Source organism: Daucus carota, chromosome 3, assembly GCF_001625215.2.
Source record: "Daucus carota subsp. sativus chromosome 3, DH1 v3.0, whole genome shotgun sequence".
NCBI lineage: Eukaryota > Viridiplantae > Streptophyta > Magnoliopsida > Apiales > Apiaceae > Daucus > Daucus carota.
In genome coordinates, this window is record NC_030383.2 from 43750313 (window position 1) to 43822401 (window position 72089).

Below are 72089 nucleotides of genomic sequence, written 5' to 3' on the forward strand. Positions count from 1 at the left end.
CGAATCTTAAATAAAACAACAAAAACTATAATAAACTATATGTAAAAATTTTATTGTTTAGTTATTTAAATGAAAATTTTCTCATTTATGAAAAATTTATTTAAATAAAAATATACATGTAGCATTTTCGCCTGTGCTACGCACACGGGTATGATTTTTTTTTATCTAGTCAAACTATAAATTTTTTATTAACAAACAGTATGATATGAGATATAAGTTATGAAAACTAACGTATGTAACATTCAAAATACTCGAGTTATGTTATTGACGATCAATACGTTGCAAATGTTAAAAATAATATATACGAATGTCAATTAAAAAAAAAATCACACAACGAAAATTATGACGACACGGACTATATAAATCTTTGAATTTAGAAACATAAATAACTATAAACTTAAGCTGATTATACGTATTATAAAACTTCCATCCATTCCTTAATTATAGAATTAAGGTGAATATGTTGAGAAATAATTAGCCTTAAAGTAATACATCAATAAAGAAATACATATGTAGTCATAATTCAGTTACATACTAAAACTATACATATGCTATAATTATTGCCTATTGAAAATTGATAATAAGAGGATATACATCATAAATATCTACAATGGAATAGATTCTGCATTGATTTTATAACGGAATAGATTTTTCATTAGTATCATTAATATAACCAAATATTTAATATAATAATATTTCGTGTTTGGAATAAAAATTTATATCTTCATGGATCTATGATCAAATCATTATTTGTATAGTTAAAATAATAAAAAAAATATTCGGTAATTGTTTCTAAAATATTTATAAAAGACATAAAAATAGTAATGACTATAAAATTAAAATTTCTTGGCGATGCCTCGAATCTTAAATAAAATAACAAAAAATATAATAAATTATATGTAAAAATTTTATTGTTAAGTTATTTAAATGAAAATTTGCTCATTTATGAAAAATTTATTTAAATAAAAATATGCTCGTAGCATTTTGGCCCTTGCTACGCGCACGAGTATGATTTTTTATTTTTTTATCTAGTTGAACTATACATTTTTTATTAACAAAAGATATAAGTTATGAAAGACAACGTATGTAAGAGTCAAAATACTCGAGTTATGTTATTGACGATCAGTACGTTGTAGATGTTAAAGATAATATATACAAATATCGATTGAAAAAAAATAAACTCATGCAACAGAAATTATGAGGACGCGGACTATATAAATCTTTGTATTTAGAACATAAATAATTATAAACACTTAACCTGATTATGCGTATTATAATTCTTCCATCCATACTTCATTATAAAATTAAGGTGAATATGCAAATGATAGAGTATTCTCCCTTCCTTAATAAAAATTGATAAATAAGTTAAGAAATAATTAACCTTAAGGTAATACATCAATAAAGAAATACATATGTAGTCATAATTCAGTTACATTACTAAAATTATATGCTACGATTATTGCCTGTAATGAAAATTGATAATAAGAAGAGATATACACGATAAACATCTATAATGGAATAGATTCTGTATTGATTTTATACCGGAATAGATTTTTAATTAGTGTCATTAATATAAATAAATATTTAATATAATAATAATAATTCATGTTTGGAATAAAAATTTATAATTTTATGGATCTATTATCGAATCATTATTTGTATAGTTAAATAATCAAAAATATTAGGTAATATGTTCCAAAATATTTATAAAAGATATGAAAATAGTAATGATTGTATAATTAAAATTTCTTGGCGTCGTCTAAAGGCGACGCCTCGAATGTTAAATAAAATAACAAAAAATATAATAAACTATATGTAAAATTTTTATTATGAAGTTATTTAAATGAAAATATGCTCATTAATGAAATTTTTATTTAAATAAAAATATACTCGTAGCATTTTGGCCCGTGCTACGCACACGGATATAATTTTTTGTTTTTTAATCTAGTTAAACTATACATTTTTTATTAATAAACAGTATGATATAAGATATAAGTTATGAAAGACAACGTATGTAAGAGTCAAAATACTCGAGTTATGTTATTGACGATCAGTGCGTTGTAGATGTTAAGCATAATATATATGAATGTCGATTGAAAAAAAAAAAAATCACGCAACAAAAATTATAATGACGCGGACGATATAAATCTTTGTGTTTAGAAACATAAATGATTATAAACTTAACCTGATTATGCGTATTATAAAGCTTCCATCCATACCTTAATTATAAAATTAAGGTGAATATGCAAATGATAGAGTTTCCTCCCTTCCTTAATAAAAATTGATAAATAGGTTAAGAAATAAATAACCTTAAGGTAATACATCAATAAAGAAATACATATGTAGTCATCATTCAGTTAGATTACTACAATTATATGCTACGATTATTGCTTATATTGAAAATTGATAATAAAAAGATATACGTGATAAATATTTATAATGGAATAGATTCTGTATTGATTTTATAACGGAATAGATTTTTAATTAGTATCATTAATATAATCAAATATTTAATATAATAAAAATATTTCATGTTTGGAATAAAAATTTATAACTTTATGGATCTGTTATCAAATCATTATATGTATTGTTAAATAATCAAAAATATCAGGTATTATTTTCTAAAATATTTATAAAAGACACCAAAATAATAACGACTATAGAATTAAAATTTCTCGGCGTCGCCTAACGACGACTCCTCGAATCTTAAATAAAATAACAAAAAATTATAGTACACCGTATGTAAAATTTTTTATTGTCAAGTTATTTAAATAAAAATATGCTTCTTTATCAAATTTTTATTTCAATAAAAATATGCTCATAGCATTTTGGCTCGTGCTATGTACACGGGTATGATTTTTTGATTTTTTTATGTAGTTAAACTATACATTTTTTTATTGACAAACGGTGTGATATGAGATATAAGTTCAGAAAGGCAGCGTAGGTAACAGTCAAAATACCCGAGTTATGTTATTGGCGATCAATACGCTGTAGATGTTAAAGGTAATATATACGAATGTCGAATGAAAAAAATAAAGTCACACAACTGAAATTATAACGACGCGTACTATATAAATTTTTGTATTTTGAAACATAAATAACAATAAACTTAACCCAGTTATGCAAGTTATAAAGCTTCCTTCCATTCCTTAATTATAAAATTATGGTGAATATGCTGCTGATAGAGTTTCCTCCCGTCCTTAATAAAAATTGATAAATATTTATAACGGGATATATTTTTCATTAATATCATTAATATAATCAAATATTTGATATAATAATAGTATTTCATGTTTGGAATAAAAATCTATAAGTTTATGGATATATTATTAAATCATTATTTGTATAGTTAAAATAATAAAAAAAATATTAAGTAATTTTTATCTAAAATATTTATAAAAAAAATGAAAATAGTAATGATTATATAATTAAAATTACCTTAAATAAAATAGCAAAAAATAATAATAAACTGTATGCAAAGAATTTTATTGTTAAGTTATTTGAATAAAACGATGCTCATCTATCAAAGTTTAATTCAAATAAAAAATGCTCATAGCATTTTAGCCCGTGCTACGTACACAGATAGGATTTTTTTGTTTTTTTTTCCAGTTAAGCTATACATTTTTTTATTAACAAACAGTATGATATGAGATATAAGTTATGAAAGACAACGTAATAGATTTTTCATTAGTATCATTAATTAAAGTGAATATGCTGATGATAGAGTTTCCTCCCGTCCTTAATAAAAATTGATAAACATGTTAAAAAATAATTAACCTTGAAGGAATAATCAATAAAGAAATACATGTGTGATTTAAAAAGAAAAAAGAAATACATATGTAGTCATAATTGAGTTACATTACCAAAATTATATGCTACAATTATTGTCTATATTAGAAATTGACAATAAGAATATATACGTCATAAATATCAATAATGGAATAGATTCTGTATCGATTTTATAAAGGAACAGATTTTTCATTAGTATCATTAATATAACCAAATTTTAATATAATAATAATAATTTATGTTTGAAATAAGTTTATGGATCTATTATTAAATCATTAATTGTATAGTTAAAATAATTAAAAACTAAATTTTTTTCAAAAATATTTATAAAAGACATGAAAATAGTAATGACTATATAATTAAAATTTATCGTTGTCGCCTAATGGCAACACCTCGTATCTTGAATAGAATAACAAAAAATTATAATAAACCACATGTAAAAAATTTTATTGTTAATTTATTTAAATAAAAATATGCTCATTTATTACCACATGAAAATTATTTAAGCATTTTGGCCCGTGCTACACACACAGGTATGATACAGGTATGAAAAAAAAATGCTCTATTAGTAATGAAATTATAACAAAAATTCTTGATCTGGAAATTGGATGTAATGAACATGAAAACTGTATAAATTAAACGAAAAAGTATTGTTGTAGTAATAAATGTCAAAAAAGTATTGTTGTAGTAATAAATGTCAAAAAGTATTCGCATATAAGCTATTACAGTCCAGATTCATGTATCAAAAATTTGTAAAACCGAGTGTATGAATACTTCCTTATATATCAAGAGCTGAAATTATGGAATGAGAAAAGACTCCATTAATTTGAATTTATAACAAAAAGTTTTGATTAGAAAATTAAATATAGTGTATATGTAAACCACCACATTTTATACAAAAATGGATTATAATAATAAATGCCAAAATTATTGAAAATCAAATAAAATTTGACTATTTTTCCTTATTTACATATAAGTTATAGCAGGCTGGATTCATGTATCTGAAAATTTTAAGAGTCTAATATATAGAAACTTCTTTATCAAGAGTTAAAATTGTGAAGTGAAAAAAAAAATACTCCATTAATCGGAAATTAAAACAAAAAGTCCATCTGAAAATTGAATATAGTAAATATGAAAACTGCACAAATTATACGAAAAAGGTTTGTAATATTAAATGCTAAAAAAGATGGAAATCAAATTATGTTTGACTACGTTTCCATTTTTGCTATGAATTATAGCAGTCTATATCCATGTATCAGAAAATATTCAAAAATAATAATTAATATATAAAAATATCAAAAGACTTGATTTGAAAATTAAATGTATTGAATATGGAAACCAATATATATTATACAAAAAAGGATTGTAATAATAACGGCCAAAATCAGTTAAATAAAATAAAATTCGACTATTTTTCCTTATTTACATATGGGTTATAGCATGATAGACTCATGTATCCAAAAATTTAAAAGGTCAAATATTTAAAAACTTTCTTATCAAGATCTAAAATTATGGAGTGAAAAAAAAACTCTATTAATTTGAAATTATAACAAAAAGTCTTGATTTGAAAATTTAAATATAATGAACGTGGAAACCACAAACATTAAATGTAAATGGTATTTTAGTAATTAATGTCAACATCAATGAAAATCAAATAAAGTTTGACTTTCCTATTTGCATATGAGCTATAACAGTCTAAATCTATGTATCCAAATATTTAAAAATCTAATATATAAAAACTTTCTTATCGAGAGCTAAAATTGTGAAGTGAAAAAGTACTCCATTAATTTGAAATTATAACAAAAGGTCTAGATTTGAAAATTGAATATAGTGAATATGGAAACCACTACATATTATACAAAAAAGAATTAATGCCAAAATCATCGAAAATCAAATATATTTTGACTACATTTCCTTATACACATATGAGTTATAGTAGGCTAGATTCATGTATCTGGACGGAAATTAGGTCATATTCATTCTCGGTGTCTCTTGTCAAAAGCAATAAGAAGTAAACAAAAAGCCTTGATCAGATGTTGAGAAAAAGTGAATATAAATCTCCACACGGTGAGCATCCGATAGTGGCCTAGACGAATCATCTCTTTTCAGCAGCTGCAAGGAAAACTCAATCATAAAAAAAGGATCAATAAATGCATTAGTGGACATATATGCATCATAATCACTATCAATACGAAAGGAAATTATGCAAAAATAATGTCAAAAAAATTAATTACAAAATATCATGTCATCTATACAATATAAAAAACTTAAAAACTGGAACAAAAATACAAAAAAATAGAACATACACCAATGCTAAGCCACAATCCCATATGTGGAGGTCGTATACTTTCAAAAAATGCCTCTCCAGCTTTCCAAACTTTCACCCAATAACTACCTTAATCCAATATTAGGTGAATCATATGAGCTCCCCACATGAGAATACCTATTAATTAATAACAGACACAAACTTATTACAAATTGTTGTATATCACACTAATGATTCTACATGAAGACGTTAACGACAATACGATCGCGTCTAAGACTTTTGAGGAACCAAGACCAAGAGTACTGTATCTTGAAAATGAATGCGTATGAAAACCTTACTCTAGTGCGGAGATCAATTACCTGATGCATGTGCTTTCTTTTGATTTTTGGAAATTGTCTCAACACTTTTACCACGATCCACGTCCATTTCTTTTCACACCTGCACAAACAAAATTTTACGATTATAATCGAGGATTTCGATACTGCAACATTATCATAGAAAGGATTGCAAAACCTGTTGACGACGTTGAATCCGTCTTCATGCTAAAAAAACACGACCACCGTTATCACTGCAATATAAAATAAATGTTACTACCATACACTCTACAAATCGAGAGAGAAAAAATGATCAAATGATTACAGATGCAAGTAGATAATAAGAATTTCGAATTTTAAATAAAAAATAGCAGAGAGCATAATGGAGGAGGAAGAGATTGATTTAGATAAATAAGCACGGATTTGTTATGATTAATTATCATGTTTGAATTTGAAATCAATTAGACGTAGTAATGAGTGCCACGATTGGAGGAACCGAATTCAATGCCTTTTTCAAACTCTCATATGGTTGGAAGATGCTATGAGATCCAAAAAGCTCAATGAGTGGCTTGATCAATGGAACAGCAATAAATGCCACGCTCCTGATATGGCAGGAACTTGCTGCATGCCCAGTGGAAATCGGGTGGGTCGCATAAAAACCCGGAATATTCTTTCACAGTGTTAAGTTGAATGAGAAAGCTGCCGGGTTGATCCGAAGCTTAATGGGTTGATCCAAGAGAAAGTGAAATTACCAAAGCAGCCTTAAAAAATGACTCATGCTTTAAGAATTATATAGATTTTTAAAAGATAATATTTTTGCAATTTGTTTTAAAAAATGATAATATCTCTATAAAAAAATCTTTTAGAATTGGGTATTTATGAAAAAAACCCAATAATGAATTCATCTTTGTTTGATCTAATCATGGGGACTGTTTGGCGAGGTAACAAGGGAAAGAGAACAGTTAACCTTCTCTTGTTGGTTTGTTTTATAAATCGTATCATTTCTCTCTTTTTGTAATTTTAGTTTTACCCAACATTTCTCGTAAATTATTTCTCAGCGTCATGAGATATTTCTTTTTCCTTTTTTGATTATTTTTCATTTTTATTTATAATTTATTTCAGAATTTCTTAAAACTAAAAGTATTATATAAAATATTTTTGAAAATCATATATAAATTTTAATTTAGTTTTTATATATTAAAAATAATTTTAATATAATTTAAAGTCAAAATATTTAAAACATTAATAATATTTGTAAATAATAAACTGTATTAAATTATGAAAATGTAAATAGACCATATTATTGTAAAAATAGATATATTTGACTCTTTCGATTTAATATCTACAAAACTCAAATACTGAAATAATTATATACATTTCATTTTGTTTTGAGATCAAAACCAAACATGTATCGGTCCACAACATATCGAAATATAATAATCAATATTTTTTTTGAATTCATGTTTTTGAGATGTGAAATAGTTATTTTATTTATTAATTTTTAAAATCATAAATTTATCATGTTACCGCTACTGAAAAATAAACTCTCTATAATAATACTTTGTATATTCAAGGATATTACTTTGTATAGGTTTTATTGTATTTGACCATTTATCTTTGGCAACTTAAAAAAGATAATATTAATAATTTCAAAAGAAAATTAAGAGCTGGTTTATAATTCCAAAATACATGTCTTCGCTTTACTATAGTCCTTTATTTTGACATACTCTAATTATTTATAATCGAATGAATTTATAGTCTACAAAGGTGAAGACTACAATAATGAAAACAGAATAAAGAAAGAAAGACAGAATCCTCCGAAATTTCAATTTTTTGGTTAAATGCTTTCGCTACCAATCAGATAAATAATTTTGAGTATACACAAACTCTATAATGAATATGAGTGTCGGCTGAGTCTGTTTCGAGCGACAGTGTGCTGAGTGTTGTGTACTCCCTCCGTCCCCCTCAATTGTAATTGTTTACATTGGAGGGGGACACGGAGACCAAGACAATGTATAGAAAATGAGTAAAGTTAGATGAAAAGTGGGTAAAGTGGTGGGACCTATCAATATTTAATAATAGATTTGAGATAGTGGAGGAAAGTAGTGGGTGTAATAGTAGTTTTTATTATTAAATATGAGATAGTGGGGGAAGATGGTGGGGGTAATGATGAGAAAACTAAACTTACTATATATAGTAACGTAAAGAAATGAGAGGGACATTCCAAAATAGTAACCGTAAAGAAATGAGAGGGAGTAATGTGTATGGCTTCCCTCTATAGTGCATTATCGGATTATCATCATTACTTAATCTGAAAAGTTAAGAAATGTTGGCAATGATTAACCTTAACAGTACTAATTATGGCTCTCTAGTGATACCGCTATCATTGAATTAAACCTAATAAAGTCCTTTTAGTTCCTCCATTCCTCTTTTTAAGATTGATTTGATGGGGATGGAATGTCGTTTATCCACTTTTTACAAAGGAATTATATTCTGTAATCATCATTTTCTGATATGTAGTGTGATTTTCAAAACTATTAATCTAATTAAAGTGCCTTTCACATTTTCATTTTCCGGTTGCACCAAATGTTTCTTTTGACTTGGGCTGCTTAACGCCAAAAACAAACTCAGAACAGTTAGCTAAATTTGTTGTATATCATTGTTTTATCGGTTTTTCTATGATGTGTCTGTGAGCACACAATAAACGCTCAAAAAATTTAGTGTTTATTGTATGCACTTGACACGCATTAGAAAGACTCTTGTTTTATTTATTTCTGATTTTGCAAAGAGTAATTAATTGAGTCTGCATGATTTATTTAATTCAAATATCTTTCATTTTGCTATTTGAGAATACGTCTGATGAGAGACAAAAGCGGTCAAAGACTAGCAACAAAGACCAGCTTTGCATTATTAGAAAATGCTGAGCTGGTGTACGTACCGGACAGATAAAAGCCAAAGGCAAATTATAAAGAAGGATAAAACACAAACAAAGCTGCAACATAAAGAAAGCATTGAGATTAAGTTTTGATCATCATTTTTTTCCTAGCTTCCCTCCACCAATATTTTCAAGATCTTCATAATAACAATACAAGAAAAGAGTTGAGAATTGAAAATGTGGAAACTGTGATAACATGCAGTTTCCAGGTCCCACCTACCCCATTGACACTACTCTTTACCCCATAAATATTCTCCATAATAATTCACAACTTTTCTTTATATTGTCATGCATCTGTCCATGCAGCAAAAACAGGCACATGTGGACCCAATTGGGCTGTTGAGATCCAAGAACCAGCATTTGTAGAAGAACCACTCAGGAACTTAGTTGCTAATGCAGGCATTCTCACAAGAGGCACTACATTGTTTTTGTCAGGGCTGCATTCTCTTGAGCTGCTTAAGCTAGTAACCAGTGAAGAAGCATTAGACAAGTGAGGAGTGCAGTTTTTTGAGGCCTCATCCGGGACTGAGCTCATTGTGTCGATTCCGATTTGTAGCAAATCATGTCTGGCCACTGAATAGGCTTGGGCCATGTAATCTTCAGTACCAACTGATCTTTTGCTAGGCTGAGAGGCATGATTTGTCAATGCCATTTTCCATTCAGATATAGAGCTTACATTGTTCTGCTTTGAGGATATGCATGGTTCACTATTATGATTATGGCCAAAAGAGTTGGGATTAGGGGCCTCAATAGCCAAGGTAACCTCCTTATTTCGCCTAGCAAGTTCTCCAGCAAGAAGAGTATTGCTTGCCATGATTCGCTCCACGTCGTACCTTGAGATGTCAAAGTTTGTTACAGCATTTGTACCACGGAACTTGATTGCTGCAACATCATATGCCTCAGCTGCTTCCTCTTGGGTGCCTGCATTAGTTTGATTCATCAAAAACAATTTCATTAAGTTTGGTAAACCAGAAATACAAGGCAAAAAGATTATTGGCTAAATTAAGCATCATTGTATTGGCAATATAAGGAAGAAGAATCATCTATCAGCCTTTACCAGTAAAAAGGAAAAACTAGCATTGCTGAGGAGCAGCCTTTTAAATTGGTCTAAAAATCGTATCTTTATTATACTTTTTTCCAATCACACTATTGAGGCCACAAAAGTTTCATATATGGTTCCTTCTTTTTTGAATAACATAGATGACTCAATAACTATATGAAAAAAATTATTGGTCTGATAGATTTCAGACAATCATCAAAAAGAGAATATATGATGAATTATTCAAGAACTTTTAAATTAAAAAAACTTACTAAATGTCCCAAGATAAAGGTCCTTGTTTCCTGCAACTCGACCAATCCGAGCTTGCCATCGACCATGTTGATGGTGTCTGCTAAAATAAAAAACAGAAAACCAAGATTTCAAAACAACAGTTATAATATTTTTTTGCATAAAAAAAAAACAGTTATAATATTTTTCAGCAGTTTAAAATTAGGAATAAGCAGAACATTAAGACCTTGTCACTCCTCTATACATAGAAGCTCCCCTTGAGAAGCCACTGCTTTTCCTGCAGAAAATACCAGTACATCAATTATATGGACAATGATAGAGGTCAAAATTAAATTTAAGCAGGACTGGAATTGTACCTTCTTAAGTGAGCAACATACTCCTGCCTGGTCATATTCTTCATAGCTTCAAGTTCTTGACCATAATTTTCCAACTGCAAGTACAATAACAAGTTTTAAGTTATTTGTGGCAGAAGAAATAAACAGAGAATTCTAAACAATTTTACATAAAAAAATTTAATTTTCACATTAGAGTTAAATAAACTAATCGACATATTCTTCTAATAGCCCAAAACGTCGTTAAGTACCACTTTGAAACAAGTATGATTACCGGAAAATTAATATGAGTTGAAGGTCCCCAGTACTTGAGTGCTGCTGAATCATAAGCTCTTGCAGCTTTCTCTTCCATGTCATAACCACCTGAGAACATCCACTTTTGTTAGCAATGCCTTGTTACACAGTTAAGAGAATGATTAGCTGCTCAAGTAGATTCTTGAAAAAAGACTTACCCAGGTACACTAATATATTTGATCAAATGGCACACGAGCAACAATCAGCCATGAAAAAGAATCAATGACAGACAAATGGTTAATTAAGTGAGTAAAAATACAAAACATTGCTTATACAACTTTAAAATAAAGGGATCATGTTTAATTGCTAACCTTGCCTTCCTTTCCTACTTTGTCCTTCTTTCTTGCAACTATTGTCCCATAAATGTGCTTCATATCTACCAGTCCATCTATGTCTAGAAAACATACAGATCGACCAAGTACAAATATAGATTATAGATATGTAGATAAAAAAAACTAGACAACTATATGATGAACTGAGGATGACATGATCAAAAAATAAAAAAGAAAAGTGTGCTAAAATCAAACAAAGCAGGAATTTTTATTTTTCTTTTGAAATATGTAGGAGCAATACTATTAACAGAGAAGAGTAATGTATTATAAAAAGAAAACTATATACTAAAAAGCAACAGTTGATGAAACAAGAATATACCTTGTAACACCTCTATACTGTGAGGTTCTTTGGCCAAATGTATCTATGGACTTTCTGTGAACAACCTGCTTCTGATCCACCTTTCCAGGCCCTCTTTTCTTTGTATCAATAACCAAACAATCAGCCACTGCAGAGGAAATTTGGTGTGAAGCAGTGACACAGCTGCTTGACTGCAAAGCAGGACTCATGGTCAAGCTCAAAGATTGTATGTTTCCATACCCAACAGAAGTTGATTCTCCCCCATTCTCATCACTCATACACTCTACCATCTTTTGGTGCTCCACTGCATGACTAGCTGGGTAATGACTAGAAGAAGCCCAATTCTTCATTCCAGAGTTGTGATCATGGGAAAGCTGGGGGGTTCCTTTGTTTTCGGCTTGCGGTATCTGGTACAGCTCTTGGCCTGCAAATGAGGAGTAATCAGGGTAATGCTGGACCTGAATCTGCTGGCTAGAGTTGTGTTGAAGAAGGTTTAAGAGATCTTGGCTGTTGTGTGGAACATTTTGGGCTTGGTTATGGTGGTAATTATACATGCTATCCAGGCTTAAAGCCATTGCTGAACTGCTGTCATGGCTGGTTTCATAGTGATGGGTCCCCATTGTTGATCCCCCAAAAAAGTCTTCAAGTTTTGGAGTTGATGAAGTTACCATACCTAACTCAAATGTACGAATGTTGGTCAGAAAAGATGGGTCCAGAAGTTAATAATTTCACTTCACACTCTACACAAATACTCCATATTTATACAAATATCTAAAAACAGATAAAAATAAAGAAATGAAGTGCAAAGGGCTAACCTTGTGGTTGAGACCTGGACATGGCTTCCATTATGTAGAGTGAGCCATCAGACTTGAGGGGCATGACAGACAGAGGAGAGTAAAGATAGCCACCATTTTCTCCTCCAGCACCATAGTAAAAATTTGGGTAGTTAAAATGAGGAGGCTGAGAAAAAGAAGCTGAGCTTGATGGAAGTGGTGAAGTAGAGGTAGAATGCTGAGGAGGAGGCTCTGAAGGAGACTCCATGTTGTTGTTCATGTGGTCAGGGGAAAGAGAGAAATCCAACCAGTTGTTACTGTTTTTGCTGTTAAGTCTTGTATCATTACTCATTTTCTTGATGCCCCTCTTAACTTTCACACACAAACAAGGAAAAAGATGGAGAAAGATATTTGAGTAGCTAGCAAGTGTTTTCCTTTGTTACTTATCTTGGTTGCAAGGCAACTCAATGATTGGGAAACTAATAAACTAATCACCATATATATCCACAAAAACTAAAAATCTCTTCTTTTCTTCCCTCCATTTTGAAAACTAACCAGTGACTGTTATTTTGTTTGTTTACTAGCTGCAGACTTGTGAAACAAAAAAAATCAAAGCATGATCTTAAACAAAATCTAACTTGGTCACTGAATGAATAGATAAATCAATGCCCTCTCTTTATTTAATTGGCCTCTCTCTCACACAAAGAAAGTCTGAAAAGGTATGTAAATAGAAGAAAGCAAGTCCCTTTAAACAAAACAAAAAGAATGAGTTCCAGCAAGAAATGCTGGGTATCCATCCAGCATTCTCTTGGGATCCGTGCATGAGAAAGACCTCCTCTTTTGCTTTTGTTCCTCCGCTCCACCTTGCCTCCTCTCTTTTTCCCTCCCCTTTGCTTTTACATTTACATGCTATGCTATTTTATGCTTTGCTATGCATGCACTGTACGTTTATTCTTCATTAACACCCTTGACTTAAACTCCTTCTTATTCATGCATATAAGAAACTTATGTACAATCCCACATTTACTCTCTGAATCACAAGTCGAAATTTAAAATCCACTGTCAAAACAATAAAAGTACTGCTTGTAAAATAACTCCTCTCCATGTCTCTCGATCTTGGGAAAAAATATTAATGCAAGAGTGTTTTTTGTGTAAGAGGATGGTGACTAATTACTGGGCTTATGATTTGACCATATATCAAAGCAATAACTTAGCTCTGCCATGTCTGCAGAGCCTTTGTTTTTAACTAGCTTTGGTGTGAAGGGGGAGCTAGAGTAGACAAAACTGTTTCTCTGATCACAATATAGATAGATATAGCACAGGCCACAGGCACTCGTACAACATCAGATACATGCATAGCCCTTCTGTTCAATGACCTGCAGCTTCTGCTTATTATATTATCCCAGCTAGCTACCTAGCTACACCACCTATAACTCCAAACGACACCGCTTGGCTATAGTAGTAGTAGTATCATAATGCATGGCTTTTTGTCTAGATGCCCTGCACAAGTCATGGTACTTTGGGTCTTGTCAAATTTTTTTTGAAGACCAGCTTGAACTAAAAACTGTAGCTTCTTGCAAGAAAATGTTGCATGAAAAAAAAAAACAAATATTTATATGGGAGACAGATTTTCTGAGAGAAATGATTTGGTTTGGAGAAAAGAAATGGGAGGGAAAGAGATGCAGCAGTAGAGTGATTATAATGGAGAATTAAGAGAATGTGGTTGAAACAAGAGTGGGGGGACCTCTTTTTGATTGTAGTCATGATGAGTAAATCCAGCCAAACAACTAGTGTAGGAGATGCATTTGCATTTTGCCTAAAATGGTGAATAGCCTAATAAAATATGGAGACTTGTGTTCTGTTGGCTAGCTCTACTTGCTTTTTTTAAATGGTGCCCAGCTTTGATAATTATCCAATATCCAACCTAAATTTTGCATACCTTCCTTTAAGTTTCTGCACAATTCATTGTCTTTTGCTTCCTGCACTGTTTGGGGACCATTTTGCCTCCTGGAGACTGTGACACACACAAATCTACATTCTAAAATACTTAAATACAAAAACATTCTTATGCTCTTTGTGTTCAAATGACATCCTCCAGCATCTTGAATCCAACTTTACCTATATATGACAAAAGAATCTCAATTACTCCCTCCGTCCCACAATACATGTCTCTTTTGAAAAAATTACGCATATTAAGAAAGCATTGATTAGATAAAATTTTCTCACCTCTACCCCTAATAAATGCATGAATGTAGACTCTTATTCAACCTCCATTAATTGTTATACAACTTTCAAGAAGGGTAATTTTGAAATATTTGCAATATATTTGCATTGGAAACTAAAAGTAGACATGTATTGTGGGACAAAATTTTTTTCCAAAAGAGACATGTATTGTGGGACGGAGGGAGTATCAAGCAACATCCCACTTTACAGTATAACACACTTGCACTTGCTTTGTTCACTTGTTCTTTATTATTACTGGTATTTGTTTACGCTTCTTATTACCAAAGTCAATCTTTGGATTTTATTTCTCTTTTGCATACTATTATGATCCTGGAGCAAGTTAATGGCTGTCTTATTCCTATAACTTAGCACCAAAAAAATGATTTTTTGGGTTTTTGGTGCTAAAATAACAACATATCTCAATGGCTGGTGTTCTATCTTGTTCCATATTTAACTAATTTTTCAAATACCCCACACCTTAACTACAAATCACTCTTTAATTACAAATTAAATTTTTTTAACCTAAACTTCTTTTTTTAATGTGATGATAATTATAATGTTTTGTTCTATATTTAGAACAAGTTATAGCATTGCTCCCTTTTAACACAAATACTATTACAGTGGTGATTTTTAGTTTTTGTACTATACAGCTCTCTCACGCAAGTTGAGTGAACATATCAAACTCTCGCGGTAGCAGCATATATAAGGTCCGTCCCACCAATGTCATGACATTATATTCGTGGAAAAATTGCTAAATGACTTAATCCTAAATTTTTATGCATATGCTGGAAACTAGACTGACATCCTGTAGAAAATTGGCTCATTCCACAAGTGAGATGAACTTGGTTATGTTTGTAAAGATAGGGCAAGTTGGTAGAGTCTTTAACCGAACAAAATATATCATTTTGAAGATAAACAAGGCTGACTCGCGAGTTTTTGGTAAACAATTCATGTTGAGTTTTTCCTAAATAACGATTATGACCCTGTTTGGGGAGGTTTGTTTTATTAATTTTAGGACTTAATTTTTAAAAAACAATATATTTTTGTATAAGTTTTTTAGATATAAATATTAAGGAGTTATTTTATATTCATTATTTAGCAAAAAACTAACGGCGTATTTCAGAATAAATTATAATTATACATACTTTTTTCCAGAAATAAATTATTATTTCGGAAAAATAAATTTAACCATCCTATCATGTGAGCTAAGATTGTCTCTTTATGTTTGCGTTTCAAATGTGTTATCCCTTGTGTAGGAGAATGTGTGAACAGGGGCATTATGACATTGTAATCATGTTTTAATGATGAAAAACTCACAAAGAGTATTTAATATATTAAAAATACAAAGATTTAAATTGAGGTAACAGAAGCGGTGAGAAGAGCGGGTGCAATAAAAAGCTGCATTAGCTTACTCACATGGGTCAACTTATGGGGGTTGATGAAGATTAAGGAACGGAAATGAAGGAAAGAGCAGAAGATCCAAAGAGAATCTAACATAAGATCACATGGCATGCCCAGAAATCTCGTCAACATAAATAGTATGGATAGCAACCTAGCTGAGAAGGACTATAGATTGGGTGTAATGTCCTGCAGTTTTCAAGAGAAACAAAAGGTCTTTCACTCTTTTGCTCTTTTTGGACGGAGAGAGAGAGAGAAACAAAGACAGATTGATAAATGGCCAAGTTCACCATATAAGTCACCTTCATTTATTACTACTACGTCCAATATGCTGCATCTTCTATCACTCTCTCTCGCCTTACTGAAAAGGTCAAGAGAGTAATAGACATATGTGTGTCAAGTCCTGCTCCCCTCAGATTCCCTCTATCTACGCCATTATGTTCATTGCTGCACTAGATACGCTTAATACATGTACAATGGATCAGGATCTTCACATACAAATCTCATATTATGGTCGATCCGCTAAACTCATTATGTAAAGATTTGGCCACCCAAAGGGTCTGGTTACTCAGGTATATATACTTCAATAAGGGGTTTATACTTTACATATACTTGTGCTTATGTAAAATTAAATAATACTTAGATTCCATCAAAAAACTGACCAAATATTATGAACTATATGTTTCGCAAGGGACAAAGGGCTGTAATTGTGAAATAAATAGTCTCTAAAATAATCATCTAAATGTAATAAATATGTCACATTAACAATTTTATCTAAGACTTTTCATCAATAAAAATGTCATATAAATAATTTTAGCTAAGAAGTTTTGTCAATAGATATATGGGCAGGGACGAAGCCAGCAAACATCTGTAAGGGGGGCCAAAAAAAATTTCTTCGATACAATAAAATTTTTCATCAGCACCGTAAAATATTTATTATAAAATAAATACAAAAATACTAGTAAAAAAATTATAGTACAGCTTTACATTCTTTTAAATCAGGAAATCAAATTTATAATTGTGTCAACAAAAATATTTAGCTATTTCTCTTTAAATATATTTAAGTATAAAATGATCAGAAAACTCATCATAATAACTCTAAATTATACAGTAATCTTTAATTAGCATGTAACACACATTAAATGAAATTGTATTTTGACAATATCTCAAAAACTAAATATTATGTTTATTATACTTACTCCTTTTCAAAAAAAAATGTTTATTATACTTACAAAAAAATATTGGGATCTTTTTAAAAATACCCATCTGTAAAATTATTTTTTTAAAAATACTACCATCTTTTTCATTGTTTTTAAAAATACCTTTTCATAAAAAAAATTTTTCAAAAATACGATTTGCAACCTTTGCAACCTCATTTGCAACCTTGGGCGGCGCAGCCGTAAAAGTTGCAAATGAGGTTGCAAAAGTTGCAAATAAAAATGGAAATGAGGTTGCAAAAGTTGCAAATGAGGTTGCAAAAGTTGCAAATAAAAATGGAAAGTTGCAACAGTTGCAACTGCAATTGCAACTAGTTCAACTGAAAACTGTAAGTTGCAAAAGTTGCAACTGAGGTTGCAAAAGTTGCAACTGAGGTTGCAAATGAAGTTGCAAAAGTTGCAACTGCAGTTGCAAAAGTTGCAACTGAGGTTGCAACTGCAGTTGCAAAAGTTGCAACTGCAGTTGCAACTTTTGCAACTTCATTTGCAACCTCAGTTGCAACTAAATGCAACTGAAAACTGTAAGTAACAACAGATGTATGGTGTGCCCCTGGCGGGGCCGTTAGATTACAATAGAATCAACTGAATGCAACCATATGCAACTGAATACAACCATATGCAACCATATATGCAATTACAAATCCTGATTTCAAGTTCCAGTTTTCGAATGTCGTTTTCGACCTCATTTTCGGAATCGATATATATATATATATATATATATATATATATATATATATATATATATATATATATATATATATATCGATTCCGAAAATGAGGTCGAAAACGACATTCGAAAACTGGAACTTGAAATCAGGAATTTGGTTGCATATGAAGTTGCAAAAGAGGTTGCAACACGGCTGGCGCCGCCTGGAGTTGCAGATGAGGTTGCAAAAGTTGCAACAGTATTTTTGAAAAAAAGATTTTATGAAAAAGTATTTTTAAAAAGAATTCTGGAAGGTAGTATTTTTGTAAATAATTAAAGAAAAGGTAGGTAGTTTTGTAGATTTCCCAAAAATATTATGCTTATTTAGAAGATGACAAGTTATAATTTAAATAAGTAAAAATATTACGGATGATGAAATTTAAATTGAAGATGAGTAGATCAATATTAATATGAAATAATAAATTGATAATGCAAGGATTAGCTATTCTATGAAAATGAAGAAGTGAAGTGAGGTATAAGTTTCTTGGATAACACCTCCACCAAAAATTCTTATTTTTAAAAAAGAATCATTTATATTTATCACATATCACATTTTACGATTTTTTTTAAATAGTATAATTGTATATATATATGCATATTTTTGTTTATTTTTATTTTTAAATTTGGTCTAATACAATAAATTAGCAAAATCTAAGAATTAAAACTTTATTTTGCAATGTTAAATATTTCTTAGAAGCGAACAAATATTTTTTGAGGGGGGCCAAATTTTTATATTTCTATAAATATATAGATAAAATACAATTTTTTTCAAAATTATATAATAAAAATTACAATTCTATGGAAACCCTAGGGGGGCCATGGCCCCTTCTGGCCCCTATGTAGCTTCGTCCCTGTATATGGGGATGGATAACCTCTGCCCCTGAGGGCACAGGTTAAGGTGTTTAATACACCTAGTTGTGGTTGACAGCTGATATAGATGAATTGAGTGTATTTATTATATTTAGTTTTTTGTAGTCACTGCACTATTATCGTGACAATACATTAACTATTAATAAGAGGCCTATGTCGCGCTAGTGCCTGAAAGAGGTTCTACAACGGGGTTTTAGACCTTGTATTCCAACCTTCGGGTGATGACCTTGTCTGGATTCTCTGGAACGTCCATCTCCAACTCTCCCTCGACTTCTTAATGAGCCGGTGCTCCTGGGATACCTTTTCATATCCATTATGGACTCCATAATGTCCACCCTAACTATGTATTCTTGCAAGTTTTGATCGATGCAATACAAGGTATCTAAAATTTTAGTATTGCTTACCACAATCAAGGTTTGGCTACCGGGTATGGTATGTAGATCATGGACATGTTTTGGAACGTACTCCTCCACGGACTCATCTTCCACATAATAGCTTCCATCTTCATACAAACTCATCTCAATTTGCCATCTTTTCCTCCCACGGTCCAAACCTTCAAATTCATCCACTTTCCAACGCCAATTTGTTAATAAAGGAATCTAGTGATCAACAAAGATGAAGTTCGTTACAGAATAAAGGTTATCACAGTTGTGGTTTGACGAAAAATCCATCGAGGTATGGTTGTTAAGTGTGTTTACAGGTGACTGAGACCAAACGGGTTATGAGTTGCTCTCTTGATCTCAACTCTCAATATCCCTTCAATACACTTACGTACTCTGTATTTATATGGATCATGTCGTACATAGTTATAGTTATAGTTATAGGAGATCAAGACACGTAATTTGATTTTTAGTAGATCTCTTGGAGATAAGTCCACAACTAAGACAGTGGCTTATCAATTAGTCTTCAATGAAGGGAAAGGCCATCTTTACTGTATATCCTATCAGAACATAATTTTTTCAGAGTCAGACCTCTCTAGAAGGCACATCCAAAGTACACAAACACAATGGGACATGCTCCTCGTGACCCATTATCTTCCCGGCCAATGCTAGCTCCAGCAAGAGTCGCGCCCCCTCCCTTAATTATCAAAGAGCGGCCCATCTCTTTTCTTTAAATGTACACCCCCTCTCAGTCCAATTTACACTAGTTCAAATGTTCAATCCATCTTGGTACGTTCCCGGCTCAATGGCCTAACTAAATCCACCTATATGACATTCTTTGTGCTGCTAGTAGTTGGTGGGGTTTTGTTTCAAGAATAATAAACCAAGTTCTTTACAAAAATATGGAGATGCCATTCATGTCATTTACACTCGTCTGTCAATTTTAGTTTTCTCACTTGCATACCAGCTATTGCTTTTTAGCACTAGGATGGTGAAAGCAATAATACAACAAAATTGCTTGTTCATAGGTGTCTGAGAATTTATTAAACACGTCAATCTCTGATAACAATTACAACAATCTTTCAAATAAAAAAAGAGAGAAAACATTACTATATTCTCCTGATATGATGAATTAGTAATTTTTGAATATATTTGATCCAATGTAACATGTCATGCACAAAAAAGGGCATAAACCAACCTGACTTGTTAATTTTCAACTCAATTTCGTTTACAAAGAACCCATGTACTTATGGACAGACAACGGATTAATAACATAATCCTCAAATTATATTAGCTATTAGATTGACTAGGACTTGAACATGCAATTTTGAGATTAGAACTTGATCGATCTCATAAATCATTTTTTCATCTATTTCTGTGAATAATAATTTAAATATCAAATTTTACTTATAATAAGTATTAAAGGCATTTATTTGACTTCTACAAACAGTTCTAAAATCTGGCTGAGCCAAGGAAGAAACAAATCATCACAAATTAGCGGAAATCAAACCATTAATCGATTCAATTTCGTAGTATAACAATAGAATAATCAAGTCATGAAAAAAGAGCCTTTAACTTGTTCTCAAACTTTGATAACGTAATGATGTTAGAAATTCAAAAAAAAAAAAAAATTAGCAAAAAAAAATACTAAAAGAAAAAAAACAAAAAATTACAAAGATTATGTAGGAGGAGAAAGTTGCTCAGATTCTATGGGTGTATAGAAGAGTCTGTCATGCAAATATACATAAGCATTCAGTACGAGGAATTTTTTATTATCATTGCAACCTTCTCCCACTCCAAATTCAGACACACACACAGAGACAAGCACAACATAAGTACATAGATGAGGCTCAGACACGCACAAACTCGGTCATCAGATTTACAATGGATACATACAAATACCCAAAATAAATTATACATATACATACATGAATTCAGCATCGAGAAATGATTATTCTCATCATCGCCTCATAGATTATAGAAATTTACTAAAGAAGTGGACCAAAAAATCAATTGAAGTTATTCATACTTAATTTTAAAAATGAATAGATGAAAAAAAAATTATAATCAGAGGAAATTATAGACGGATGAAGAGGAGGAGAGTGTTTGAGCGGTACATATAGATCCCAAAACCCTAATCCCTAAATGTGCTTTAAGACTATTTTCACCTTTGGACTATGGACTTTGGGCTCACAAAAAATTTGTTGGACCTGCGGCAGAGTCGATTTTGGACTGGCCCAACTCTGTTAGCTTTCTTAGTCGATGAATAAATAAATCAAGTTTTCCTACAACAAAGAAAAAGATATATGAAGTTAAATAGAGATGGTGTAATCTCTTTTGTCTCCGATTCAAATTATTATATTATCATCGATGAAAAATGTTTTTATTATTATTTTATTATTAATTAATGTTTCACATTTAATTAAATATTTTTGAAGAGTATATAATTTTTTTCATCATCTTATAAATTTATCGATTAAAGCACATTTGGTTAAATAGGTTTTTAAAATATAAATCATCAAAGTAGACGGACTAAAAAACAAAAAGTATCTCGGATTAGCCAACCTCTTCATACGGATTACTCCCTCCCTCTCAATTTATAGGTCTCTTTTGGGAAAAATATTTGTATCAAAATACTTGTCCTTCTCTTCTTTCAATACAAATTTATCCACATATTAATCGTGACTTTTTTGAAACTCAACATTATTCTCATTTCTCAATACACTAAATCCTATATTTATTGTGATTTTTTTGAAACTCAACTATATTCTCACTTATCAATGCACTAATTAATTATATATGAGATAATATTCTATCTAACCAACTTTTTTCTTAATATGCGTGTTTATTCCAAAATGGACCTATAAATTGAGACGGAGGGAGTATTGTGAAAATTTGTTTACGCTAACTGTATATAAACCTCGAGGCCCTTAACTAAAATTTGGGCTTATTTATTTTATCTCGACGGAATTTTGCATCACAATATTAAAATAATATACTTCATTCACAAAATTTTAAAATAATAAAACATACTTTTTTTTCAGTATTACAATTTATTTTGATCAAATTCATAGCTAATGGACCAAATAGCGGTCCATTAACGAATGTCCATAATTTATAGTCGAAAAGAAAGGTCGGGGGATTTTTTTCAAACCAAAAAAGAGAAAGATCACCTATTTTTCTTTCATCTCGGGAGAAATTTGATCGACAGAAGCTAATTCGAAATCCTGATAAAACAAGAACAACCCCTACATTCAAAGTACTCTTATTACCATCACATAAATACACACTTTGATTTAAAAAGGTAAAGCCGCAAGCAGCAAGCAACAGCTTCCTAGCCCACTTTTTAATTAGTCAAACGCTGACGAGCGAGCGAAATATACATAACGAGGCCTTTGATAAATGATCACTATAAATCAGGCTCAATAGAATTTGATCAATCTTTTTTTTTTTTTTTGTCGTTAAGGTGGAGAACTGAACCAAGAATTCTCTTTTTTCATCATCAATCGAATCACTGTTTGTGACTCTGGATTCGATTCTATCATCAATCCTTTTGTTCGTGACCTAGAATTTCAGTTAAATTTGTGAATTGGAGGCTGTAATTGTACTATATGTGTTTACAACTTTTTCTATGTTGGACCCAACATTTTGCAGATTTAATTCCCAAAATTATGCATCCAATATTCATATTTCTTGAATATCTCAATTGAGTATGTTGATCAAGCGCCTTCATTCTTTAATTCAAATCAAAGTAAGCGACATCAGGAAAGGATAGCGCATTTGTTTGGTTGACGGCTGGCTAGCTTAACTCTCGTCCTATAGCTGCCGTTTATTAACCGGAAGATTGGCTACTAGCAGCAAGAATGGAATATTTTGAGCTTTCAGTTCTTTGTACTCGGTTTTAACATCCAATTATGAAATCCTTGAAAAAAGAGGTCGAATCGAAATATAGCTGCTACACCAAAACTTGGCGCAAAGAAGGTTGACGAAACAAAGCTCTACTAGGAGCAAAACCCAAGACCGCATTCGCGATCTAGAGGATTTGTTGGGTATCTTGTTCGTACACATCTTATCTTTATTTTCCGGACCTCTAGTGAGTTACAAATAGAGTTTGAAAAGGTCTCTCTTCATTAAAAAGGATTTATTCACGCAAGTACTTATTTGTTGAGGAAAAACTTATCCAATTCATCCCTGCACCCTCACGTCAATCCCGCGAGCCTCTTTTCGATTCTTATTCAACCACGACAGAGAGGTTCCCTATGAATTCAGGCATGGAAGGGGGCATTCTTGTTCTCAAAACGCATAAAGACTTGTCAGAAAGAGCCGGTTAGGTTGGTCCTGTCCAAAAAAAGAGGGGAATGCGCATTTGCTTGAAACAATTTCCAAATAACAATTTTTGGTACTGGTGGTATCGGACAAGTCCCAAGAGAATAATATATTTACTATTTGAACCCGACCCATGTAAAATGGTCCATAGTAAATTTTGGATATAAAAATGTACGCTCTTTGTGCATTATTTCGCTGTTATATAGGCCAATGTAGTCGTTCATAATTGAAGGCATAAAATTTGTGTGCTGCATATACATGTCTAATGCGTTCGGCAGTTATGCATACAACTCTTTGAATCCCTTTAATTCACTTCCAATACAAAGTCAAAAAGGAAGGAAAAATGACCAGAAATCGAATCCTGATCATCATTGTTCAGAAACAGTGAGTGCTGTGAAGATTTCGCTGCCTCCTCTGCCTTGAGGGAAGCTACAGCATCTGCCTCAGTCGACAAAAACACGGAATGTGTGCCAGGAAGAGGCGGAAAATCCTTTCCTAGCAGCCTTAAAGCAATGAATCAGGAGCAGCTGCATAGGTGTTAATTGTACTGTAACGCATACAATGCAGTTGGGCGCAGATGCTGGTGATCATCAAACCAACAATAACGTATACGGCATACGTGTTTCAGAAAATAAAGAAGAGCATGTTTAGTAAATTTGTAAAGACCAATACCGGGTCTTCGAGTCCTCTTCTTCCCAAAACGAGGGCAAGACATATAGAGAAGCTCAAATAGTACTAAATATAGATTATATAGTCTTGTAGCCAATTACCTGGAAAAAATTCACACAAGTTACTTTAGTAGGCTACTTAAGCGTTGCTTTCGCTGCTAAATGAGGCTTTTATTTTTGGCTACGTAATACACAAATATTGCAACAACGAGATTAGGGGTGTTTAATCAAAGTAGATGATACCGGGGCGGATCTAGCCCACAAATGTCGGGGGGGGGGGGGGGGGGGGCACGAAGCAAATTTTCTGAAAACACCTATATATTTTTAAATTTTTTAGAGGCACTTTTATAATTTTGTAAAATTTAGAATAGTGAAAAAATATAAAAAAAAATTTAGGACGGACACGTGTCCCCCGGTTCCTCCTCCTAAATCCGCCCCCGATGATACTTGGATTACATTTAAACTTGCGTTGGACTGTAGCTTAAGTACTTCAAAACAAATCTAGCTCTCCGACGAGCTAGGACACGAGTCGAGACGTTCTTTGAATAAAAGTGTAATGGTTAATATATTTATATATAATTCTCCTAAAAATTTTATGAAATTATATTTATAAGAATGTTAAAATACGTTTACAGTAAAAGAAAATTATAAAAGAATGAAAATGACGGTATGATTATTATAATTTTTAACTGTTTACCCTACTTTAATTTGTACATATACTTGTCGTAAAGTTACGACAAGTTGAATTGCATGTGACGTAATGAAATTATTTAATACAAGTGTCACCGGACATCCAATGGCCTATATTATCACGTACCTGGTGCATGTACGTTCTATTTCCCAATCTTATACTGCAACAAGACGACGTACCCAAGTCTCTGCATTTACTTATTTTAACATTTTAATCAGTATCATGCTATTATATACTTGTATAAATATCACCATTTTAGTATTGGCCGTCGCATTCGCACTAGCTCAATGTTATAAACAAATAAATCTCCATAGCCGACAAATGAATACCAATACCAGTGCCAATTTTTTCATCCGAATATTAAAATATAAGTTATAATAATCTACGTTAAAAGTTAGGTTACGCAACAAAACTTTACATTACTATAATATATAACTTACATATTTCATATAATATAAGTAAAAAAATTAGCAACCGAATAATATTATATTGAACCACCTTGATTTCGCTGAACATATGTTATGCAAAACCACAGTTTTTCAAATAATCACACGAACTACGATTTTCCATCCTCTCTAGCTACGTAAATATATGCACAAGTGTGTCTTAAATCGTCAATTTCTTCTTGTTATATTCTAATAAGAAAGAGGTACGTAGGAGTATATTTAAGCAAATGAATTGCAATTATTTTCATTATAATTATTATTCGTTTATGTGCGTTACATTGTTGCATGGCCATGCAACTGAAAATAACTGTTCCTGGATATGGCGAGCTAGTAAAAGTTGATGCATATCCCTCATTTTCTGGCGAAGCATATGTGACTCGGATCTAAGTCGTTCGTTTTCTGTCCGTACGAGTTGGCTATGGTGTGCGACCCAACGCAATCCGTTCAACATGTCCTGGTTCTCAATTTTAAGCCGGTTCACCCGGTTCCTCAGGTTATCCAGGTGTTTCTGTTTTCTCATTCGGGACCGCCGAGCTGATTCCCGGTTCGACACCATCCGTCTGCGCTTTCGCTCATCGATCACTGGCAGGTGGTTGAGAACCGAGTCGGGGCTATCACGTTTCTTGTTCGTGACTACAGAGCCGGATATAGACCGATCAGAGTTGTCTGAACCGGAGTTGGAAAATACCGGTTCTTGTAATGGGGTTGGAGAAAAGACCGAGCCTTGATCTTGATGGTCAAGGAAAAATGTTGGCTCCTGGTCATTCCATGGGGTGAAGCCGCCCTCAAATTCGGGGAAAAGGGTCTCGAATACGCCTTCGGAGACGAGCATTGTTGAAAAACCGGAAGACATGATCAGCTGAGTAAAACTCTGAAAGTATGTATGGGGAGGAAGGTAGGAGTTGGATCAGGGAAGTAAGGAATGAATGGAGCGCGCAATTTATGGGAAACTCGGAGGCACCTTTGGTGATCCACTAAGGCCATTTTGGTCAATAAAAAATGTGAGTTGTTTCCTTTTGAGTCAGGAGGCACTGAGAAGTGGGGTGTGCATGGTGATTTTCTTTTTAAAGAGCCACGAGGATGACCTAGGCCGGCTTGCTGATCTTTGTTCTCACAAGCAGCAGCTCGAAACCTAAAAATATATAGATTGCATGTTTTACTCGTAATCAGGTTCTGTAAGTTCCACTGGATTGTAATCAGGTTCTGTAAGTTCCACTGCTTTTTTCTATAAAAGTCAGCTTATACATTTCCTGACCCGTTTGTGTAAAAAGCTAGAAGTACTTAAAAAAGCTGAGGATGCTAGCTTTTGTTTCATTAAATCTACTTTTTTCCTAAATAGTTTAATCACTCATACGTCTTAATTTACTTCTCAATTCTAGTTTACTTCTTTATTTTAATCAAGAAGCACTTTTTTTAAGGCTTGAAGAGGCTAGTGTTTCTATATATCACTAAAAAGCTAGTGTGAAGATCAGAGTGTGATCAAGAAATGCTGTATGTTCTTCTGTTGTTGATGAACTGCTGAAGTTAAAACTTAACTGTTAAGCAAACTATAACATGTAGGGACGAAAGAAAGTTGCTCAGGTATTATTGGTTAAGCATGTGAGCAATTAAGTAGGTAGTTGTCACTGCTTACGTGAAACCGCGTTTATGACTACTTTATATAAGCGCTTATCCGGTAGGGGCAACTTTCTCGACTCTCCTTTGTAATCATAGGCTCTGTAAAATATTTTAAAGGCTTGCAGTACGTAGTGCTTTTAGCTTCAAACTTTAGTTACTATTCGAAAAAGATAACGAACAAATTGACACACACTTGTTGCTAGTCTTCTTTCTTTCTTTCGTGCATGCATTAATTTGTAGTAGAAGCGTCTTCTCTGACTCCGTCAGTTCCTTTTGCTAATCAAAGAAATTCAGTATGTATCAGTTGGTTTCTTACGTCAGGGGCAACTAATTGAAATAGGTGATGTAATTAATTATATGATAAAGTATTCTCTTTCGGCAGTTAATATGAAATTGTCACAGCTACAACAATACGCACTAGCCATTACTCTCAAAAATCTGTTGGTTTAGGATTCAGGTTCTAGACAGTATTGGTACGCAGTCTGATATTGACAAGTACTCCAGGCTCACTATGTTTAGAATCCTTTATATTTGTAGTGACTAACAGTAAGAAATGTACAAAGAGAGATTTAGGGATATACAGGGGCAGGTGCAAAATAAATATCGTGTTAAACCTTGATCGGAAGGAGTCCATGTATACATATTAATAGCATCAATTAAGACATCACAGATCAATAGTGATGTCATTTTGTATAAAATCTTGTATCCAATTTTATGAATGTAGCATTATACATAACACTATGTTATTTGTATTTATTTAATTTATAAAAGAAAACTATACCATTTATCATAAATTTTAATAATATAAAATTTCCAGAGGCGTTACTAGTTTGGATGTTGGACGATATATTTTAACTTTCACTGTTGTGTCGTTGTGTGACTTGTGTCTATGGGTCTTTCTGTGTCTTTCTGTTTACAACTCGTGTAGGCTCAGTAATTAAATGATTAAATTATTTCAATGGAAAATTAGAAAATGGATTAAACTCCAACATAAAAGCTAAAAAAAATGAACTTTTTATCACGCTGATAATCTGATAACTAATATTTTTAAATTTAAATAGTAACCCCAAAAAAAAACCTTTCAGCCGGTCACTGATTATTGACTTCTTTTCTTTGCTAAATACCAATAGTTAACATTATGTGCCAGAAAAGATCTATTTCTCGTAATATTCTTTCCGTGCCCTTTCACATGTTTTTTTTAGAAAAAATTTGTCCAAAATTCTTGTTTCATTTCTCTTTTCAAAGCAATTTTTCGAATGTTTTTAAAGAAAATCCATTCAATACAAATTCTCATGTTTGACTATCACACATATACACATAAATCAATTTAATTCAGTGCATTTATCAGAGAGAGACAAAGAAATCAAATTCTCAACTAAATTTTGTTAAGATGCATAATTTTTTCAGAAGATAATATAAAAGGGGACGAAGATTATTATTTGTGAGTGGTTCATCAAGAAAATTATATGTACGAGGAATCCGATCAGGCTGTCATAATTATCTAATAATTTACCACTACGTAGTGGTAAATTGCACAAGCAAAAAGTTGCAACAAAAGTAAGATATTAGATGGTGCATCTTTTTCTCCTCTACCTGGTGACTTCTTGAGTTGAAGCTTTCAGGGGTAAACTTAACTATAGGATGTAGTTATGACTTGCGCGGAATGGATATCCAATTTACTTGAGCACTTGGCTTAGGCTATGACATGCGTACATAATTATTGTTAGTTGGATCATGGATCATGGGTGACTGCTTTTCATATTCTAAAATCGGAAAACATGTGGTCCATGCAATACTACTCTATCTAGTGTTCTTTCTTTATTTTGCAAGGACGATAAGCTGCAGAATCTGAGAATCAGATGGGAATCTATGTGATAAGATATCTCCGCGGCAACTGGAAAAAAAAAAGGTTTGATTATGGAGAGACAATACAAGACAATGTGAGTTGTGGTTAAAACATATTGCAATATGCTTTAGCACGATGCCGACAATTTTTATTCAGATTGATGAACTTCATGAAATACAGAGGAGTTCGTGACTTGAGAGAAAAAGAGAGAACATATTGTATTGATTATGCTATTACTTGTTACATGTATGTACAGGACGAGTGCTTTATATACAGAACCTGAACCACTAATCTTGTAACTAACTACCAGACTCTCTAACTAACTATGCTGAGTAGGAGCCAGCCTGTACATGACAGCTCATGACAGCTGGATAATATATATATACAAAATGTATAATTACGTAATATCACCAACACCCCCCCTCAAGTTGGAGGGAGCTGGAAGCACACCCAACTTGCAGAGAATGTCATGATGTTGAGTTCCAGGAAGCGGTTTAGTTAACACGTCTGCAAGCTGTTGTTTGGTAGGAACATAAGAAAGAGATATAAGACCAGCACTGAGTTTTTCTCGGACAAAGTGGCAATCCAGATCGATGTGTTTGGTTCTTTCGTGGAATACAGGATTTTTGGCGATGTATATCGCTGCTTGGCTATCACATTTGACAGGGATTGGAGTAATATTAGGTACTTCTAGCTCAGAGAGAAGGCGAGATAACCATGCAAGCTCAGAAGTGATGCGTCTAAGAGAACGGTATTCAGCTTCTGCTGAAGACAAAGATACAGTATGTTGTTTCTTTGATTTCCAAGAAATCAAACTATCACCCATCATAACGACAAAACCACTAATAGATTTTCGTGTGTGTGTACATGCTGCCCAGTCAGCATCACAATATGCTTGTAAATTGTAGTTAGGGGAAGAATTAAAAAATAATCCTTGCCCTGGATTTAGCTTGAGGTATCTTAGGACGTGAATGGCAGCATCCCAGTGTGGTTGTCGAGGAGCAGACATAAACTGGCATAAATGTTGAACAGCAAACGAAATATCTGGTCGAGTATTAGTGAGAAAATTTAACTTTCCAACCAGTCTTCGATATGCAGAGAAATCAGAGAGAGGAGCCCCTTTATCAGGTAGCAGTTTCTGAGTGGAATCAAGTGGACTAACCACAGGTGAAAGATGTTGACAATCAAAGTCAGCAAGAAGTTCAGATGTGAACTTGTTCTGAGATACAGTCATGCCTGCAGAAGTTTGATTAAACTCCAAACCAAGAAAATAGTGTAAAGATCCCAAGTCCTTGATTTTGAAGGATTCATGTAAAAAAGCTTTGACAGAATTGATTTCAGAGATGTCATTCCCAACAACCAGGATATCGTCCACATAAACAGCAAGAAACACTATGGAAGATCCATTTTTCTTGTAAAACAAAGAATAGTCATTCTTAGAATAAGAATATCCTCGAGTGAGTAATGCACAACACAGTTTGTAATTCCAGTTTCGAGATGCTTGCCTTAAACCGTATAGAGATTTAATGAGCTTACAAACTAGTGTGGCATCAGGTAAGTCAAGACCAGGAGGAGCTTTCATATAGACATCCTCAAAAAGATCGCCATGCAAGAAAGCGTTATTAACATCTAACTGGAACATATGCCAGCCTTTCTTGACAGCTATTGCAACTAAGCTTCTGATCGTTGTCATTTTGACAACAGGTGAAAAGGTTTCTGTATAGTCAATACCAGCCTTTTGAGTGAAACCACGGACAACCAGACGGGCTTTATACTGTTCAATACTGCCATCGGAATTGTATTTGACTTTAAAAACCCATTTACAAGAAATTGTTTTCTTGCCAGGTGGGAGTGGAACAAGACACCAAGTATTATTAGCTTCAAGTGCTGAAAATTCAGCAGCAATTGCTTGCCGCCATTCAGGATATTGAATAGCTTCTTCATATGAACTTGGTTCAGCAACTGGTATTTGGAGATTAGGAACAGTAGGGGCATAACAACAAACTGAAGAAGGTGTTATAAGTGGTGTGTCATCTGTACAAAGAGAAGTGACAGTACATGTACATATAACATGTGAACATTGTGTTTGAAGCGGATGCACATAATCAGACAAATATGATGGAATTTTGGAGGATCTTGAGGATTTGCGTGCTGGAATGGGAGGAGTATTATGTGGAACAGGTATAGATGGAGTAGTGTTTGAGATAGGAGTAGTGTTTGAGATAGGAGTAGTGTTTGAGACAGGAGTAGCAGAGGGATCTGATGTAAGATTTGGTGAGTTAGTATGAGGTGGTGATGGAGTGAACTGTGGTGAAGAAGTGTACTGTGGTGAGCTAATATGAGGTGGTGAAGGATGAGCATGAGTGACATGATCAGTGTGATCATTATCTGTAGAAACTGGTAGAGGTATAAAAACAGATGAAGAAACATCAACATAGGGAAAGTGTTTTTCATAAAATATGACGTCTCTGGATACCAGTATCTCTTTGGTTTCTATATTGAAAAATTTATATGCCTTTTTCCCATAGGGATACCCAATGAAAACACATGGAGAAGCTCTAGGTGAGAACTTGTTTCTGTGAGGTTTTGAAGTGGTGACAAAACTTAAACACCCGAAAGGTTTAAGATGTGAGTAACTAGGTGGTTTGTCAAATAAAAGTTCATAAGGAGATACATTATCCAAGATCTTTAAAGGAAAGCGATTGATGAGATATGTTGCAGTGAGAACACAGTCTCCCCAAAAGGGAATAGGAAGATTAGACTGAAATAGCAAAGCACGGGCTGTTTCTAAAAGATGTTTGTGTTTCCTCTCCACAACACCATTCTGTTGTGGAGTGTATGCACAAGAAGTCTGGTGAATAATCCCCTTTGAATGAAAAAATGAAGTAGCTGAATGACTAAGGCCTAATTCTAGTGCATTATCAGACCGAACTGTTTGAATAGGACACTTAAAGTGATTTTCAGCCATGATGATAAAAGTTTTGAGAAAATCAAAGGCAGACCCTTTATTAGTGAGCAAATAAGTCCAGGTTGCTCTACTAAAGTCATCGACTATTGTTAAAAAATACTTGAATTTGTTGTAGGTGGGGACTTTATATGGTCCCCAAATGTCAACATGTATAAGCTGGAACTTGATAGTGCTATGAATTTGACTATGTGGAAAAGGAAGTCTAGTTTGTCTAGCTTTAGCACATACAAGACAAGGAATATCAATCACAGAATCAACTTTACACACTTTCATGCTTTTAAGTTTGTGAAAAGGAACATGTCCTAGTCTAGTGTGCCACAATAGGGCAGAATCAGTACAACTAGAAACAGCATTGGTATGAAACATAGCAGATGATGTAGACAAGTCTTTGTCAGAAGAAGATGGAGAATCAAGACAAGACAGAACATATAAGCCTTTGAAAGTTTTACCAATTTCCAGTGGCTTCTTCAGAGAAGAGCCCTGCAAATAGCAATACTCATTAGTGAAAAAGACTTGACAATTAAGCTGAGTAGTCAATCTGTTGACTGATAACAAATTGAAATGAAAATGAGGCACAAATAACACATGTTCAAGAATTAAGCCATGTGAAATAGGTACTGTGCCAGTGTGTGTGATGGATAAGATTTGACCATTTGGCATAGAAATAGTTAATGGCTGAGATAATTGAGTGAGAGTAGTGAATAAGTGTTTCTGAGAACACATGTGATCATTTGCACCACTGTCAATGATCCAAGTGACAGTAGTTGATTGTGACATGCAAGCAACTATAGAAGCTGAGAATTGAGAATTACCAGCAAAGTTTGCATAAGAGGGATCAGTCTGAGAATCTGATGATGGAGGTGTTTTGAGAAGAGACAGCATCTGTGAATAGACTTCAGGAGTGATTTCTGGTGTAGAACCAGCCTGAGTGTAACATCTGGGATTATCCGTGTAATTATTTGAATGATTAAGGAATATTATATGGATATTATGTGAATTTTGTGAATTAATTGGTTCTTGTTCTATTAATTTAGTTATACATTTTTGATTAAATTTGAAGAATATCAATTTTTATATGCTCAGTATAAAATATAGTTTATTTAGATATTTTCATATCGCTTTATGCGTTGTTGTATGATTTTATATTTGATTTACGGATTTAATTACGTATATTATATTTAATTATTAATTATTTTAATTTTTCGAAAACTGTCAACCTGTAACGGTACCGAGATTTTACTTCCCGAAAATTTCAACAAAATTCACCTTTAGCCTAATTTGAACATTCCGGACATTTTTCATGTTTTGACTTTTTCGATCCGGAGTACAGTTTGTTCTGGAGCCGGTCCGGCGGAGTTTTCGGTATTCGATAATTATCTATTTGTCTCGATAAACGCGAAACTAGATATTTATGTTCATCCTTATCTTGTAATGATGACGGTGGGACCCGCATACTAATGACGGATTAAAAAGCCCCGTTTTGATGATTATCTCGAAAACCGGTACCGATTGGACCTGTTTTATTATATAAAGCTATTAAACATTGTATTTTCGTGTCATATATGATCCAAAGGGGTATTAATTTTTCATAACTATAAATAGCCTTAACCGCACTTTAATTCATCGGGGAAATCATAATCTCAGTTAAACACGGGTTTATCGAGAGAGTGTTCTTCGTGTTCTTGAGATTCAAACAAGGATTTGGAAGCGTTATCGGACTCGGATCTTGGCGTTTAAGCACTCAAATCGAAGGTTTTGAGGAGTAGAATCTGATTTTGTCATCAAAAACATCAAGAAATTCGCAGGTGAGGAGAGATTTAAGGTTTTAAATTCGAAGCCATTTAGTTTAAATTAGAGATTTTTGATTTTAAAGTTGTTGATGTGTTTTGATGATTGTATGTTGTAGATAATGTTCTCCTGATCATTTTGGTATATCATATGCTTGATTTGGAGTTCAATAACATGTAGAAGAGTCAGTTTAATTGTTGAAATGGTGTTCTTGGTGTTCTTGAGTGGTTTTGCCGGAAAAGCTTTGATTTTGGTCGGATTTTCGACCCGTTAATTCTGGGAAGTAGTGTTATATATGAATGGAAAGAGGGGAAAAAGAGGAGTATGTGGATGGGTTTTGATTGAGCAAAGGAGGCCGTATGGAACCGCCGGAGCTCGCGCCGTCGCCGGCTGCGGAGCTTTTCCGGTGGCTTCACGGCGGTCCTTTGCCAATAACAACAACGGGAATGAGTTCCTGGGAGTGAATACAACAGATCTGCACCTTTTGAGGGTGTTCTGGGCGGCGTGGTGTAACTCCGGCGGAACTCCGGCGGGTTACAGTCGGAGGTGGTGACCGGAGGGTCAAACTACGGTTTGACCCCCCAACTTTCGAAGAAGATGCAATTGTTTCCCCAAGCTTTTTATATTTGCAATTAAGTCACCCTGAAGGTTTTCAAACTTACGTTTTAAACCCTGAACTTTCAAAATCTTTTAAAAGTTTTATTTATTTAAATTTAATTTCGAAAATTATTTATTTTAATTTCAAAAATTGTTTTTAATTATTTATTAATTCAAAAATAATTCTGATTTAATTTATTAATTAATTTTAATTAATAATTAATTATTATAATTAGTCAATTAATTTAATTATTAATTGATTAATTGTTTTAATTAATTATTAATTGATTTTAATTGATTTATTAATTAGATTTAATTATTTTAAATAATTTTAAATGATTTTAAAATTCCGAAAAATAGTTTCGAGCTTTAAAATATTATTCTAAAATATGATTGAAGCTCGTTAATTGTTTTCAAATGATTTCGGACGTGATTTCGAGTATCCAAAATTGATTATTTATTTATAAAATGATTCTTTGACCCGTTTTAATTCCGAAAAATGTTTAAAAATTCTTAATAAATACCATAAAAGTCTGTTTGACTTCAAACCTCTTTTGAAAAATATATTTTATTAAATATTTTATGTGATATGAGCTATGTGCTATCTGATTGATATGTTATGTGTTTACGTGATTGATATAAAATTGTGTTTGACATATCTTTTGATCCGTAAATCGGATTTGGGTGAAACGAAGGGTAGATAGAAGCTCGTTTCGAATAAAGGATGATAAGAATAGTATGAGATCATATATTGATAAAGAATTGTTGTGATTAGCAGAAGAAGCGAGACGTAGGAAGGGAAAGCAAGTGGTGATAGAGTAGTATAGCGAGCAAGCGTAGTTGAAATTTGAGATCAGCTATATAAGGCAAGTTCCCTCAGACTTTCCTTCAATTATATGTTGTATCTGTTGTGATTATTTAGTGAACTTTCTGATGAAGTCCTGTGACCTATTGAATTATCGCATGGATTATTTATCCTATTGATTCTTGAACCTTCAACCAAATTTCTTGAACTATTTTATGGATTATTTATCCTATTGATTCTTGAACCTTCAACCAGATTTCTTGAACTATATTATGGATTACTTACCTTATTGATTCTTGAACCTTTGACCGATTCTTTGATACCTGCTACGAAACTTATTTCAATTGTAAACCTTCCATCTTTAAAACTTCTAAATGATTACCATAACAACCTAATTTCATTTCAAAAATATACCCTCGATACCTCAACCAGTTATCAATCACTTTTATTTCAAACCGTAACCAGTTGAACGACCCCAAATAACATCTGTTATGACATATAACTTACAGTTGATTGATTCTTTCCATAAACTCCAGTTTCTTGATCTTAACAGCATTCATTTATACTTGGATTCTTTTTGTGAACCTAGAACCCTCCTTCATGTAAACACGAAACTTTGACGTGCTTTGCCATCCTATAAGGCAATATCTGATTCTTTGCTAAAACCATGAAGATAATTCTCATTTCTCCTTTGAGATCCATTTGAGACACTTTGAATAGTAGTTGCTTCTGCTTCAAAATTTATTTATGATATTGACGTTCTTATTTTATTGAATAATATTGTTGATCATCTTGATTGTGATAGAATTGGATAGTTTTCTAAAATTGGACCAGATGAATGGTCAGACCAGATGAGTGGTCACTTTAGGCCAATGTGTGCCTTGGATCCAGTAAACGAGCATGGTGGGACCTGCTCGGGGTTAGTGTCTGACTGATCAGCAGCCTAACCTTTGATTTTTAAAAATAAATTTAATATCCAATTCTAATCAATGTTCTAAAAACAAATCTTGGTATTGAGATTGATTCCTTGAGACACTGGTTTCCTTCAGCTTATGATTAATATTTTAAATTGATATTGTTATACTTGCTGAGCTGGTTAGCTCACTCTTGCGGTATTTTATGTTCTTTCCAGTGAAGGCAGAGAAAGTTGGTAACGATGACCCTCAGGCTAGTAGTAAGGTCAGGATTTCAGGCTAGGAGATGAAGAGAGCTATCAGCAGCACCTGGCTTTTCATATATGTACTAGTTTGAATAACGAGACACAAATGGCGTGTAAGCTTGTAAGATTTAAGTTTTTATTTTGGGATTTGGGTTTGTAATAATTAAAGTTGTGTTGTGGCTTGTTTTATACTTTAACCTGTTGCGATCCAAGGACAGTGAAGGGTCACTATATATATTATATCATTAATTACAGGTTTATGTTGAGATGTGGACCCCAAACTTCTGACCCGGGTTTGGAGGGCGCCACAGGTTGGTATCAGAGCGACAGGTTTTAAGTCAATGAAACAAGCCTAGATTGTTAGGTTGGGTAGAAGATTAGGACTAGAAATGAGTGATAGATAGATAGAACGTGAGAGGTGAGTATTAGTGAGAAGTAGGCTCTTGTGATATCAGGAATTCTTATAGGTGTTCTGTTATATTGATTTGCAGATATTTATGATGTCCGACCCTATCATTCCTCCATATTCACAACATTCAGACACCACAGTTAATGGACCCTCACCTCCTCAGAGACCTGAGCTTCGCCAGCCTGTTTCACCCTCTTTAGAGGATGTGTTGGCCGCAGCAGCAGTTGTTCCATCCAGAAAGATACCCTCGACTTATCATGCTAGGCCTTTTATACGTGGACCCCCACCCAGTACCCTTAGTTCCACCCGAGGTTCTTCTATCCACACTTCTTTCCGTCCTGCATCAGACCCTGTTCCTTATCATGAGTTTGAGGCAATGAGGATGGAGCGTCAGTACTTACTTGGGCAGGTCAGAGAGATGGAGCGTATCATACAGATGATGGACCCTAGTAGAGCTGAACGAGAGCTGAGGCAGAGGATTGTGGATGTAAGAATGAATGCGATGGCAAAGCTTAATACCGTGGCTGAGGGTTATGGTGACTTAGCAGACTGGGCTATTTGGATAATGAAAGAGTTGGACACATTTGGAGGTCCTACTTTTCCTGGGAGCTAAATGATAGTAGTTGTAGAGCGGAGGTGCTAGGTACATTAGTGTGTAGTGTGTAGTATGTATCAGGTCAGCAGATTTTGACATGTATGTATATAGACTAGCGGAGCTGACTAGATGACGGGTATGTGGTTGTGGTTGTCAGCAGATTTTGACATGTATATATAGACTAACCGAGCTGACTAGGTGATAGCCTTGCTGTTGCTGTTGTTGTACTTTACTTTTGACGAAGCGCTTGACGCTTGTATCTCCAGCACTGACTTATATATATCAGCATCTTTTATTTACAGTCTTGTCCTTTACTTTATCGCACTTGCTTTACTTTACTTTACTTTCAGTACCAATCATAAACTCTTGTGATAATATTGAACCCTTTTCTTTTATTGCTCTACATTCTGTAAAGAAGCATGCAATTTATTTAGTTAAACAATCTCAAAAATGTTTTCAAAAATGTATAATTCTGTTTTCTCAAAAACTTTTTATAAAAAGAGAATTTGATTTAAAACGACTAAGTGAATTGTTTCTTCTTTACAGAATGCCTCCAACAAGACATACTCGTGCCAACAGTGATCCTGAAGGCACCAACAGCATCAATGATAACAATGATAACCAGAATGTCAATATAGGCCCAGTAGATCCTGCTGTGGCCCAACTCATTCAAATTTTGGCTCAACAAACTGCTCATCTTACCCGACAACAGCAACATCAAGAGAATCCTAGGGTAACTTTTAAAACTTTTCAGGCAGTTCATCCTCCAGAATTTAAGGGCTCAGCAGATCCTGTTGCAGCCCAAACATGGTTAAAAGAAATGGAAAAGTGTTTTGAATTAGTTCCAGCAAGTGAGGACCAGAAAACAAAGTTTGCCAGTCATTACTTAAAGAATGAAGCAACGTATTGGTGGGAATCTGTGAAGAATATGGAAGGTACAGTTGAGATTACTTGGGAGAGGTTTAAGGAATTGTTTTTAGAAAAGTATTTTCCTAGGTTTCTTCAAGATCAAATGGAGTTGAACTTTTTAGAGCTGAAACAAGGAAATATGTCTGTGGTTGAATATGAGAATAAGTTTGCGGAATTGGCTAGGTTTGTGCCAACCTATGTAGAGACTGATAGGCAGAAAGCAAAAAGGTTCCAACAAGGTCTGAAGCCTTGGATTAGGAGCAAGTTAGCTATTTTGCAATTGGAGACTTATGCAGCAGTGGTTGAGAAGGCAATGATTGCGGAGGCTGAAAATGAGTTGTTTCAGAAGTCTAAAGAGGATAAGAAGAGAAAGCCAGACAATAGAGAAGGGCCATCCCATCAAGGGAGGTTCCAGAAGAAAGGGAAATTTCAAACAGGAAGGAGTTCCAATTTTAAGAAGCAGACCATAGGCGGTGGTGGACAAAGTGGTCGTTTTATTATGGGAAATCAGGCCAATCAGCAGAGGTCTTCTATACCAGAATGTCAGATATGTGGCAAGAAACATGGAGGAGTGTGTAACAAGCCGAACATAGTGTGCTTTAAGTGTAACCAGAAAGGACATTATTCTAGGGAATGCCAGAACCAATCAGCAATAAGAGATCAGGCGAATAAGAGCTCAACAAGTAAAGCTCCAGCTATAGGATATGCATGTTTCAAATGCGGAAAGCAGGGACATATGGCTAGAGATTGCAAAACATCAGCTCCAGTTAGTAATGCACTTAGAATCATGGGAACTGTTCCAGAAGTGAATGAGCCTCCTAGGGCGAGAGTCTTTGACATGTCAGTGAAGGATGCTATTCAGGATGCCGATGTCGTGGCAGGTACGCTTAACGTAAACTCTTTAAATGCCAAGGTGTTAATTGATTCGGGAGCCACTAGATCATTTATTTCTCAAGCTTTTGTTGATAAGTTGAATTGTCCGGTTGAATTGTTGAATGAGGTTATGAATGTAGAGCTAGCTAATCAGGATCGTATTCCCGTTAATCAAGTTTGTTCTGATTGTGAAGTTGAGATTTTAGGAAGTAAGTTTTGCGCCGACTTGATACCTTTCAAGTTGGGGGAATTTGATGTAATCTTAGGGATGGATTGGTTGTCTAAACATAGTGCGCAGATAGATTGTAAAAATAAGAAGGTAATATTAAAGGCACCAGACGATAAGATAATAACGTTTAGAGGACAAAAGCAAGTAAAGAAGTTCTTAACTATGATTCAAGCAAAGAGAATGTTACGTCAAGGATGCGAAGCCTATATTGCTTATGTAATTGATAAAAGTCAGGAACCCGTAAAACTTGAAAATATTCCTGTAGTGAATGAATTTCCAGATGTGTTTCCGGATGAATTACCAGGACTTCCTCCAGATAGAGAGATAGAATTTGCAATTGACTTAGCACCTGGAACGGAGCCGATATCCAAAGCCCCGTATAGGATGGCACCCGTAGAGATGAAAGAATTGGCAAAACAATTACAAGAGTTATTGGAAAAAGGAGTGATCAGACCGAGTGTATCCCCATGGGGAGCACCAGTGTTGTTTGTAAAGAAGAAAGATGGAAGTATGAGGTTATGCATAGATTACAGAGAGCTTAATAAGCTTACTATCAAGAATAGATATCCTTTACCCCGTATTGACGACTTGTTTGACCAGTTGAAAGGAGCAGAATATTTTTCTAAGATTGACCTTAGGTCAGGATACCATCAGCTCAAAATCAAATCTGAGGACATACCTAAGACAGCTTTTAGAACAAGGTACGGTCATTATGAATTTTTAGTGATGGCTTTTGGATTAACGAATGCACCAGCAGCTTTTATGGATTTAATGAATAGAGTCTTTAAGAAGTATTTGGACAAGTTTGTGATCGTTTTTATAGATGATATTCTGATATATTCTAAGACAGCTGAGGAGCATGCAGAACATTTAAGAACAGCTTTAGAGATACTAAGAAAGGAGAAGTTGTATGCAAAGTTTTCTAAATGTGAATTTTGGCTACAAGAAGTTCAATTTCTAGGACACATAGTGAGTCGTGAAGGAATCAAGGTAGATCCAGCAAAGATTGAAGCCATAATGAATTGGGAAAGACCAAAGACCCCCACAGAGATCAGGAGTTTCTTGGGGTTAGCAGGTTATTATAGAAGGTTTGTACAGGATTTCTCAAGAATTGCAACCCCACTGACTAAGTTAACTAGAAAGAATGAAAAGTTCATATGGAATGAGAAGTGTGAGGAAAGTTTTCAGGAGTTGAAGAAGAGATTAGTGTCAGCACCAGTATTGTCCCTTCCAGATGATCAAGGAAATTTTGTGATTTATAGTGATGCCTCTTATAAAGGATTAGGATGTGTATTGATGCAGCATGATAAAGTTATTGCGTATGCGTCTAGACAACTTAAACCTCATGAACAAAAGTACCCCACTCATGACCTGGAGTTAGCAGCTATTGTATTTGCATTGAAAATATGGAGACACTATCTGTACGGAGAAAAATGTGAGATTTATACAGATCATAAAAGTTTGAAGTACATCTTTACCCAGAAGGAGCTTAACATGAGACAAAGGAGATGGCTAGAGTTGATTAAGGATTATGATTGTACGATTAAGTATCATCCAGGAAAAGCCAATGTTGTAGCAGATGCTTTAAGTAGAAAGGAGAGGTTAAACGTATTGACTGTGCCAGAGGAATTGTATAAAGAGTTCCAAAAGTTGGAAATCGAGGTAAGAATTCATGAACCATCAGAGATAGCGATGTATACCATGACCTTCCAACCAGAGCTATTAGAAAAGATTAAGAAGTGTCAGGAAGAGGTAATGGATCAGGACGTAAACAAGTTAGTAGGAGAGGAGTTATGTACACAGAAAGATGATCAAGGTATTCTTAAGTTTTCTTCCAGAATATGGATTCCACCGGTGACAGAGTTAAAGAATGACATACTGCAGGAAGCACACAATTCCAAATATTCAATTCATCCAGGCAGCACTAAGATGTATAGAGATTTAAAGGAGAACTATTGGTGGCCAGACATGAAAAGAGAGATTGCAGAATGGGTGAGTAAATGCTATACGTGTCAAAGAGTGAAAGCAGAACACCAAAGACCAAGTGGATTATTGCAACCTTTAGAGATTCCCGAATGGAAGTGGGAACATATTGCTATGGATTTTATTGTAGGATTACCAAGGACCAAAGCAAACCATGATGCCATTTGGGTGATAGTGGACAGATTAACCAAGTCAGCTCATTTTCTTCCGATCAATGAGAGATTCTCTTTGGATAAATTAGTTCATATGTACTTGAAAGAGATTGTAGTTCGTCATGGAGTCCCCGTATCCATTGTATCAGATAGAGATCCACGATTTAATTCAAGATTTTGGAAAAGTTTTCAAGAATGCTTGGGCACCAAATTGAATATGAGTACGGCATATCATCCACAAACAGACGGCCAAAGTGAAAGAACTATTCAGACGATCGAGGACATGTTACGTGTTTGCGCAATCGATTTCAAAGGCAGTTGGGACGAACATCTACCTTTAGTGGAGTTTGCATACAATAATAGTTATCACGCAAGTATTGGGATGCCTCCCTATGAAGCTCTTTACGGACGCAAATGTCGATCGCCAGTATATTGGGATGAAGTCGGAGAACGCAAAATACTTGGACCGGAATTAGTACAACAAACAAAGGAAGTTGTCGAAATTATTCAGAAACGACTAATTGCAGCACAGAGTCGTCAACGAAATTATGCAGATCAATTCCGGAAGAACGTAGAATTTGAAGACGGAGAAGCAGTGTTACTAAAGGTGTCACCATGGAAAGGACTATCCAGATTCGGAAAGAAAGGCAAGCTAAGTCCCCGATATGTCGGGCCATTTGAAATCTTGAGGCGTGTAGGCAAAGTAGCATACGAATTGGCGTTACCCCCGCAAATGGAGCACATTCATAACGTCTTTCATGTATCGATGCTTAAGAAGTATAATCCAGATTCGAAACATGTGATAGAGTATGAGCCGGTAGAACTCGAGGCAGATTTATCGTATGTAGAAAGGCCAGTGGAAATTTTAGATAGAAAAGAGAAGGTGTTAAGAAACAAGGTAGTTAAGTTAGTAAGAGTATTGTGGAGAAACCCAAAGGTTGAAGAGTCAACCTGGGAATTAGAAAGTGATATGCGTGAAAAGTACCCTCATTTGTTCACTTAAGCGATTCTGAGGACAGAATCCTTTTAAGGGGGGAAGGATGTAACATCTGGGATTATCCGTGTAATTATTTGAATGATTAAGGAATATTATATGGATATTATGTGAATTTTGTGAATTAATTGGTTCTTGTTCTATTAATTTAGTTATACATTTTTGATTAAATTTGAAGAATATCAATTTTTATATGCTCAGTATAAAATATAGTTTATTTAGATATTTTCATATCGCTTTATGCGTTGTTGTATGATTTTATATTTGATTTACGGATTTAATTACGTATATTATATTTAATTATTAATTATTTTAATTTTTCGAAAACTGTCAACCTGTAACGGTACCGAGATTTTACTTCCCGAAAATTTCAACAAAATTCACCTTTAGCCTAATTTGAACATTCCGGACATTTTTCATGTTTTGACTTTTTCGATCCGGAGTACAGTTTGTTCTGGAGCCGGTCCGGCGGAGTTTTCGGTATTCGATAATTATCTATTTGTCTCGATAAACGCGAAACTAGATATTTATGTTCATCCTTATCTTGTAATGATGACGGTGGGACCCGCATACTAATGACGGATTAAAAAGCCCCGTTTTGATGATTATCTCGAAAACCGGTACCGATTGGACCTGTTTTATTATATAAAGCTATTAAACATTGTATTTTCGTGTCATATATGATCCAAAGGGGTATTAATTTTTCATAACTATAAATAGCCTTAACCGCACTTTAATTCATCGGGGAAATCATAATCTCAGTTAAACACGGGTTTATCGAGAGAGTGTTCTTCGTGTTCTTGAGATTCAAACAAGGATTTGGAAGCGTTATCGGACTCGGATCTTGGCGTTTAAGCACTCAAATCGAAGGTTTTGAGGAGTAGAATCTGATTTTGTCATCAAAAACATCAAGAAATTCGCAGGTGAGGAGAGATTTAAGGTTTTAAATTCGAAGCCATTTAGTTTAAATTAGAGATTTTTGATTTTAAAGTTGTTGATGTGTTTTGATGATTGTATGTTGTAGATAATGTTCTCCTGATCATTTTGGTATATCATATGCTTGATTTGGAGTTCAATAACATGTAGAAGAGTCAGTTTAATTGTTGAAATGGTGTTCTTGGTGTTCTTGAGTGGTTTTGCCGGAAAAGCTTTGATTTTGGTCGGATTTTCGACCCGTTAATTCTGGGAAGTAGTGTTATATATGAATGGAAAGAGGGGAAAAAGAGGAGTATGTGGATGGGTTTTGATTGAGCAAAGGAGGCCGTATGGAACCGCCGGAGCTCGCGCCGTCGCCGGCTGCGGAGCTTTTCCGGTGGCTTCACGGCGGTCCTTTGCCAATAACAACAACGGGAATGAGTTCCTGGGAGTGAATACAACAGATCTGCACCTTTTGAGGGTGTTCTGGGCGGCGTGGTGTAACTCCGGCGGAACTCCGGCGGGTTACAGTCGGAGGTGGTGACCGGAGGGTCAAACTACGGTTTGACCCCCCAACTTTCGAAGAAGATGCAATTGTTTCCCCAAGCTTTTTATATTTGCAATTAAGTCACCCTGAAGGTTTTCAAACTTACGTTTTAAACCCTGAACTTTCAAAATCTTTTAAAAGTTTTATTTATTTAAATTTAATTTCGAAAATTATTTATTTTAATTTCAAAAATTGTTTTTAATTATTTATTAATTCAAAAATAATTCTGATTTAATTTATTAATTAATTTTAATTAATAATTAATTATTATAATTAGTCAATTAATTTAATTATTAATTGATTAATTGTTTTAATTAATTATTAATTGATTTTAATTGATTTATTAATTAGATTTAATTATTTTAAATAATTTTAAATGATTTTAAAATTCCGAAAAATAGTTTCGAGCTTTAAAATATTATTCTAAAATATGATTGAAGCTCGTTAATTGTTTTCAAATGATTTCGGACGTGATTTCGAGTATCCAAAATTGATTATTTATTTATAAAATGATTCTTTGACCCGTTTTAATTCCGAAAAATGTTTAAAAATTCTTAATAAATACCAGAAAAGTCTGTTTGACTTCAAACCTCTTTTGAAAAATATATTTTATTAAATATTTTATGTGATATGAGCTATGTGCTATCTGATTGATATGTTATGTGTTTACGTGATTGATATAAAATTGTGTTTGACATATCTTTTGATCCGTAAATCGGATTTGGGTGAAACGAAGGGTAGATAGAAGCTCGTTTCGAATAAAGGATGATAAGAATAGTATGAGATCATATATTGATAAAGAATTGTTGTGATTAGCAGAAGAAGCGAGACGTAGGAAGGGAAAGCAAGTGGTGATAGAGTAGTATAGCGAGCAAGCGTAGTTGAAATTTGAGATCAGCTATATAAGGCAAGTTCCCTCAGACTTTCCTTCAATTATATGTTGTATCTGTTGTGATTATTTAGTGAACTTTCTGATGAAGTCCTGTGACCTATTGAATTATCGCATGGATTATTTATCCTATTGATTCTTGAACCTTCAACCAAATTTCTTGAACTATTTTATGGATTATTTATCCTATTGATTCTTGAACCTTCAACCAGATTTCTTGAACTATATTATGGATTACTTACCTTATTGATTCTTGAACCTTTGACCGATTCTTTGATACCTGCTACGAAACTTATTTCAATTGTAAACCTTCCATCTTTAAAACTTCTAAATGATTACCATAACAACCTAATTTCATTTCAAAAATATACCCTCGATACCTCAACCAGTTATCAATCACTTTTATTTCAAACCGTAACCAGTTGAACGACCCCAAATAACATCTGTTATGACATATAACTTACAGTTGATTGATTCTTTCCATAAACTCCAGTTTCTTGATCTTAACAGCATTCATTTATACTTGGATTCTTTTTGTGAACCTAGAACCCTCCTTCATGTAAACACGAAACTTTGACGTGCTTTGCCATCCTATAAGGCAATATCTGATTCTTTGCTAAAACCATGAAGATAATTCTCATTTCTCCTTTGAGATCCATTTGAGACACTTTGAATAGTAGTTGCTTCTGCTTCAAAATTTATTTATGATATTGACGTTCTTATTTTATTGAATAATATTGTTGATCATCTTGATTGTGATAGAATTGGATAGTTTTCTAAAATTGGACCAGATGAATGGTCAGACCAGATGAGTGGTCACTTTAGGCCAATGTGTGCCTTGGATCCAGTAAACGAGCATGGTGGGACCTGCTCGGGGTTAGTGTCTGACTGATCAGCAGCCTAACCTTTGATTTTTAAAAATAAATTTAATATCCAATTCTAATCAATGTTCTAAAAACAAATCTTGGTATTGAGATTGATTCCTTGAGACACTGGTTTCCTTCAGCTTATGATTAATATTTTAAATTGATATTGTTATACTTGCTGAGCTGGTTAGCTCACTCTTGCGGTATTTTATGTTCTTTCCAGTGAAGGCAGAGAAAGTTGGTAACGATGACCCTCAGGCTAGTAGTAAGGTCAGGATTTCAGGCTAGGAGATGAAGAGAGCTATCAGCAGCACCTGGCTTTTCATATATGTACTAGTTTGAATAACGAGACACAAATGGCGTGTAAGCTTGTAAGATTTAAGTTTTTATTTTGGGATTTGGGTTTGTAATAATTAAAGTTGTGTTGTGGCTTGTTTTATACTTTAACCTGTTGCGATCCAAGGACAGTGAAGGGTCACTATATATATTATATCATTAATTACAGGTTTATGTTGAGATGTGGACCCCAAACTTCTGACCCGGGTTTGGAGGGCGCCACACTGAGGAACCATGGATTGCTGCACTGGTCCAGAGTCTACTTGTGCAGCAAATTTGTTAGGAGTTTTGGTGAACTTGAAGTCACTGGGAAAGCCATGGAGCCTGTAGCATTTGTCAATGACATGACCAGGCTTCTTACAGTAGTTGCAAATGATATTGGATTTCTTGAAATTCTTGGTCTGTCCATGTCCCTGAGAAGAGAAATTCTGATTTCTTGAAGAATTGACATGGAGAGAAGCAGCATCAGACATGAAGTGGCTTGCAGAATGAATGTCTCTCTGTGCTTCTTCCTGGAGCAACAGATTGTAGACATGACTAATAGAAGGCAGAGGACTTGTCATTAGGATTGAACCTCTCATAACATTGTAAGACTCATTTAAGCCCATCAAGAACTGGATGACACGCTGTTGAAGGACATGTGCTGCATTTTTCTGAGGAGCACCACAGTCACAGTAGCAAGTACAAAGTGGAACCATACACAGAGCATCAACATCATCCCACAACATCTTGAGTTTAGTAAAGTATTCAGCAATTTTACTGTTCCCTTGATGAACCTCACTAATCTCCTTGTGAAGACCAAACAGCTGAGCACCATTGGAAACAGCATAGCGTTCATCTAACTCTTTCCACATCTCATGTGCAGAGTTACAGTAAATGACACTACGACCAATGGATTTAGATAGAGCGCCAAGGATCCAAGATATAACCATATCGTTACATCTTGACCAGCTTTTGAATGAAGAAGATGTAGCTAAAGGCTTAGGAAGTGATCCATCAACAAAACAAAGCTTATTACGTGCAGATAGAGCAATTATCATCGATCGTTTCCAGTTACCAAAACCAGTACCGTCAAAACATTCACTCACAAGTTTCATTCCAGGACTATCAGAAGATTGCAAGTAAAGAGGATTATCTTGAGCAAATTGTGAAGAATTAGCGATTTGATTGTCATTTTCATGAGAATTGAAGTTTCCAGAACCAGAAGCCATGATGAGAGATAAGCGAATTCACAACGAAATGCAGAATGAACAAACAACAACAACAGCAACTAGAGAACTATATTCGCAGAGTGAGATGATGAAGATCAATCAAGAATATGCAAGATCTAACAACTATCAAAAAATCGAGAACTAATCGAGAGAGATCGAGATTTGGTGAGAAATCGAGTGAGATCGAGACAGTATTACCGGTAATCGGAGTGATCGGATCAATCAAAGCAAGTGATCGACGGAATTGATGCGGAAATGGAGGCGTTTCGCTCTGATACCATGATGAACTTCATGAAATACAGAGGAGTTCGTGACTTGAGAGAAAAAGAGAGAACATATTGTATTGATTATGCTATTACTTGTTACATGTATGTACAGGACGAGTGCTTTATATACAGAACCTGAACCACTAATCTTGTAACTAACTACCAGACTCTCTAACTAACTATGCTGAGTAGGAGCCAGCCTGTACATGACAGCTCATGACAGCTGGATAATATATATATACAAAATGTATAATTACGTAATATCACCAACAGATTCATGTACGAAGATTCTTCATACACTCATCTTTTTATATTTAACATTCAAACACGGAATAGCTCGATACGAGATCCATAATTTTTATTCAACGATTATGCGTGTGTATAAGTCTACGATTGACTATAAAAATATTCTCTTAGGTTCGGTAACTAACTGAATATGATTCCTAACTATGTGATAGGGTTCTTATAAGTAGTTTACTTCAGCTGGAAGTAACTACATGATGGACATTCATATTCCTCAAGTATATTTTATTCATCGCATTTCAGTAACTGATTAAGCTTTCATCTGCTTATCGGAACTGCTCCATCATTCGCTTGACAATTTTTGAAAGTTTCGAAGTTGTGTGATTCAATAATTGTTATCATTTTATTATTGTAATAATTGTTCTGATTTTAGTTAAATTGATCAATTGTTGATCAATAATTACACATTATATAATGGAGAAAATTATAAAAACTATGCTGTTAGAAAGTGTATATAATTTATTTTTAAAATATATCTTTGATTTTAGAAATTATATAATAAATAAGTTTTTACTTATAATGAAAATCTAGTCAATTTGACAATTGAAAATTCAAACAAATTATTATTGAAATGAAGAGAGTACTATATTGAGAAGAAAAAGGACAAAATTATGATTTTTTTTTTCAATTTGAATGTTGATTTAGGTTTAAGTTTAAAATTCCTTGAAATACCAATCTAAAGATTCTAAACGAGTATGAAAGACTACATTATAACGACACTAGGTCGAAGATGTAATCGAAAAGACATTGAGAGAGACAAAATAATATGGCAACGCAGGCTCAAGTGGCAGGAAGGCAGGTTAAGTATTAGAAGGTGGTTATTTGGTCAACTTACGTTGTGACGAAAGTTACATCTAATGGCCACACAACTCGAAAGGCCAGACGATCAAGAGGTCGACTTTAATCCCCTAGTGGTAAGTGCTTTCTTATCTGTATGTAGTGTCTGTTCGATGGTTGTAAGTGGTAAATAAGATGAGCTGAAGACCAACAAATTGTACGAGGTACTATCTCATTTATATTTTTTTTTCTTGGTGATGTTATTTTTTGAAATTTCAGTTTACTTGGTAAATCACTGCATCACATATCATCTTAATACAGCCAGCATAAGCTCGAGTGATGTATTGCACATTTGCACTTCACTCTTGCACGTTCCTTTTACTCAGTCCATATGGCCTGGCTCCTGTTTTTAAAACTGTAAAACAGAAAGAAAAAGCTTAATTCAATATAATTCGTTACGAATACGTAATCGAAAATCACCCAAAATTGATTTATCGATATGGAACGTGACCCACATTTTCTAACATAAGCCCGTATACCTATGTGCGTAAAAACAGCAACAAAAAACTATCTAAAGACTCTGCCAAACAATGTTGATATGCTAAGTAAAATGTGTATTGTAACAGGCTGATGAGTCTTTACTCACCTTCATCGGCATCACTGGCGGTGTCGATACGGATACAACAACGGCGTAGCACTAACGCCGCTCCGGTCATGAGCCTTGTAGCCATGCCATCTCCCTTGAAACAAGTAACACCACCCGCGGCTGAACGGTTTCGCACCTTGATATTATCCTCCATTTTGTCTTCTTTGTAACAAGTGAAGCTTCTACATAATGTTGAGCTGCTCATCTATTTTAATTAAGAGACGTCTATAGCATTCGGCCTATGTCAAATTTGATCATGTTATACTTCTTCTAGTCATATTAGCAGGCAAGAAAGGGATCGTTACAATACGGAGACGCACGTTTCCTACATTCGTGTTATAGGTATATTAGTTCCTTGAAATCATTTCTTTTCTTTTACATGTTGAGGAATCTGTCCCTTGTTTCTTTGGGAGCATAAATCATTGGAAGAACAGATGAACACGGAACTCTATACTATCTTACAGGCCCAATAAACTCCTAGACAAACTCCTAGTCTAGACGCTTGTTGCCTTGTTGGTCCATTACCTCCGGTTTAACTTTTTTTAAAAATAATTATCTTCTTATCTTCATAAAAAACATATCCCTGTCCATGAAAATTTCGTTAATTTTTTTTTTTTAGTAAAATTGAATTTCATTAAAAAGAAACATCATACATCAAAGTCTCCAACAACATACTAGGAGGAGACGTATAAACGCTTTGGCAATCTAACAAACAAGGTATTCAAGCCATCAAATGAGCTGCTTTGTTCGCTTGCCTTTTAGCAAATATAACCGATAATCCTGGTCTAGATAGGTGATAAGTCCTTTTATCGTTGATGTGTCCGTTGTCATTGCTTCGGGTGGTTTGAGATAGGCCCGGGACCTGCAAAACAACGCCGCACGGGGATGTGCCCCGTGAAGCGCCTCCGGCGTGATAATCAGTGATCGGAATATAAGAGCATAAGTAGAGAATGAGAGAGATATGTGATTTTTGTATGCTTTGAAGAGTGAATATTTGTGATAGTGGAGAAAGTGTATATTTTGCATGTTGTGAAAAAATGCTTGATGCTAGTCAGCGTGTTTCCGCTTTTACATGTGAGAATGCATGTATTTATAGTACAGCCATATGAGCACTATTGAGCAAGGAGTACAACCATATGAGCACTATTGAGCAAGGAGTACAATTATTATAGTTCAAGTCATGGCCTTACCTGTAGTGCACCTCCATGCTTCCTGTCAAGCTACAGTTGAGTCAATTAAAAGTACAATAGTTAAAGTGTTGTTGTCCTTGTGGCATGGGTGTGTCACATGGGTGTGTCAGTGTGAATATCATTACCCCATAACTATATATATTGCTTTATGTACTAGTGTCTACTCTAGCTATTTTACCAAGTGTGTTGACATATACTATTAAATGGTAATTATGCATGATAATATCATTGCCCCCATACTCCTTCTATTTGCTTTAGCGGATGGGAGGAGTAAGTAAGAAAAAAGAAAATTGAGATGAGGCAAGTTTGAAGAAAAATAGATTGTTTCGGGGCTTTTCAAGTGTTGGATGCGAGCAACACGGAGAAAGGAAATTTTGTGAAAAAATTGTGCTTGGTTGCCCTCCAGTGTTGGTTGCGGACAACACTCGGGAAAGAGAAAATTTTGTGAAAAAATTGTGCTTGGTTGCCCCCCCAGTGTTGGTTGCGGACAACACTTGGGAGATAAAAAATTTTGTGAAAAAATATTGTGCTCGGTTGCCCCCAGTGTTGGTTACGGACAACACTTGGGAGATAAAAAATTTTGTGAGAAAATATTGTGTTTGGTTGCCCTCCAGTGTTGGTTGCGGACAACACTTGAGAGATAAAACATTTTGTGAAAAAAATATTGTGCTTATATGAATTTTGTCGAAATATGTGTGAAAGATTATGACGCGGATGCATAAGACTAATGTGATATAAGAGCAAACGCATGGAGCAGAAAATAAATTTAAGTGAAAGGATGACAAATATTTCAGTATATGCAAGATAAAATGTGAAAACAAGAATGCATAAATAGTTCATATGTATTGGCATAAGTAGAGAGAGATGAGCTTGTATTGCACAGATCACACATGTGTCTGCTATGTAATCAATGCATGCAGTCATGTGATAACGGTGTCTCAGACTTGTAATGGTGAGCTTTTGGAATAACTTTTTGTGTATACAAGCTAGTAATAAAGGTGATGGGCCGTGCCGAGGTGACGAGCCCGGTAGTGGTGTGGGATAGATTTTGTAGTTGCTTAAATCAATAAAAAAGCTTCCTGATATCACAGGTCCAGGTATAATATTTAACATGGTCAAACTTATAAACGGTATAAATATATGATCATGCGCAAAGTGCCATATTATTGTATATATTAAGATTGTTGGTATGTGAGAGATGAGATGACAGATATGCACGTAGTTGTTGTAAAAGTGATGGAGTCGGAAAAAGAGATGCAAAGAGTGTTATAAAATTATGCTGAAAGCGGAACGACGGTGATCATTATGTGACTTGTACGCGGGTCATAGAGGTTGCGGCCTGTTAAATATGGGTGGCAGGTGCTACTGCCATGATGGGGAATAAATAAAGATGGAAGGGTGTGCATATACAAGAAGAGATGTGGCCTGCTTTGCCCCGGGAAATAAGAATATAAAAGATAATAAACTGCTTGCTTGTTATAATTTGTAAAAAACGAGATGGCGGATGTGAAAGATGTAGCAGACAATATATTGGTGAACCATGCAGATTGCGGAAAAGGAGGAAAGCGCATGTTAGTGAGCTCATTTGGCAGGCTAAATAAAGAGGCTGATGTCTATTTCATTGTTTCTGTCCGGACAAGAGAAAAAAGTAATAAAATAAAATAAAGTAAGCTGAGAAGTTGAGAATGGTGAGAGTCTTGTTTTTCAAGCCATGGGAAGAAATATTGTATCACTTTTGTCGATAAATGGGCCCGGTCAAATGTGAAAATATTGTACTAGCTTTTGTAGGAGCAGCTATGTCAAATTTTACGTAATCATGATGGTGTATTGGTGTGCAATGCATTATAATCCAGTTTGAGTTTATGAGACATCTAGAAATTGTGAGTAAACAATTGTGAAGAAGAGGTTTGTAGAGTTTTACCGGGAAAAAGAATACTTATTCAACTGTATGGGTATTGACGGCGGGATTATGAAGCGAGAGATATATATTGTGATAATCACGAACAAGATCTTGATTGCATGTAAGTTATGTGATACCAAAGGTAGAGAGATATAAGAAAACTAATGCTATGCGATAACTCTTAGCAGGATGGTTGGCGTGGTATGCTGGTGTGTGGTAGCGGATTGTATATATGGGTGGTGCATTTGATGTGCGCAAAGAGATGATGGAGATGATGGAAAAAGGTGAGATGGAGAGTAATAACATGTACTGTAACAGTGCAACAGTTACACGAAGTGGCGGGAGGCCTTGATGGCGGTACAAATGGAGGTGGCGGATTGAAATTCAAGATATGTAGTGATATACCCCTATGTACATGTGTAAACTATTGCTCCGTGCGTGTAAGGTCATTCAAAGATGTTAGATGATAATGTTGAAGTGAGCTAGCGGTCCCAGGTCCTATATATAAGTTAGTATGTGATTCTGCTCTTATAGTGCTCCTGAATAAGGGTGGCGGGCTTAATAGGGCTGATGCGCTGGAGAGAGCTGCAAGCGGCAATCCGCGATGAGCTTGGTAGCGGTACAGGTGCTATAACATGTATGTAGCCATAGTTTAGGTTAAAAGATAAACCTGCCTTGGAGTGTTAATGGGGTAAAAATAAAAAACTGACGACTTTGACTTGCAACTCTAGGTGAAGTTTACTGAATAATATACTTTGTGTATTTCAAGTGATAGCGGACAACACCGAGTTAAAAAAAAATATTTGACAAAAATTAAATTTGATGTTATGCTCCACATTGTGAAAATAGTGATGAATATGCTGGAAATATTTAAAATGATTATTTCTGCAATAATATTATTATTGGACAGAGTAAATAAATTTGTAAAATTTGTGGGGCTTGATTTAATGCATTAAATGTGCAGTAATATTTTCTCCAAGTGAGGGTAATTTGCAAAATTTCAAAAAATATGGATCTAAAATTTGTTTTGCTTTTTGCTTTTAGATAGAAATTTGTAAATAAAAGTGTCAATTAATAAATGCAATGTGCAATTTTTTGAAGTATTAAAATGTGAATTATTTTTTTTTTGGCCGACAATCATAATTGAGATAATGGGCATATGTAAATATGCATTTCAAATTTTTGAATAACGGAGTATTAACAATGGTGCATCGGAGAATTTAAAAAAAAATGTTGCGTCTTGTGCTTTAAAAAATGAAGCTGTAAATATTTTTTTTGACAAATAAATTGAGTGATATGAATATTTTGCTTTAACTAATATCCTTAAGAGACACAAAGCAATTGTTGAGAGAAAATAAAGTGAAATAAATATAGTTGAAAGGTTGCAATTAAAAATATGTAATACTCAAAAAGAGTTTAGTTGCCCGTGCCTAATAGATACAGGGATAGTTTGACAAAAGACATGAGGAAGGTGCTGTTTTAACCTTGGAAAGATAAAGTGGAAGGTAGCGGGCTGATATGGAGGTAGCGGCCAATATTAGTATACAGGAGGGGTGATGCTAGTTGGCGACAATTTTAACAATAATATTAACAGGGCATCAAATGACCAGACAAATAAGTGATAAAGTGTGAAGAGTTATAGATGTCAATGAATAATAACGACATTTGAAACATAAAAAGTAGATGTAGTCATGATAGATATATGAGCAGAGCCGGACAATTGTGAATATAATAATATATGGAAAAAGAAAGAACCTGTGCCTCCCAAATATCTAATATTTGTATGTAGTGGTTCACTTGTGTCCGTGAGAGAGATGAGCTTGTTCCGCCATCATGCTTCTTATTAAATAAGAGTAATTTATTGAGAGGACCCATAAGGTTGATATTCTTGCTTCATTGGATGTGGATGCTTCTAATTGCTGCAATAAAGGCGGGCCAAAATTTGTAAAAATAGTTGTACTACTTTTTTGCTTGCTTTTGTGAAATGTGCATGATGCTTTTGTTGCTTGCTTTTGTGAGATGCATGATGCTTTTGTTGCTTGCTTTTGTGAGATGCATGATGCTTTTTGCTTGTTTTTGTGAGTGTTATTCAGACAATTCAAACAATAAGTTAGATTGTAGAAGGGGGGGTTGAATACAATCTACAAAAATTTAAATTACAAGAGAATATAAAAGCTAAAAAAGAAATTTAAAGAACAAGGATCTTAAAAATTTCAGGTGGATTGTTTGATCCACCTGAGAGATTTTTATATCAAGAACCTTCCAAGTAAAAACACTTGGCTGCTTACAAAAGAATGAAGAGCAGAAGCTTACAATTTCTTGCTAACTTTCTCTAATGCTTTTGCCTTCAGTTCTTGGTGTTTGAATACTTTGAAATGTGAAATTACAAAGTGAATATATACTCACAAACAAAACTAGTCTGTAAAAGTATTTTCCTACTCACTTTCAGCTAGTACAAATATAGAATTTCTTGGACTTGATACTGCATTTGGAAGCTTGAAATTCTTGTTGCTTTGCCAGAAATGGTAGGCTTCGAGGTTCTCAATATTGACTAAACTCCTTTTGGTTTAGCTTCCAAAGCTGGTGTAGCATCTGTCACATAAACCCATGTGAACTTTGTCTTTTCCCTGACTTGTAGCTATCAATTGCTGATAACAATTGCTAATATCATCAATGATGATACATTGAAATAGCAGTTGATAGTCTTCTTTGAGTTATGGGATAATGATGATTTTGATGTAGCGGTTGAATCTTTCCAAATAGCCATTGATACTTTAAATTACCGATCGATCTTCACTTCACTTGAATAGATTACATGACTTCTCATATTTACAATTATGTCACCCTATCTAAACATCCATTGATAGATCAACTGCTAATCTAAAAGTACACATTATTTTTACATCAACTGCTAAAATGCTCCAGCTTTACAATACCTCATCAGCCGTTGATGGGTCAATCTGATCAATTGATACTGTCTTAGCATGCTACCAATTGATCAGCTACATGCAATTTATTCTAAGTAAGAATAAAATACCTTGTATCATCAAGCATCACATATCCTAACAGTGAGATAGACGCATGATGCTTTTTGCTTGTTTTGTGATATGTGCATGATGCTTTTGTTGCTTGCTTTTGTGAGATGCATGCGATGCTTTTTGCTTGTTTTGTGATATGTGCATGATGCTTTTGTTGCTTGGTTGCGGGAGATAGTAGCATGTTGCTTTTTTGTGTGCTTTTGAGAGATATGTGCATGTTGTTTTTTGCTTGGTTTGGCTTGTTAGTCCGTTGAAGAGTTGCTTGTTGCTCCACTTAGAAAAGTGGTGTGATGCTCCTTTGAAAAATGGCATGGTGCCCCACCCAAAAAAGTGGCATAATGTCCACCTAGAACAATGAAATAGCTTGATGCTCCGCTTCCACTTGGTGAAGATTGTAATTTTATTTTTTTTATTCTTTTGATGACCCGCTTTCACTGATTCATGTGTTAGCTTTCTTTGCATAAATAATTGCGCAGGTGCTGAAGGCTTTCGTAATGAAAAAGGCCCCTCTCCTGGCGCGCCAAATGATAAGTCCTTTTATCGTCGATGTGTCCGTTGTCATTGCTTCGGGTGGTTTGAGATAGGCCGGGACCTGCAAAACAACGCCGCACGGGAGGTGCCCGTGAAGCGCCTCCGGCGTGATAATCAGTGATCGGAATATAAGAGCATAAGTAGAGAATGAGAGAGATATGTGATTTTTGTATGCTTTAAAGAGTGAATATTGTGATAGTGGAGAGAGTGTATATTTGCATGTTGTGAAAAAATGCTGTATGCTAGTCAGCGGTTTTCCGCTTTTACATGTGAGAAGCATGTATTTAGTACAGCCATATGAGCACTGTTGAGCAAGGAGTACAACCATATGAGCACTATTGAGCAGGGTGACAATTATATAGTTCAAGTCATGGCCTTACATGTAGTGCACCTCCATGCTTCCTGTCAAGCTACAGTTGAGTCAATTAAATGTACAATAGTTAAAGTGTTGTTGTCCTTGTGGCAGGGTGTGTCACATGGTGTGTCAGTGTGAATATCATTACCCCAACTTTATATATTGCTTATGATAGTGTCTACTCTAGCTATTTACCAAGTGTGTTGACATACTATTAAATGGTAATTATGCATGGTAATATCAATATGATAGCCCCATGACATCGTCTAACACAAAACCAACCCTAAAGCATTGTCATGTGCATGGTTAATGGCTTGAACTGACATTAGTGAGTCTGATTCAATTTGAACGTTGTGATAAATATGAAACAGCCATTGTATTCCCCACTGATAGCAGCGGTCTCTGCCTCCAAGACTGAACTAACCATCTTAACCTTAAATTTGCCAATAATAAATCTGCCTCGGTGATCACGAAGAAGAAGATCAACAGTAAAAGAATTGTCACCCATCTAAGGTAATTTTTGAAACTAAGGTTTAAAGAGAATGGTTTAAAATCTTCAAAAAAAAAAAAGGAGAATGGTTTAAAGAAAATGCTAACGTTATCTTGGCTTCTTCTATTTTCTTAAAATGAAGAATACAATAACATGATGTAAATGCGTTACAACATGTTTTTCTGTTCTGCAATTAATAATTATCGACTAACACGACAAATAAATAAATAAATAATCCTGTGGTCTGATTCAAAACGAAAATTATACTACCTCCATCCCAAATAGATGTCCCCGTTGACTTTGGGCACGTAACTTTAGATGCATTGACCGTCTACTCCAGAATTTTTTTTTTATTTTTTCTTTTATAAATGAAAATTTCATATTTTAATATTTATTTCAAAAATAAAATTTTAAAAATAAGTCACGTATCTATGCGGTCAATGAACCTTAAATTGTGTGCCCAAAGTCAACGGGGCCATCTAATTTGGGATGGAGGGAGTAGAAAACAGGCAAATTTTACTTTAAACTTACAAAAAGCATGACATCAATAAAATTACAAATTTTAAATAAATATGCAAATTTAGAAAAGATAATTTCAATTTAAGAAATTTAACAAAAATTAATACTTTGTCAAATCAAATCCTCTCGATGGAAAAAGAAGACATTGCATAAAGGAAAATATATTTTGATTTTCTTCCTTGTGGAGCCGACGAAAGTGAAGCAATGAATTCTACATTCTTCCCCCATCACATTCAACTTTTTCAACTTTTTATTTTCCATGTTTACTAATCACAATCGAACAAAACATCAAAGTAAAAATTCAGAATGAAGTCCCCACCTGCGATGACTGTGAAATATTCATAACATATATTTTGGACAAAAAAGAAAGAAAAAACTATATCCGGCCTCGGAAAAATTCTCGTAAAGGAGGTGATGGTACCCTTTTATATAACTAATTGAAGTAGTAGCACTTTTATTTTGTAATTATTAATCTAACATCAGTATAACTAGTTACCCTGCATAAAGACAACCGATAGATACAAGACGTTTGGTTTATGATATTCTTTAAAATAAGTCCTTTATTTTGGTAAAATTGTAAAATATACTCTCTCTCTCGGTCTTTTTAGTTGTCAAATTGGCTTTTGGCCGGTCAAATTGACCAAATTTTGACTGAATTTATTATATTGTACAATTGAAAAATTAAAAAAATTATGTCATCGAAAATAGCTTTTGATCTACTTTAAGATGTGATTTCAATTTTTAAAAATAGTGAAAAAGTGATTTATAATCTTGGTCAAAATTTAGTCAATTGACAAACAAAATAGAATTGGAACAACTAAAATGGGACGAAGGGAGTAAATGTTTATTTATATTAATAAAAAATATTAAATACTTTCTAGATTCTAAATATATAATTACAGAAAATAATATATCAGTATAATTTCCTTGATAAATAATTATTTTCACAGGATAAACTTGTACACACACCCAATAATACAGTTAATTGGATTTGGCTCATAAGATACGGAGACAATTGCTGTTTTAAAGTAAACGACCATTTGCAAGAATCTTCCTTTGGTCAACAAAAAACAGATCCTCCCTCGCTCAGGCCCCGCTAGACAGGGACGAGTTCCACTATCCACAATTCCATACAGCGCTTTTTTCTGGAGTTCTCTTTTCACGTTGAAAATTTGAAATTCTGTGCTCGACCTTGAATATATGTTTTTGTTTGTCAAAAATCAAATTTGTTTCAATTATTACTGGTAAAGAGGAAGTATGATGTTGAAGGGCTATATAGAAACAAATTTATGGATTTTGATGATACATAGATATAAAATTATAAAATATAAGAATGTTTTGATCTGATTTGTTATTTAATCAAGGGTGATTTGTTAAAATTTTACAAAATAAATATAAAAAAATGTAATTGATATTAAAATTGTTATGAAATGATTAATTGATCGATCTTAAATGTTTTGTGATCTCTGTTTGTCTAAAAGTAAATCAAGATGTTTAAAAAAAAAAAGTAAATTAAGAATATCAAAGTTAGTATGGTTTTTCTAATTTAGTATGATGTAGAAATATTTAACTAGCTCAATATTGTCAATGCAATAAGATAAGTACGAACGTCTTTCCTGGAATAAAGAAATCAAACCGGATCATTCATTATAATATTATACAAAATAATAGGGTTTTTTTTATTCATACATGTTTTCAATCTATTTCCAAAAATATACCTTATCCAATCTTATTTTCAAAAATACTACCTTCTCTAAAATATTTTCAAAAATACTGTGGTTACATATGCAACCATAATGCAACTACTATATATATAATATATATATATATATATATATATAATATATATATATATCGACTCCAAGGTGGTAGTGACGAAACGTATAACTTGTACAAATCTTCCCATTTTCCAAGTCGATCCGATCTATTCGTTCGTAGGCATATTTACTCGATCGCAGACATTTCTGGAACACCTCTAACAGAGGGACAGATAGTCAATTTTGAAAGAATTTATTGTCAACCTCTTTCAGATCTGAATCTATCGATCAGAAGGGAAGAACTCGCATCAGATCTCAATTTCAATTCAAACATGGGTTTGATCACACTCCATGTTCTGAGAAATATTTACCATCCGAAAAGAGGAAAAACCGGAGTCTTTTTCTAAAGAAATACGTTGAGAAAGGGCATGGAGTGTGAATCAAACCCATGTTTGAATTGAAATGAGAACATGGTAATATAGAACAAAGTTCCATGTAGTCCACATATTTACTGTAGTACCGTAGACCGCGTATGTTCTGCAACTATAGAATGGTATAAAAACATTACAAAATGTGTTATTTTGCAAATCATGTTCTTATAAACATCATATTTTTGTTAAAAATTTGACAATCCTAAACATCACAAGTTAAATAGTGAAAAACACTTATTCTGCAAAACATGTTAAGTTTGCAGAACATATTTACATATACAGAACATATGTGTTCTACTTGTCGAACATAATAATTTTCAATATTTTTCATGAAATAGTAATATTTATAGAATGTATTTCACAAAATAACAAGTTTCATACATTTTGTAATGTTTTTATGTCATTCTAGTCGCAGAACATACGTGGTCTACGGTAACGATAAATATGTGGACTACATAGAACTTAACTCTGGTAATATATATAATATGTTCTGTGGGATGCATTAAACTTGAGAAATTGGAGTCCCTAAGAATACCGTTAGATTGTAAACAGATCCTGTGGCTAAGATTTAATAAAGAAAAACAGCTGACCTTTTCTAAGCAAATTTAAACTGCAATTCATTTCTTGAAAAGCTATCCTGCACCTCCGTCGAAACAAAGAAAACCACGACCGTTACAAAGAGTGCCGGATTTTCGCTGAAGAACCCTGGTGGCGAACTTTAGAGACTGAATTCACCGACTGGGGAGCATTTTGCAGGACGTTGCAAGTTTATGTGAATACGAGTGCCGGATTTTGGTTGGCCCAACCCGCGTTGCGGAACTTTTGAATCTCAATGACCGGTTGGGGAGTACGTCAAGACGCTGCTGCAGGTGTATGCGAAGATGAGTTTAGGTATGGCCACTAATTTGTTACATGTGCTCAATTGAATTGCATGTCGTATAAGTGGTCAATAGGTTAACGGAATTTGAGTTTTCCGGTGGCCATGGTCGATGGGTTGTCCTGATATGTTCTTTTGGTTTCGTAATGATCGAATGAATTTTTGTTTTGTAGACAATGGAAATCCGTGTTTAATTGTTCTGCACTTGATATTGCTAGGATATTAACGATTTTGGATTTTAAAAATGCCCTTTGCTAATTGGTGAATGCTTGTCCGCATATGTTTCTTTTGTTTCGTAGGGGCGGAGTGGGATTTTTTTTTGTGCATTTTGAACAATGGAACTCTGTGTTTGTTCTGTGCTTGAAATTGCAAGGACATTTACTGATTTGGGTCATTAAAAATGAGCTTTGCTAAAGGGTAAGGCTTGTCCAGCATATATTCTTTTTGTTTCGAAGATGCGGAATGAAGTATTTTTTTGGCTTTGTAAACATTGAAAATATGTTTTGTGTTCGCACTTGACATTGCCAGAATAGTACTACATTTTGAATCTTAAGAATAACCATTGCTAATTGGTGAATGAGTGCTGTATAGGACAATGCAGAACGCTTTGTTGAAATGGTATGTTGTTTTGCTTTGATTCTCGTGTTCTAAGCACAAAGTATTGCAGAACAAAAACACCTGATGTAAGTAGAGCATTTAGCCACAAACAAAACACTCAATACTCAAAAAAATGCAATTCCAACAAACTGCAGAACGTAACCACAAACTGCAGAACATAACCACAAACTATGCAATTAGAAGTGCAGAACATTGGTTTTTTTTTTAATTTGGGTATTGGGTGTTTTGCATCTGACTAAAGCTCTACTTAAACTGCGTGTTTTTGTTCTGCAATGACTTTGTGCTTGTCCTAAATCAAAAAATTTACTATATGGGTATCTGATCTTGAGTGTTATGCAGTGGGGGGTTTAAGTGTAGAATTTTTATTGTAGTGCATGACAAACAAGAGAAGAATTGGGTGCAAGATTTGTGAACGAAGTAAATTTTTATAGTTTCTTGTTGTGTGAGTGGTCGAGGTTTGGAAAGAAATTTGCTCACTTGTTTTTTTTAAGGTACTGGGGTGATTATGAGCCGCCATTGTTGTTTGACTAGCACATTTAATTTGCTCAAACTGTGAAACATTTTCCATAGAGTGCTTCTCTCAGTAGCTTATTTTATCAATGAATGGTGTCCATTGCGTTGGTTTTGTCCTGCACTAATTTTGCTTTTTTGATGTTTAGCATAGCAATTTCATTGGACAATTAAAAAGTATTGTGGCTAAAGTCCAATGCTAATGAAATTATCGTTGTACTAATTTTGCTTCTTTGATGTTTAGCATAGCATATATAGCTCTGTCATGGTTAGATTAGACAGCACGAAGCTTTGAAGATCTTGAGATGAACTAGTTTATACAGGAATTTGCGAAATAAATGTACTTGTAATAACTACTTATCTATCCTCTGAGATATCACACACTATAATAACTAAGTTAGCAACTACTGAAGCAAATCTATTAAATTAGGATATTTAAAATTCATGATATAAGGACCGATAAAATAAGTTAATCATTAGTTCACAATTCACATTACTTAATTTATACCACTACCAAGTGTTTAGTGCATCACTCTCTTTGCACACATCCATTTTTTATTTCAATCTTAACAAGCCATTACATTGTTGCAACCAATGTGGGCAGACTAGTGCAGAACACAAGCTTGTGCGGTTGTGCCTGGACCAAATAAATAAGTAAATAATTAAGATAATAGTGCTGCTTCAATTTTTTTTTGTGTGCAAGTTTGATGAACAACAAGCAGCAGTGCAGAGAGTAGTGGTTGTAATTTTGGAAAAAGAAGGGGATGCTTGTTTGCGTCTCCTATGTGTAATATGGCACCTGTTACAGTATTATGTAATTGCGACGTTTGATACATTTTGATAAAACAGATACGGTGTATTTTTTTTAAACAGTTTGGGAATATGCATGCTTTAGTTGTATTTCATCAGTTTATGTTGTTAAATACTATTTTAATCTATATTTTCTGAATGAATGTTTGCACCTATTTTATAGGATGTGGAAGAAAATTTCTTTGACCACGCAGGCACGTGCAATGAATTTAAAAAAACACTTTGATGAGGAGGCAAGTTAGACTTTTGTGTGATAGCTAATATAAGTTCATGTATTACAAGTGTTTTCTAGTAACGTAATTTGTTTTGCAGCCGTACATGATCAGTTTTGAGAGAATCTGAAGGAGTTGGATGTCGTGTACCGTAGATGCTGACGAATTTCATTGATAGCTTGCCGTTGATCCTAAAAATGCAAACTTGCTGACTTGAAGCAGAGAATAATCAGTTTTTCAAAATGTTTGCGGATTCCACTTCATTAATAAAAGTATGTCCAACACTAACACACAGAATGGGTGCAAGACAAGGGTGGCACAAGATGATGATCAAAGTGTTTCGAGTTACTCGATAGGATTGCACACGATGTTCGCCAAACACCTATAGAGATGTACACACACATTGGATCATTGTAGGAACATCTTCAAAAAAAATTCAATTTAATAGAAACAAAAAATTAATATGCAGAATTAATACTTGGCTCCATTCTGATAAGACATTTGAGACTGTTAGGAACAATAACAATTGTGTTTCAGATAAAAGGATATACGATGTTCCTGATCAAAGACATAATAGTGAAAAAAATAAAAATTGATAGAAAAAATGCAGGACAAATTTGCTAAGTGAACTCCTGAAAACACTCATTTTGTGTAACTGCATGAGAGTTGTCACGTAAAGACACGGCCAAACCTATTAACACGTCTCTGTTTTGTGTAAAGTAAAAATTAATATATATTTATAAAATGAATCTAATATAATCAGCAGCGTTGGATCAAATTGAATTGGAGGGCCTGGATTGGGACTCCAAGACTCCAATAAACTATGAGACTCCAAATAACTTTCCTCTATATAATATAATATATATAATATATATATATATATATATATATATAATATATATATATATATTATATCGACACTCCAAATATGAGGTCGAAAATGACATTTGAAATCTGAAACTTGAAATCAGGATTTGTAGTTGCATATATGGTTGCATATGAGGTTGTAGTTGATTCTTCTATGAATCTAATGGCCCCGCCAGGGGCACCCATACATCAGTTGCAACTTACAGTTTTCCGTTGCATATGAGGTTGCATATGAGGTTGCACGCAACCTCATATGCAACAAATGCAACTGAAAACTGTAAGTTCCAACTCAAGTATGGGTGCCCCTGGGGGCCATTAGATTGCAATAGAATCAACTGAATGCAACCTCAATGCAACTAAATGCAACCTCATATGCAACAAAATGCAACTGAAAACTGTAAGTTCAACTGAAGTATGGATCCCCTGGCGGGGCCATTAGATGCAATAGAATCAACTGAATGCAACCTCATATGCAACATATGCAACTGAAAACTATAAGTTGCAACGGATGATGGTGTGCCCCTGGCGGGGCCATTAGATTGCAATAGAATCAACTGAATGCAACTGAATACAACCATATGCAACTATATATGCAACTGAATTCCTGATTTCGAGTTCCAGTTTCAAATGTCATTTTCGACCTCATATTGGAATCCATGTTATATATATAATCCACTCCAATGATGAGGTCGAAAATGACATTTGAAAACTGAAACTTGAAATCATGATTTTTATTGCATATATGGTTGCATATGCAACACGTATTTTTGGAAAATATTTTCAAAAGGTAAGTATTTTTGAAAATATTTTAAAGATTTGAAAATAAGATTGGATAAGGTAGTATTTTTGAAAATAAGATTGAAAAAACAATATACAAGATAATTCCCCAAATAATTATGCACGAGATTGAATGAAAAAACTAAATAAACACGCCTATAAAGTACAAAACGTGAGTCTTGAATCTTGATATTCACTGGCGCACGCGTATGTAGTCTGCGGACCACATACAAAGCTCAGTATACTCGCAAAATATATTGGTGGAGGTTTTAGAAAACAAAGTCATAGATAACATCTCTTTTTTACCTCTTGTGGTTGTAGGTGATTATGATTCTAAGAAAATTTTATAATAATCAAGAATGGCTATCTTGATTTTAATACTTATCCTCTTATGAGTGTTAAAATCTGGGATGTATGTGCTTTAACTATATTTGTTTTTTCGTAACATGTAAAAAATCACATATAAATATAATTATATTTTCTAAAATTTATGTCAAATAAAGTTTGGAATTATTGATTTAATATAAAATTGAAGTTTTTGTTAAGTATAATTATTATTTTATTAAAATTTAATGTATGTGTTAAAAAATCTCACTACTTTATTCTAGACAATCTTGGCCTGAATAATTATATAAAAATAAATAAAATTTAAATATTTTTTTCTAAAATTTAATAATTAAGAATATCATATTTAATGATGTGTTTTGTGTGTATAGCGGATATGTTAAATGTTGATGATAATAAAGTTCGGTAAATATCAGAATTTAGTGATAGAGGATACAGTGAGAGTTTGTATTCGGGAGTGGACTAAAAAAAGAAGATATTTACTATCAAAATAATATAACACATGACTTTTATTAGTACAATTGATTTAGAAATATCTAATTAATATGTTGTAAGAAGCTAATTATTAAAATATAATTAAGTAACTATCTTGTGAAATAGAGTATAAGTTTACACTACGGGTGTCGATTTTTACATTAAAAATATCATACTTTCGAGCGGCTCTCATTGATGATATTCATTCATGTATGAGAGTAGTGATTCCTATTATAACATTTTTATACATCAATGAAAACTGAGTTTTGTTTTTATGCATGATGTTCTTTAAACGTAATTTTGACTTCTGTCCGATCACTATAACTCCGATCATGATATTCCGTCTCATCTCAAGGCTTCGGTCATATCCATAAAGAGCCTAAAGCATCAACAGATGAAGCCTGGGCTGGGGTGGATAAAATCAAGAAAGATTTATTTAAAATGGAAACAAGCCAGAAAATAAACAAAAAGAAAGTAAGAGCGGCTAGACATGAAAATAATCAAGATGCTATGAAAAGCCAGCCGAGTTCTATGCATGATTGTTTGGAAAAAAATGTTTTGTGTATAGCAGCGAACTCATGTTGGTTTTCGATTATTTAGATAATGACAATTTAGTTGTGAAACTGGCAGGCAGAAGACGACAAGAGTACACACGGACACAATGGGTGGCAATTTCGAGTAATAGGTCGTGTTCGTGTTAGCGATTGGAATTCTTAGAAATGAAAATCTAATTTCAGGTCATCTCGGGTCTATTTCGGGTCCATCAAGTAATTTTCCGGTCATTTTTGAATTTTGCTGCACTAAATCGGGTTACGGAGTTACACTGTGAAAGATTAAAAGATAGGAGGCGGATGGAATATGATAAAATAGTTTTAATCTAAATAAGATTATAATATTTTATGTGCCTACTATATCAAAATTAATTAAATCAACAAGTACTTTTATTATTTAAAACACAAATAAGTAACTTATAATATGAGATGGCGAGAGCAAATAAGTAATTAATATATTTATATATTCTTAGACTAATATTAAAAGCAATTTTTATACACCTGGGGCCGTTTGGGTGAGTTTAAAATAAGCGCTTCTTGCTTAAGATAAAAAAGTGGAGTAGAAATTAGAAGCAAGTTAAAACTTATAAATGATTAAAGTGTTTGGGAAATAAGTAGAAATCTTGAAACAAAAGCTAGCATTCCTAACATTTTATAAGTACTTCTTGACTTTTTATACAAGCGGTACGAAATAAGTGCTTCTAACTTATAAACCCAGAAGCCGGCTTAAAAGCCGTTGCCAAAAGACCCCTTAATATATTCTTTTGGTAATTCTCTATTCTTATAAATTTGTTCTAACTTTCTCAATTAAAACATTAGTATTTTCTCTTTTCTTTCCTGAGAATATCTTTAGAGATTTATTAAGGGGGACAAATGCATCAAATATTTTTTGACATACAAATTATATATTTTCACGGAACTCAAAATTCTTCATCCAATTGTAATAAAAGCTTAAAATATTTTGAGCATAAAAAGGAAAGGAGAAATTTGGCAAATGAAAACAGAACATAATCATATTACACATATATAAAATGTGTTTGCCTAGTTTTTATATTATATACTAAAACAATTGATATTCCAATAAAATTCTCAAATTCAGCTATGGATACATGCATAAATTACAACCTACCAGTTAGGGCTGTAAACGAACCGAGCTGTTCGCGAACAAGCTCGGCTCGACTCGTTTAAAACTCGACTCGACTCGGCTCGACTCGGTTCGTTATCGAGCTCGAGTTCAAACAAAAAAATTTGATCGTTAAGAAACTCGAGTCGAGTCGAGTTTTACTAGTGTTCGACTCGAGCTCGACTCGTAATCGACTCGAGCTCGACTCGGCTCGTTAAACTCGAACTCGACTCGACTCGTTAAACAAAATATATATGATTTTTTAATTTTTAATGTGTAAAAAAATATGGATAATGAAATATAATTTTTTTTTCATTTTTGATATTTTCCTAATATCATTAAAATAACTAGATCTTAACATCCTTACTGTTAAATTGTCAATAATTTTTTTGAGAAAAAAATATAACATCAATTCAGGACCAGACATATATAAGGTACTAGTTATTTCCAGGGGTGAGCATGAAAATCCGAAATCCGGATTATCCGATTTTCCGGTCCGGTATCCGATTTAAAATATTCAGAAATTTGGATATCCGATCCGGTTTTTTTCTATAAAATCGGATACAGATCCGGATCACATATACATAAGAAAGCGGATATCCGGATCCGATCCGGTTTTATTAGTTTTAATTAAAAAAATGTTTTTTTATATTTAATATATAATATTTTTTAAATTTTTAAATAGAATATTAAGAGTTTGTAATATGTTCAGAGTCCATCAAAAATAAAAATTTATGATGTTGATCATTTTAGATATATACTTGAACATAAGTATAGCATTGTATTTGTTATTGCTTGCCTATTACTATATACCGCTTTTTCTTGCGACAGCAGACCAGCAGTGACTGCTAAATGCTAATTCTCGCACATTGCTGACTTGCTTAAAAGCAAACATAAAGTACAAATGCAATGTTTTTTTGGTGGTAGATCATCTGGTCACCGGGCTTTTTTTTTGTTCAGATTGATTTCTACTTATGCTGTTTGATTTTCTTTTCATACTTGTGAAATAAAAATAAAATCAAACGTCACAAATTTGTTGAATCATCAAATATTCATTATTTTTTTTAGAAGAAACGGGATCCGGATAATCCGTTTTCCGATCCGATTTAGGAGGATATCCGAATATCCGGATATCCGGTTAAACCAGAATCGGAACTGGAATGAAAATTTAGTGATCCGAAAAATCGGATATCCGGTTTATATTTCATAACCGGACCTGATATCCGGTTATGCTCACCCCTAGTTATTTCACTAGTTGATTATTAAAATTTCACATCAAATATATTTTTTGTTCTGTGATATTTTTGTAAATCATTAAAATAAGAATATCCCTACATCTGTGTGGTTGAATCTTCAAGAATTATTTTAAAATTTTTTTTAATATTAATTATTTTTTCCAAAAAAAAATCAAATTTTCGCGAACGGCTCGACTCGACTCGAACTCGATTCGACTCGAATTGTTCGCGACCAGCTCGAGCTCGACTCGGTTCTTAACGAACTCGAGTTCGAACAACAAAAAATGATCGTTTACTTTATCGATCAAGCTCGACTCGTTTAAAAAAAAACTCGAACTCGAACTCGACTCGCAAAAACTCGACTCGACTCGGTTCGTTTACAGCCCTACTACCAGTCATTGTTACGGTGAGCTAGATGTGGTGTTCTTGCATTCTTCTCCTTCCTTAATAAAATGCTCCCTCCTTCCTATGAGTAGTATTTTTAACATGTTCCTCTAAGTTTCTTCATGTAATCTAAAATATATAAAAACATATTTTGTTTAATATTTTTAGAAATACTTTCTAAGAATAAAAGTTTGTGTTTTATATTCCAATTCAGAAAAGAATTTTCAAACTAAGAAACATATTTTTTATACATTTAAATTACATGAATAAAGTTAAAAGAAAAATATGTATTGGACATGGGGAATAATTTGAAACGACTAGAATCTGGACCCAATTTCCAAAGTTAACATTAAAAATAGCTGCTCTCCCCAAAGTCTCCCAACTGAGCTGTTACATTCACACCTACTCACCTTTGATCAAGTGGCAAAAATAGCACGCTGACCCATTAGTAGTTGTATATAAATATGAGAAGCTGCACCTCCATCTTTATTATCACAACAGAACATCTTCAACAAAGAGAAAAGGCTCTGGAGCAGGCATGAGTAAGATTATACCCACGCTTATTATTGTTTGTACCCAGATTTTACAGGTGTCAAGACATGACGGGACATACATGAACATGACGGGATGAATCATCGACATGACGAGAAAGCAACTGTGATGTAACAAGTGGATAAGCATGAAGACTGAGTCCTAACAAGCCCACCTATTTAGGAGGAGAATTCAAACAGTAGTTGAAGAAGTGCCAGCAATATAGGAGGGAGTTAACATGCACGTGGAGCAAGAGAAGGAGGAAAAATAGGAGTTAGAGGGAGAGTAGGAGTCTAACTACATGAGCTATATATAGCCTCAAATATGTATGAGAGGACAACTACATTACACATTCTGATATATCTCCCACATACTACATAACTGCACTACAACTCAGAATCATTATCATCATCAACCCACTTCTACAAGCCTACAACTTCATCTTCTACCTAATATCGTTCTTTTTCTTACTTGTAAACCCTAAATCAAGCCCTAGATATACAAACCAATGCACGTACACATACATACATTAACATACAATAGCTGAGATTCTTCATCTTCTACCAACTGAGATTACACATCTTCATCTCTCTCAAGTCATGCTGCCGACGGGAACTCTCTGCTGCCGACGGGTGCACATTGATGACGGACGTGAACTCCTTTGGAGCTGATGACAACATCTTTTTATGCTTTTATCTTGTATTTCTCATACTTGTAAGCTGATATTACAACATTATAGTGGATATTTGGCTGGGACATTCCCACCCGCGGTTTTTAACCTTTTACAAGGGGTTTTCCGCGTCACCAAAATTGATTGTGTTCTTGTCTTTTATTTTCTTTTCGATATTCATCCATTCGATCTTTTAATTATTCATACACAAAAACACGTACTTCATTGTTATAGAAATTAAATAGGCTTGGTTTTTAACCCCGCAAATTTTGATAAAAACAATTGGCGCCGACTGTGGGGAACTAGCGAAGCACTTACATGATTTCTATGACAATGAAGTTCACGTCGACGCGCATATTAATCGGTTCAAAAGGTGCTACAAGAGACAGACGACATGATACACTAGTTATACGTTCATATATCACATCACTTTGATTGACATACAAAAAAGATTTCTGGTTACAAACATGTAGTTATCCGACGGGTTGGCTGGAGCTCATGTCGACGGGTTGGCTGAATTGAAGAACACGACACTCAACACACACAATGGAAGTTTACGACACTGATCTTTAATGCATTACGAAGACCATTCATGAGTAAACATCTCGAAATTACACCGACACGTCCAACATTATCATGGTTCAGGGGACTGCCCGACGAGTTGATCAACATGTCCATATATGGACGACGCCTTCAACCTACAACATGTGATAGTCTGAGAAGACGACGACATACATGCGTTACATGTTCAGTGGTATACGAAGATTCTAAAAAGTACATGTCAATATTTAATAAATTTAAAGTGGATGCAAACAACCATGACATCTACGACGGGAACAAGTTACACTCATCTCGTCAAGTCTGAGGGGAACTATTAAACAACATGTAACGCGACACGAACAACAAGACATGGATGACATCTACGCAACGATAAACAACGCCACAAGGAGGAAATTCATGTCATCAGCCTTGAGAATTCTAAGTTACAAAAAAAAATGTGAATACAAAAGAGAACGTCAACAATGAACGACATGCGAACCAAAGACATGTTGAAGAACATAGACACATTTCAATGACACGGTTGGTGACAATTCTAGAAGTATCCAACTCCAACCTGAGTTGACTACAACCTCTAAGGAGACCAACAACATGACGACAAGAGTCAAAACACATGGGGCTGACGTCATAGCTAAAATCTTCACCTGTCTAGACATGACGTGATGAACGCGTTCGACATGATGTAAAAAAAGAAGACATGACATGACCAGGAAGGATAAACATAGAAGAAATAGTCAGAAAGAGACTACTTGTTGCGACAAGTTCAAAAAGTTGATTAAGGTCGGCTTGATGACAGGGGACATGACGGTCGACACCATGACGTGAATCATTGACACCTCCAGAAAGGTCCGACGACTCCAACGAGATTCAATGATACATTGTGAATTACGAACTACAAGTCCCCAGGGGCTCGAACATGTTACTTTTGGAACTTTATCACATGTAAGTGAACTCATCCTCTTTATTCTCTTAGTCTTTAGCAATATGATAATAAGTTGATTACGATCTTTACTTGGGCTTATGCTATTTAAATGATATTTCATGCTTCCAATGAATGTTTGCTTGAATAATTGATGATCTAATCATAATGACACATGTGCTTGTTTCTTACATGACTTGCTACTCTACTTGATAGATATGTGTCTTGAAATATGTTATGCAAGTTATTCTAAATTGTCCATGTTTAACTGCTTAAAGTTGACGTCTTCATCATGATATTTATTGTGACATGATATTGCATGAGTATATTTTAGATACATATTAATAGACAAGGAGGGCTGATCACCCATCCTACTACGGTTGATCATTATCGAATGATGGTGACGACAACACTACACATTACACAAATAACTTACGACGCCACGAATAATGATGCATTTCAACATTATGTATTTAAACATTACATAATCACAATTACAATTACGAGCTAAGTTTCAAGAGGGAAAGGCCTTTTAACTAGCCTACGAATGCATGCATCGACGTTTGAAAATAAACATATTTGTCGAATACATCAACGTTTGAAAATTAAATATTTGTCGAATACATATACTACATGCATCAACGTCTGAAAATTATATATTCATTGAATATATATATTTGTCGAATACATATACTACGTGCACCAACGTTATAAAAAATAAATTTGTCGACTACAATTACGCATATCACAAGTTTATATACATCGACGTATTTAACATATAATGACGACGAATGCTCCACGAAATTACACTAGTCATGACCCTTAGTCGGACACATTACATATAAATCACAATATACATTTCTACATGTCACCACCTACACGTGTCATGACAAATTAAACCACATGTCACACATTATAATTATAAGTGACATATACAGTTCCAAACAACATATCACGTTATGATGACGAGATACACATCATGTCTACAACTTATACATTACAGACGGAAGACATGCTACAAAACACTTTACGTGTTGGTACTCCTATCCATTACGTCATAGTCACTCCCAATTAAGGGGTCACATGAACCAATTTCAAGTCATGGACACATCAAAATATGCAACTGACAATGACAAGATATATACAATATCTTACACATGTCAGAAGACATCTACAAGGGGCTTTACATAT

The 72089-nt window shown here is 33.9% G+C and overlaps 1 protein-coding gene, 3 long non-coding RNA genes and 2 other non-coding genes across 7 annotated transcripts; 2 read left to right on the top strand and 4 right to left on the bottom strand.

The window, feature by feature from the left end:
* Positions 1-9362: 9362 nt before the first annotated feature.
* On the bottom strand, positions 9363-17347 carry LOC108211603 (AP2-like ethylene-responsive transcription factor ANT). 2 transcript variants are annotated; one of them, XM_017383240.2, is made up of 9 exons: positions 12664-17347; positions 11870-12521; positions 11530-11612; positions 11377-11385; positions 11199-11287; positions 10949-11022; positions 10819-10869; positions 10616-10695; positions 9363-10225 (listed from the first exon to the last, which is right to left on the bottom strand). In XM_017383240.2, exons 1-9 carry the CDS (start codon positions 12971-12973, stop codon positions 9591-9593), a joined length of 1983 nt encoding a protein of 660 aa, XP_017238729.1. In that variant the 5' UTR covers positions 12974-17347; the 3' UTR covers positions 9363-9590. The 2 variants fall into 2 exon arrangements, with proteins under 2 accessions (XP_017238729.1, XP_017238730.1); XM_017383241.2 differs by having other exon boundaries at positions 10616-10692; positions 12664-17344.
* Positions 17348-21109: 3762 nt separating this feature from the next.
* On the bottom strand, positions 21110-21203 carry LOC135151866 (small nucleolar RNA snoR8a). The gene has a single exon (XR_010290774.1). It is a non-coding gene; the product is annotated as a small nucleolar RNA snoR8a (small nucleolar RNA).
* Positions 21204-21260: 57 nt separating this feature from the next.
* On the bottom strand, positions 21261-21384 carry LOC135151868 (small nucleolar RNA snoR126). Its single transcript, XR_010290776.1, has one exon. It is a non-coding gene; the product is annotated as a small nucleolar RNA snoR126 (small nucleolar RNA).
* A 12099-nt stretch (positions 21385-33483) lies between these two features.
* On the top strand, positions 33484-36578 carry LOC135151689 (uncharacterized). The gene is made up of 2 exons (XR_010290551.1): positions 33484-33782; positions 36305-36578. It is a non-coding gene; the product is annotated as an uncharacterized LOC135151689 (long non-coding RNA).
* Positions 36579-43094: 6516 nt separating this feature from the next.
* LOC135151720 (uncharacterized) lies at positions 43095-46189 on the top strand. The gene is made up of 2 exons (XR_010290605.1): positions 43095-43393; positions 45916-46189. It is a non-coding gene; the product is annotated as an uncharacterized LOC135151720 (long non-coding RNA).
* Positions 46190-48781: 2592 nt separating this feature from the next.
* On the bottom strand, positions 48782-49367 carry LOC108213666 (uncharacterized). Its single transcript, XR_001805338.2, has 2 exons — positions 49227-49367; positions 48782-48995 (listed from the first exon to the last, which is right to left on the bottom strand). It is a non-coding gene; the product is annotated as an uncharacterized LOC108213666 (long non-coding RNA).
* Between the last annotated feature and the right edge of the window lie 22722 nt (positions 49368-72089).

Bases quoted from the DNA above. Each gene is read 5' to 3' on its own strand.
- LOC108211603 (XM_017383240.2), bottom strand. From the start codon at position 12,973: ATGAGTAATGATACAAGACTTAACAGCAAAAACAGTAACAACTGGTTG. The intron at 12,522-12,663 runs GTTAGCCCTTTG...CATTTGAGTTAG, and splicing joins GTCCAGGTCTCAACCACAAG to GTATGGTAACTTCATCAACT. The intron at 10,226-10,615 runs GTAAGTTTTTTT...AAACTAATGCAG, and splicing joins CCTTTATCTTGGGACATTTA to GCACCCAAGAGGAAGCAGCT.